Below are 72089 nucleotides of genomic sequence, written 5' to 3'. Positions count from 1 at the left end.
CAAATTGCCAACTTAAAATTCCACATAATCTTTAATTACTGATTTCTAATTATACTTTTTACTTAGTCAATCTCGATCGAAATTCAATTACCCATCAAACAATTTGTTGATCAATCACTATTGCTGAATAACCCAATTACCCAATTCAATTGCTTATCAATTTCAAATTAAAACTTAAAGTTGCCGATCGTAGCACCTATATCTGTTTGCCGATTAATCACTACTGTAGATCACCAATCATATATGAACTATGAACTATTTATATTTGCCGATCGAAAAATCAACCAATTCCAATTTCATGTCAACCTAATTTCACTTACCCAAAAAAAAAAAAAACTAAGCACTTGAACAACACACTTCAAATTCCCAATCAAACTCGATCAAGTTCGTTGTCCCCAAAACTTAGTTCCAATCCTGTTGGTATTCCAATATTCCTATATGATCGTCCATATCCATATTGAAGTTTCGAAACCAACCACCTTTCGAAATTATCCAATTCACTTACAATTCGAAATCCAAATGTGGTTCAATTTGCAAATTCGAAGTTAAGTTTTAGAGAATAATTTTGTGGACATACAACTATTTCTTGTCCACAAGACCTCATGTGCTGATTGGTGGAGAGGCTACCCCGAAAAACTGTTTACCTACACAAAAAAACTGTTTATTTGGCCCACAAAGTGTTTGGACCATTGAGAAGCTGCTGTTTGTGGACAAGTCTGTCCACAAATTCGCTATCTAAGTTTTATTCGATAGCTTTTTGAACAATTAATCAGTATACTCAGTAGCCCAATAGTATACAAATAACCGATCACCTCAATTTACCGATAAAAATTATATCCAACCAATGCCCAAGACTGATAATTTTTTCGAAACCGATAAGTTTGTTTGAACAGGTGTTGAGTTGAGTTACAATTATTCGATAGATTAACTTGCGGATCCAATTAATGACTCAATCCGATCAACTTCCTAATAGCTTGTCAGTGTTTATAATAGCCTGTCAGTGTGCATAATTCCCGATCATTTTCAACATATTGATTGGATAATGAGCATCCAACCTTTTCTAAATCTGTTGAAAGTTTTATTTCTTAATCCATATTGATTTGCATACCCACTAGACCTACCAATTTATTTCCTTTTAATTCCCTACCAAGCCAATTCAATTGCATATCGAATTCAACAACTTGTCAAGTTAGATATCTGTTTGAAGCTGTGATTGAAAATGTAATTGAACTTGCCGATCAACTACTAATATGTTTAAACACCCGATCTTTTCTAATCTGTTTCAAACTTTGGTATTTGCAGATCCTTTGAGGTGACCGACGACGTAATATATCGAGTTTCCAACTTGGTATTGAATACCCAACCGATCCTACTAGTTCCTTTATTTTTATTAGCAATCTATTCTATTCCCGATTGATTTGGGGATTGTCAATTCCTTTGAATTGAATTGCCGCTAGGTGTTGCCGATCCTTTTAATTGTCGCTGTATACTGTTGTCCTTCCTTTTTCCGATCCTTTGATAAGAGAAACTGATGCTTTTCCCATTATATTCCTTGTCGAACCTATTCTATTGCCGATCGAACTAATTAAGCTTAAAAGTTGACAATCAAATCATAACCAATCAAGCCAAATTGGTCAACTCAGTCAATCCAATTCATTTACTCAAACACAAACAAATTCATTACTTGCCGATCAATCACCATTGTTGAAAACCGATACAATCAAAACCCGACAAGTTTTTCGAAATCCACCAATTCGCTTAGAAACTGAAACCGATACCAAAAATGCAAACCATATCAATTTATAAACTTACCAATCACCGATTATCTTCTCCTTTTTATAACTTGTTTGAATTTCAAAATTCAAGCCGACTTATTATACACTATACAGGGTAGCTTACTAGTTTTGCCGATCAAAATAATCCAAACCAAACAGTTTTGAAACTCCACCAATACACTTTCAAACCACCCGAACTTATCGATTTCAGCTCTACAAAAATAGAAATAGATTCCATTGTTAATACTAACAAAAAACCCAATGCTCTACATCAAACAATTGCCGATCCTTAAATTGCCGACCCTTTGAACTGCCAATCCCTTTAAACTGCCGATCCAACGAATTGCTGACCCCTTGAACTGCTGATCCTATGAAATGCTGATCCCTTTGAATTGCAAGAAATATTCTTGATTTTGAGATTGAGATAAATATGCCGCCCATACGCTGTGATGTTCCCTTGTTTTGGCTGATCCTAATATCTAATTAGCCCACTAGCAAAAGCCCAATACCAATGCTGACCACTTTTCTTTCTTTAATCATTTTATTATCAAACTACCATCACTAGCCAATATTGAACAGGGAGCAACTTTAGAGGACAAATCGGCTGAAAAAGGAACTCTAGATGACACCTTTTTTTTTTAATCACTCACAAGGACCGGGTGGATGAAAGTTCAAGTTTACCCTTGATGCAAAATAACAACGACTTGGGTAGATGAAAGGTCAAGTATACCTCTGAAGAAAAAAAATAAACGGCCCGACCCAAACGAAACAACCCGGTTATGAACATTGATTGTTCATACCCACAATAGGTATGACCAATGATTGTTCATACCTATCCATGTATGAACATTATCTATGAACATTGATTGTTCATACCCCCAATTATGAACATTAGCTGTGAACAGTGAGTGTTCATACCTATTTGAGCTATAAACATGCATTGTTCATACCTATCCATGTATGAACATTGATCCAGTTATGAACATTGATTGTTCATACCCACAATAGGTATGAACATTGATTGTTCATACCTACCCATGTTGAACATCAGCTATGAACATTGATTGTGGCTATGAAAACATGAATCCAAAACAGATATGAACAATAACTGTCCATACCCAAAACAGATATGAACATTCAGTGTTTATACCCCCAATTATGAACATTAGCTATGAACAATGAGTGTTCATACCTATTGGACTATGAACAAAATAGATATGAACAATAAATGTGCATACCCAAAACAGATATAGACATTGATTGTTCATACCTTCCTTAGGTATGAATAATCCGTGTTCATACCCAAAAAAAACAAGAACCCAAAACAGATATGAACATTGATTGTTCATACCCAAAACATATATGAACAATAAATGTTCATACCCAAAATAGATATGAACATTGATTGTTCATACCCAAAATATATATGAACAATAAATGTTCATACCCAAAACAGATATGAACATTGATTGTTCATACCTACTTAAAAAAAAACATGAACCCAAAACAGATATGAACATTGATTGTTCATACCCAAACAGATATGAACATTGATGGTTCATACCCAAAACATATATGAACAATAAATGTTCATACCAAAAACAGATATGAACATTGATTATTCATACAAAACAGATATGAACAATACGTGTTCATACTTAAAGTAGGTATGAACAATACGTGTTCAATAGTAAAAAATGAACAATCATTGTTTGATTAACGTTAAAATTTTAGATGATCTTGGTGGAATCGAACCACCATCACCTTTGGATATTTCCAAAGTGCTCCACCATTTGAGCTAAAGATCCACCAGGGTTAGTTTAATTAAAAAAAAAAAAAAAAAAAAATAAAATGATAATGGTGTGGTACTTCGTCTTCGATGTCTTTGATTTTTTGGATAATAGTTGCCATCTTTGTTCAACTTCTTTAAAATAACTAAAGCTTCGCACAACTTTGTCTATTTATCGACTTTGGTTTTGGGTTTTCTCTCTCATAATTTCGTTTGATTAAAATAGGGAAATGATTTGATTTGTAGTTTGATGAGGTGCGTAATGAATCAAAATGTCTGGTCAGTTGGAGAAGAAATAGGTTTTGGGTTTTCTCACTCGTAATTTTGTTTATTAACAGGAAAGGGAAAAAGTGGTATTTAAGAAATATAAAATAAACCAAGCCAACTTATTTTGTTCTTGAGGGTTATTAAAATCAAGAAATTGGGTTCGTGAGCTATTTCATTGATGAAAATAGTTTTGTGAGTCATTATAAAAAAACTCTGCCCTCTAGAATTGTTTTGAATCCAAAATGGGCCTTGAGACCAATTTCTTGAATATTGAAACTGCCAAAAAAAAAAAAAAAAGAAAAAAAACTAACTGCCGATCCTTTGATCGATCTTTTCTTACCCACAATCTACCAAACTGCCAATTGCATTTTATCAACCAACTTTGATTTTTACATATCAATTTAATATCCAACTGTTTAGAAATTTGCTTACCACTTCTACTTTATTAATCAATTTAATAAAATAAAGTACTATATGCCAAAAATCCAATTACATTTTCTTTGCCACACGGGCCATGCCCATATAACTACACCAAAACAACATTTTTGTAACACTGGGTTTTTCTGGTTTGTGACGCCAAATGGGCGTTAGGACTCTTGTGATGGCATATAGGCGTCACTAAAATGCTAAAACCGTCACCAATATTTTGATAATTATTTCAATTAAATGTTGAGGAGGTTTACTAAATAAAGTGATGGCAAAAGCCAAAAGATTCCCGAAATACAAAAATTACAATTAAGGGACCGTGTTTTCTCTCTGAACTATCTCATCTCCTCTACCGCTCTTCCTCTCAACTTCACACCAATGCTCTGAAAAGATAATTTGTCGGCCTAAATAAAAGTTGCTTTCGAAGGCAAAGACGCCGATCGAAGAAACCGAGAAACCCGATTTAACGGAGAAACCGAGAAAGATATTAACTTTCCAATCGCTTTTTACGATTAATCGTTGAAATAAGGTTAGGGTTTTCAAATTTCTATTTTACTTAGTTTGAATTTACTAATGTTTTGTGTGGAAAAGATTGAACCAGTTTTGTAGTTGATTTATTTCTTCATATTTGCTTATAAAAATTGTTTCTTTTTTGGTGTGGTTGGGTATCCTGAGTGGTGTTTGTTTAGTTTTGATCGATTTGGTTTTGGTTTTTCTTGGATTCATGGTAGGAGCACCTTTGTTTCTCTGGGTAGGAGAACAAGTCTCGGAGTTCTTGAGTTTTTCAAATAATTTGTCCCCCATAACAATATTTTTTGATTTATTATGTTGAAATTTAGTTTTATTCTTTAACTCTTGTTTCTCTGTGTTGAAGACTTGAAGTGAAATAGCCTTTCAAATTGCTTTTGGCCAAATGGCCAGTGTCTTGACTGATTTAAAGATAATTGCATCATTTCGGAATGGGATTCGACAGTAAGTGTATGTTAAACATTTAACCCTTTGTTGGAGAATACTTTGTCATGGTTTATGGTTGCGCGCTCGTATAGCGTATTAAGCATTACAGTCACAGTGAACTGATATGTACTGCAAGCCTTGTTTAACTTACATTGTGAGCACGAATTGAGCTTGTCAATTTTTGAATTAGTATTTGTATAACCTTTTGCAGCATCTTATTTAATCAAACCAAACACTTGTTGAAACCATAGGCTAGGTAGTTGTTACCCAACTATTGGCCACTCCAAATCCAACCAAACCAAGCGATCGCTTCAAGTAGGTCCCTGCCGAATTCATTGGTCCACGCTTACTCATGGTTGGGTAGTAAGGGAAGGAAAAACTTTGTTGTTTTAGCATCTTGATGGTCATTTTAACTGGAAGAATTCTTGAGCGAGCTAGTTATATATTGGTTTGAGTTCAAATTAGTTTGAATTGTTATGGGTTGCTGAACTAATGACGTTCATTAGATTAGCTTTGGGATCTGGTTTTTAATTTACTTGAAACTTGGAATATATTTGTTTCTTCTATGAATGAGACTTCTTTGTGTATGCTAAAGGGACATATTGGGGTCTTATACGTGGAGTTTTTTTGTACTTAATTAGAATAACAGAAGTTGGTGGTGAGTTTTCAAATAATTAAGCTAAACTATGCCATATATTTGTACTCTTGTAGAGTCCAATTCTGTTGTTTGCTGCCTAAGTTATTTGCAACTTGAGTACTTGCTATTCCTTTATTATGTAGTGTTCCTTTTAGTATTAATTTATTGTAATGTATACATCATTAAAAGTGATCCCACTGTAATTAGTTAGTAACTAGATCGGACTTCATGAAATTCATATGTGAATTTTCTACTACTTGACTACTTGTACTATTTTTCATGTATCCTTGATTTATATTTTAATTATGATTTGAAAGTGTGTATAATCTACTGAATTATAGGAAATGAAGCCTTCAAGATTATCTTAGAAGACAAACCAAACTTAGAAGAACATGAAACAAAACGACCCCAATCCTTATCTTCAATTAATGTTCCATCTTCTTTCTCAATGAGTTGATAGCAGATGGTGTGCTTCTACCTCTACACCTCATTTCCCAAGACCCCAAACCCAACTCAGTTCCATTAGAGCTAGAACAAGAAACCGAGCCCAGAGGCCGAAGTCGACCCGGGGCAGAAGTCGAAGTTATCATCAACTTCTAAACGTTGGAGAGATATATTCAAAATCGGTGAGAAGAAAAATGAATATAAAGAAGGAAACAACAAAGAGAAAGAGAAGAAGAAAGAAAGAAAGAGTAATGGGAATAATAATAATAGTAATATGAGTTCTTAATAGTAATAATAGTAATAATAAAATGATATTTTTGCTTTTAATGGTTTGAGTTATTTGTAATATAGTTGGGTTTATGTTTTGATATAGATAAATTGGCAAAAGGATTACTGGAGAAGGTTATTGAAGTCTAGCTCTGGAAGTCTCTCTCTTAGACAGATAACTTTCGGCTTTTGGAGGGTATGTTCTTAATGTTTGCTCTTTTGTTTTGTTTTGTTTTTTTTTTTTTTACAAAATTTTTATGTTTGACAAAGATCTCTATATCAAGTTAGGCAATGTTTTTGCATAAAATCTTAGCTTGAAATATTTGAAATTGTAAAGTTCTGTTTTTTTAAAAATCCTAGCTTTAAGGATTTGAAGTTATAAAGTTATGTTTTTTTTTTGATTGTTTGAAGCTAGCCATTCATAATTCATAATTTGTGCCTGAATTGTTTAATATTTATATCTATTTAGGACATTGGGGTTTTGTTTGGCTTTTTGTTAATTGTTTTTTTCTCGGTGACGATAGTGGTGGACTGGTGGTGCTGGTCATATAATCTTGAGTACCCTATGTTTGAAACACTAAAATATGTGTTTGTTCTAAAAATGTTCAAGTATAATGAATCCCAAGCTTTAGTGTTCCAACATTTTTGTATCCATTTTCAGTCATGGTAGCTTGAATTCAAACATTCTGGCTTCCTAACTTAGGTTGGTCTAAGTTCTGATCTAAATGTTTTACGAAAGCAGGTCTTAAATTTTCTTAATGACAAGGATAGTGTTATTTTACTTTGTGAATGCTTTGACGTTTGACATAGTTTGATTATGAATGTGCTTTGAACTTTGAAGTCATTGTCTCCCTGATTTCTATTAGTAGAATAGTGATTTATGTTGGTAGAATAGTTGCTCGATCAAAAAATTGTCAAGTCTTTCTATTGAAAATCTTTCAAGACTGACAAGTAATTGAGCTTGGTAGTAATAGTGTTAAGTCATCTATGATTGCTTCAAATTAACTAACTAACTCGAGAGTTATCTTTCTTTTTTCTTTCTTATCTTTGTATCTACATAATGGTAGAATGTCACGCCGATTCGGAAAAGAGTGGATTCATGAACCAAACCGAGTGAGCACCGCCTATAGGGAAGGGGTAGCTAGTTTTATTGATTTGGCACAAAAAATATGAAGGGTTGACAACATGTCCTTGTCCTTGTGTAACATGTCGGAATGGGAAAAAGATTGGTGTTTGACGAAGTCCGGCAAGGCATATAATTCAAAATGGTTTTGATCTAACGTGATACTATATGGTCCTTACATGGTGAAAAACAATCGGGGCGTATCCCGTGGTAGACATAGTTGAAGATGAAAACATTGAAGATAGAGGGCTTGGGTTAGAGAATCTTGTTGATGCTTGTTATGGCGCATATGAAGGTGTAAGGGGGTGATGTGTATGGAGGGGCTACCGATCAAATTTCTGATTTTGAACAACCTTTTGTTCCCCAACCAGATTTGGGTAAAAAAGTATGTCAATACAAAAAGTAAAGCCAAGAAAAATTATACCCTTCATGTGAGGGTCCCCCGTGACAACTCTATCTGCAGTTGTAGAGCTTCATGACTTGAAGAAACAAAGATGGTTGGTCCGAAATAGTGTGAGCGCACTCTTGTCTATGCTAAGAACTTGGTTGCCAAAAGAAAATACTTTACCTGAAAAGTGGCCAGTAATGAAGAAAATGTTGACAGACCTAGGGATGAAAGCAAAGCGCATCGATGCATGTGAGAATAATTGCATCTTGTATTATGGGACAAAGAAAGATTTGACGATATGTCCTCATTGCGAATCATCTAGATATAAAGTGGAGGGTAAAAAAGGGAAGGAATCCAAAGTGCCTAAAAAAGTATTGAGACATTTTCCTTTAGGTCCACGACTCCAACGATTGTATACGATACCATCATTAGCACGGGAAATGACATGGCATGCTCGAGCAACACCTTCATGGGATTATATGCGACATCCTAGTTGATTCAGTCCAATGGACAAAATTTAAAGAGAAATGGCTAGAATTCGCATCGAGGGGCGAATGTTTGGCTTCTGTTCAATCGATGGCTTCAATCCTCGTGGCATTCAATCAACCGCTACAGTTGTTGGCCTGTCATATTAGTGCCATACAATCTCCCACCTTCATTGTGCATGAAATCCGACTTTCGATGATGTCTTTGTTAATACCGGACCGGCGCGCCACTACAAACATTGATGTTTTCCTTGAACCACTATTTGATGAGTTGGATCAGCTCTGGAGAGAAGGAGTCCCTGCGTTCGACATGCACAAGAGGGAACACTTTACTCTGAGAGCTATGTTGATGTGGGGGATACACGATTTTCCGGCTCTAGGAAACTTATCTGGTTGTGTGACACATGGTTATAAAGCATGTCCTATTTGTGGTGATAACACTCCCTCGGAGCGTTTACCTTGTAGTAAGAAGATTGTGTACACAAACTACCGCTTGTTTCTTGATCCGTGATCACCCATTTAGGTATAGTAAACACTTCAAATATTGTTTTTTAGATAATCAAGTTAGGTATAATAAGTAGTTCTAACACTTTCTATCTTTAGGTATAGTAAGCACTTCAATGGGGAGCAAGAGCTTAACCTTCCTCCATCACGTCTTAAAGGAATAGATGTTGATAAATTGTTGAACCGCGTTAAATATGTACCTGGTAAGATCCAAAAAGGTTCCAAACGATCAAGAGTTGATGGGAGTGTAAATGTTGTTGATAGAGATGATGATGATGATAGTGATGATGATGACGATGACGATCGATTTATGATAGTGTTGAAGTTACAAAGGCTTTTATAGGAGATCCATTTTGTTTAAGCTATTATATTGGCCAAATCATAAAGTTCGACATTGTGTTGATGTGATGCACGATGAGAAGAATGTTTCGAAAGCATATATTGTATCCGATCCTAGACCTGAAAAACAAAGGATACATGGGTGCTAGAGAGGATTTGAAGATGAAGGGCATCCGCAGATGGTTTGTGGATGCAAGAGGACTTAAATACCGGTAGGCGAGAAAAACAAAAGGCCTCCTATGTCTTAGATGCGATGAGAAAAACATTTTTCCAAATTTTGAAAGACTTGAAACTTCCTTCGGGCTTTTCATCTAACCCGAAAGCAACATTGTCGGTTCCAACCCACCTTCTTTGCTCATGATGAAGTCTCATGACCATCATGTTATAATGCAATATGTGCTGCCTGTTTGCTTCAACATGCTTTTCCAAAAACCGCTGACTTGCGAAGAGCCTTTCAACAGATCGCCTTTATTCTTTAGAATCTTGTGTTCGGTTGGTTTTATGTCGTAAGGATATGGAAGGTGCCAAAATCATGATTGTAGAAGCATTGTGTGTTCTGGAGAAGCATCTTCCACCATCTTTTTTTGATATTAGTATCCATCTTATGGTGCATCTAGCCGATGAAGCGTTGATTTGTGGACCTATGGGCCTAGGTGGATGTATCCTTTTTGGCGCAAGAAGTCAACAATGTCATATATTTTAGTTCAATTTCTTTTATAAAGATAGGCATTAACAACACACTTATACTTATTGCATTTCTCAATACTAACAGGGCGATGAAAGAGTGTAAAAATATACCTAGCAATAAACGATATGTTGAAGGGTCAATTGTAGAGTCCTATATAGTTTCGAATCCGTCCGATATGCCATGGAGTACATGCCACGTGGAGGAAATAAAAATTGACTCGTAAAGCCACCTTGACGAAAATGGTGAGATCATTGATGAAGGGCCTTTGCTCGACTTCAAAGTTGTGATGCTAGAAACGGCACAATGGATACAAATACGGAGATGGCTTATTTTTCGATTACAAGTTGAAAGACTTGATGAATTCTACAAGTGGGTTGTTCATTCTGGCTTTGAATTTGACTAGTTTTGGTAATTTATGAATAATCATGTATATATGGACTTCCATGAATGAATTGCAGTGAGTATCGTAACTTGCTGCACCACTGCGTGGTAGAGGAAGAGGAATAGCAAAGTCGGCGGAGATTCGCATTTAATTCATTGTTTGGTTATACAATAAGGTATTTTTTTACGCTACATTTGTAGTAGCTAGGGTGAGCCTTTTAGTTTTGTTTGTATTTTGTTAATTTTCTTTTTTTTTGTGTGTAGTTGTTAAAGGCTAAAGATAATGCTAGGCTTACTTTGTGGCGCTTTGTTAAAGGGCCAATGCACAAGGCTAAATCATATAAGAAGTATTGCATTAATGGATTTGTCTTTTCTACCAAGTCTCATGATGATACTGTTGTCACTCAAAACAGTGGTGTTTTGTATGAAGGCTATTACGCCATTTATGGCAAGTAGGAAAGACAAAAAAAACGGGTCGACTCGAAACCATGTGGTATGGGGTTATCAAGCAAATTTTGGAGTTGGACTACACAACTTTCCATGAAGTGGTCTTTTATTGATTTGGGTGAGGGTTGAGGACAAAACTAATGGTTGTAAACTTTGTCCCGATTCTAATTTGGTGATGGTCAACTTTAATAGGCTTAAGAGTGTCCATCATCAACATGATGAGCCACCATTCTTGCTTCCGAGGCTAGTCAAGTGTTCTATTCAAATGATTTGAAAAATCTTGATTGGTGGGTGGTCATACATCCTCCTCCTCGATTGAGTAGTAACGTAGATGATCTAGAAGCCAACCTAAGTCCAATCTATTTTTTGATGACCAACCTAATTTGCTACCCCCGATGGAGAAAGTTCGCGAAATGATAGTAGTTGTAATATGCACTTTATTTTTTTGTTGTTGGTAATGTACACTTCACAACCTCTATTTTTCTATTATTATTTTTTTTCGCTTTGGTTGATTAATTATATGTTGTGCCAATATCTCTTATTATGTAACAAGTTTGTGCTATATTAGTTTTTGATGAACTTACTTTATTTTCTTCAATTATTAGGTTGTTTTAATATAATGGCTTCAAGTTCACAACGCCGTGGCAGCCCGGTCGCCTCCTTCAGTTCACAACACCCACAACACCGCATAATGCCCCAGCGTCTCCTTCAGTTCACAACACCGCATAAATGCCTCGATGTCTCCTTCAGTTCACATCAACCTAATGTGTCCCAACCATCTGAATCAGCGGGAGACAATACTTTGCGATCTAGTAATGGTAAGCTGCCAATCATAGCGCACGCCGACGGTAGGATCACAGGAGTTTATAGTGCCAAATGGAGCAGTAGAGTCGGCTATTGGATACGAGCTATTGTCCCAATTTCTTATGCAAGTTGGGATAAAGTAGATGGTTCTTTCAAAGATGAAGTTTGGTTAAAGTTAATGGTAACTATTTATTTTATTTTATTTTATTTTATTATTATTTTTGTTTCCATCACCATATTAGTCATAGCATATATATAAATGTATATATGTGATTTGTAGGAGGAGTTCCAACTCAATGTGAACCCAACAATGGGGGCTCGGAAAAATATAGAGAAATGGTTTGCTCCTAAGTTTCGATATTGGAAATATGCTTTCATGAGGTAAAATATTGAAGAATTGTGAATCTGAGCAAGAAGCTATTTCATCATGTCCAACGGGTTTGATCCAATTCATTGGGAAGCATTTGCAATCCATGAGAAATGACAAAGAAGTAAAGGATATGTGAGCTAAGAATGCCGAGAATAGAAGTATGAACTTAATTGGCCATACTTGTGGCGTGAAACCTTATGGAAGAATATTGGAGGAACTTGTATGTATCATTATCACTACTGTATCTCTTCCTTTCATTTGCTATGTTACTACTTAATAACTTTCTATGTATACTTGTTTATGTAGGATGAAGCTTAATCCGAGAGAAGAAGCATAGACGCATCGGATAGTTGGAAATATGGTCATAAACATCGAGATGGGACTGTTTTTGGAGCGTGCCCAAGAATACTATGTGAGTTTGTAAAAAATTTATCTTAATTAAGTCTTGCAGTCCATACTCAAGTATATGCCCCAAAAATTTCAGGATCGAAGTTACAAGTGTTGAAGAAACGATGGCTGTGAAGAAGCAAGTGAACATGGGGGTGAAGTGGTTTACGACATCACATGTGATCCATTGGCTCAAGTTTTGGGAAGGATAAAGGGAGTCAGATTAGATAGCGGGATTGAGCTCTTGCATGTCCAACAAACAATTGCAAACGCTTGCTATCGCAGGAGCTAGTTGAACGAGAGCACAAGTAAATCGGCTCGAGGATGAATTAGCTGAGGTGAAGTCTACAGTGGGAAACCTCTTGGCTAGCCAAACGAGAATGGAGACTATGATGGCAGTAAGTTATGACTTGTGTGCTATTTCTTGTTTTCCCATAATTGTAACTTCTTTTTATTTATGTAATTGTTGTTGTTCACTGTGTATAAGGTATTCTTGAACATGTGAAACTTAATGGATCGGCAAATGGCCAACCATCTACACCTACAACTGAAGTTGATTCTACTTCTGTCCCTATCCCTCGTACTCAGCAAGTTCCAAATTTGATTAATCGAAATGGATCTTTGAACCCTCCTTCTAGGACTTCTTACCCGAATGTGAAGATATTGGGGAGGAAAGGTGAACACGTGGCTAATGGGTATGTTAAGACTGACGGCCAAAAATGTCATTTTAGAGATATTATGGGAGATGAAAAGGTTGTCTATATTACCAATGTCTTGGTTGGTGATGCTCCCGTGTATGATGGTCCCCGTGATGATATTTTGTATCTACGAGATATAGTCTTTGGAGGGTTCTTGATTTGGGGCGGAGGCAGCTGCAATATGAAGATTAATTTCGCTTTGTTTTGTTCTATTTTAATTTGGAACTCAAGTACGAGGGACGCATACTTATCTATTGTTAGTTTGCGCCTTTATATGGATCTTTTGTTCATGGATATGTTTAGTAGTGAATGGACTCTTTTGTTTATATATGTGTGTATGCTCCTTGCCATTGATTGTTCATATGTATTGTGGTTACTTTTGCAGTTTAGAGAAGTTTACTAACCCTTTTTTTACTCCGCCAAATGCAACTCATAAAAATTTGCATTGCCGGTCTCAAGCCCGGATAAAGGAGGAGAGAGAAAGGTGACTACCGTGTATTACTACCATGGATTGATTGATTGTTCACAACACCGAACTGATCTAGGTCGGAGTTACACTCATTTTATTACTTTTTCTTGAATTATAATTGTGTTTAATTAATTTCATCTCGGTGTGTCGTCGACCTTGCCCTAAAATTCATGATCCCATGCTCAAAGAGAGGTAAAATTCACAATATTCCTTCTTATTGCTTAAATGGGTTTTATGGATTGACTCATTTTGGTTTTCTTCTTAGTTTCGAGAAGTCCCTAGACACGATCGATATGTGCCCAAGTTCGAAGCCGAGCTCGCATTTTCTTGTAGAGATTGGTGGGTTTCATTCCATCTTGTTTAACGCTTCTCATTGTTACTTGGGTTATTAATGCTTATTACTCCTTTGCGGTGATGGACTTAGACAGAAAGTTAGGCGTGGTCGAATCGCCTAGCGCAGAGGTTGAAGTACCACCACCGCTCCACTTTAGGTGAGAAATCTGAGAAACTCAATCTCATTGATGCTCACCTAGAGTCCGTCTCCCGTGAAGGAAAATATTATATATATCGGTGGAAATTTCCACTTCTGATATTTTAAACATTTTAAACATTCAAAGATGGTTAGGATGGGATGGTTTCAGTTTCTCAAGTGATTTCTAAGCTTGCCTTAGTGTTTTGGTTATTTAGCACCGAGTTCTCTTTTAGATTTGACTAATTTTTTTTTTTCCCAATATTTTCGGCCGCTTCGTTCCCTTCTACTTCTAAGTTCTATCTAACACACTTTTCTTTTTATGTCATCTCGGGGATATTAAATGTGCTAATATATTGGTGGATGCCGGTGGATCGCTGAAACTTGCAGATTTTGGATTGGCAAAGGTTTCTTTCTTTCTTAGCTTCCTGTAACTTGTTAAGCAATTGTAGTTCTTTGTCACCTTATATTGCTTTTTGTTCACCTTCGAGGCAACCAAATTCAATGATGTGAAGTCTAGCAAAAGGACTCCATTCGATGGCACCCGAGGTGAGCATTTTTTATGCCATTTTACACTCTGCATTAGGGGGGGAATTGTCGATTTCAATCTGATTGGGAAGTCGGGTTTAATTGTTCAATACCAATCAATGCATGGATGATCTGCGCTTTTGAATTCATGAATAATGTATGTAATGTTTTGTTAAGTCATAATACATTTTGTGAAATGTAGGTTGTCAACAGAAGAGTCATGGCTATGGGCTTGCAAAATTGATATATGGAGTCTTGGTCGCGACTGCCTTGGAGATGTTAACTCGTCAAGTTCCTTACTCTCATTTGGAATCTGTAAGTATTCTCTCCGCCAAATTCGCCTTAAATACTTTTTTCCATTGAATTAATTGAGAAGTTATTTGCTTGTCATTGATTGTAGCATTAATGTAAACCGATATTTAAGTAGTGGTAGATGATATCTTTTAGCATTTAAGTGACATTCAAGATGAGTGTATTATTGGTTGGTGACTTCCTCGATAGTATCGGTGGTTATATAATTTATTCAAAGTGAAAGAAGCTACCAAGGTAACATTTTTTTTCCTCCCAATGTTCAAAATCTAGAGCTTCGATGGTTTCTCTTTGGTGTAGTTAGTCGGTGCTGGACATGAAAATCATTCGCAGAAAACTCTTAATTAGTCCAATTAATCCTCGAAGAAGTAGACCTGGTTGCTAGTCGATCCTGTATCGGTTAGCTATGAATTTCTAATTTAACCGCCAAGTATGTTTGTATCAAAGACGCGGGAAATAATTATTTTTGGTTAACCATGAATCTCATGTAACTCTGTGATTCCATTTATAGTTTTCAGTCAAATGGACCTCAATTTGATACATCATCTTTGTGACGTGGAACGGTTTATGCCTCCATAACTATGCTAGTAATGGTTTGCAAGATCAACTTATAAAGATCATAGATCCAATACTTCTATCTGAAGGAGATAACACTCTAGGAGATACTTATAATAACATGAAAATCGGCAATCACAGAAGAGCAAAACTGCTAGAGTGCTTGACTACAATAGTCAGAATTGGGGTTGCATGTTCTGTTGAATCACCATCGGAGAGAATGGATATCAGAAATGTCTGTAAAGAATTGCACGCTAGCAGAGACACATTTCTTGGTACTAGGTTCACGGAGAACGTAATTGACTCCAAAGACGGTTTAATTAAAAGGTAAAATCACATCTTTTTCTTTGGCTGCTATTTTGAAATCAAGTGCATTTGCCTCATATATCTTTTTGTCTTCCATAGCATCTGGTATCAACTATCAAGTCTAAATATCTCGGGAAATATATCCCACAAATAGTTGATCACGACAAAACAAAAAAAAAATGTATGTGCTCTCCATGAATTTTCTGTAGTTATAAATATGAATTTTCTGTAGTTATAAATATGATAGTTCTGCTTTCTGTGGTATAGTTCTCTGCTTCTCTTAGTATTGGTCTATCCTTTTCCCCCTCCAACTTGGCTTGTATTGCATTTAATATATAAGCATGCTGCACAAGCTAGGAAATTCTTAAATAGTTTGTCGTTTTCTTTTGTGCAGCTTGTAGGAACTGATCATTGTACATTCAATTCAACACAAAAAGCTCTTGGAATCGATGATTTTCGGAAGATTCCTAATGGTGCTAATGGTAATTTTCAATTCTTGCCACCTAAAGAGTAGTTTGAAAGTTAAATAGGCTGTACAGGGTAACTGAAATGAGACGTTTTTTTGTCCGATTCCTTCTTCTTCTTCTCTTTTTTTAAAAAAAATCCAATAATTGAACTTTACCTTTGGTTATTCAACTTGTTAACTCAATGGGCCATCCGAATTTTCAGAATTGAAGAGAGAATGCATCTTATCCGGGACACATTGGTTGTAGGCTTTCATGGATTCTTAGCTTCAAGAAAATGCCCGGCGATGTTTCTACTCCCGCTAACCTTCGCTTTCAATTGATCCGATGTAGGAGTCTAGTCAAATTTCTGTTTTACTAATTTTGTGCGAGTAACGGTACCGAATGGTATGCATATACTCGGGCTTCTTTGTTATCTTGGCATGGCATACCGCATGCCGTGATAGAGTACCTCTCAGATTGTAGTAATGATAATAAGTCACATTGGGATGCCGGGGATACCGTATTTTATTTAATTGTTAAAAATGGTAAGCCCAACAATGTAATGGCTTCTATTTTGGAGTACCAATGCAGTAAAGTAAAGAGTTACGCCGGTTGTATGGTTGCTTATCGAAGCATGGAATCTGGAGAGTCATGATCTCGGATGACTGTTTTGGTTATACTAACAAATGACAAATTTTGGCTTAGTGAATGTTTGCCTTTATATATTTGACACAAACCAGACGTTGTAAGATTGATAGTTTACATTTTTGCTACCGGTTTCTATTATATCTATGACTGAGTTGGATGGTGCTATCTCAGATATTAAAGGACTCGACATGATTGAAATTTGCGGTCTTTCGATATTCAATATCTACCCAAGAAAAGGAGCAATTCTTCCTGGATCCGATGCTGATATAATCATCTTCTGCCCAAATTCGAGCTTCGAAATATCATCAAGATAAACTTGATAAAGAGGTTGAAGATGTCAACAGGGATATCAAGGCATATGAAGCTTGTCTTCAGCGTCTCGAGGGGGAGACACATGATGTTCTAAGCGAGGCTGACTTTCTTCGTGAGAAGTTGAAGGTACTAATTGACAATCACCACCAACGTTATCCTAATTTTCTTCCATCTGGATGTTTAGAATGTTTGTAGTGGATCACTTCGCTATTGTTTGCATCTATGAGAATCAGTATTGCGGTATTAGAAAGTGGATGGTGGAGACTAATTCATTATTAGTGTTGCCACTTCTTCTAGGTTAAGGGGCGTTGGGGATGGGGCAAAAGCCTCATTGAAAAACCCAGTGATCTGTGTGTTTTTACCTTTGTTTTTTATCGGTGTGTTTTTACCTAAAATAAATGGATAAATTAGATGTATTACTTAGGACCAGTAATATGCACATATGCTTAAATTAGAGAAACAAGTAACATGTAAGACTTTGATGTATCTGTTTGAATTTTTAGTAAAATCAGTTTTGCTTCTACATGGTTGAAGAAGAGGAGCGAAGACTTGAAGAAGCAATCAAAGAAACTGAGAAACAAGCAGCAGAAGTGAACACAGAGTTGAAGGAATTAGACCTACAATCAAAGAGTTTTGACGAAACTTGAGAGGAACGGTAAGTTCTTGATAACTACTGCACTTTTCATATTGGAGGTTTACTATGTCCACAACGGATTCTTTCCCCGTAAAGAGGATAAGAGTTGATAGTGGGGGGCCTAAAGGCAAGTCTAACTCCCCACTTACTACAACCCCGATTCCTATTTTGAATCCCCTCGAAAACTTATTTTGTTTCAAAAAAGCAAGGTTTACTAGTGAAACGTGTTTTCACCGGCAATCAATCCCAAATCCTTTCCACAACCTATCTTTGTAGCAACCGATTTTATAATAATAGGTTGTTAGTTCATAGGTTGCTATTTCCTATTCTCAATCAATCTTTTTAGCCACCTATCCGAAAGTACATAAATGCTTTAGTAATAGAAGGGGTTTTCATCCTTCAATAAAGGGGTAAAGCCATCAAGCCACCTCTGCCTATCCCGATATTGAGTCAACCTCTCAGATCCCGATTGTCTTACTACTTGTGTTGCCCAAGCAGAATCAATTTGTTGCACTTGCACTAAGGATGTTTGATTTGTATGGGTCCAATACTAGCTCTCTCTCTGAAAGTGCAATAGAGAGACAGAGACATACCGATTCCGTGAATGTTTTCTAGCATGAGATGGATGGACAGCCTCTTTACCTATAAAGAGAAGGTAATAGCATATTTAATTAACGGACACCATTCAGATAAGCGATTAAGGGCTCAAGAGAAGGGCGGCCAGGAGACAGAGACGCCAGCTTTGCACTCAAATGATGGAAGGCTGGTTCGGGTAATCCTTTATTGAAAATGTCCTAAACTTGATTGTTGCTTCTGAAGAAGTCGAATGAGCAATTTTCCCGCTCCGATGAGGTGACGAACAAAGTGTTAGTCAACTTCTATGTGGTTATAGTAGGCATGGAAGACAGGGATTAGCCGCAAGTGTGTAGCGCTAGCATTCTCACAAAGATGTAGGAGAAATGGGTATGGAAATGGGACCGTAGATCGGTAGGAAGTAAGAAAGGCATAAGAGTGAATAGGTAGAAGGGGGAGTACCTTTGTACTTTCGGCTTGGGCCCTATACCGTCAAGAGGGGTTGCTTTTTGTAAACGCAAGTCGGTAGTTTTTTCCGATAAATAGGAAGAAGCCAATAGTGTACCGTCCGCTATCCGGACAGCCATCCGAAGTCGTCATCGTAGAATGCAAAGAAGGTGTTTAACGGTCCCCTGAAAGTGATGGTTAGTCCAAGTCCAAGAGACCCCTTCATATACGGTAAGATGCGTTGCTGTAGATGTCCGTTGGTGAGAGGGTGCATGAACCGAGAAACTTGATTGAGTGCATAGGAGATGTCGGGTTTGTTGATAGTGAGTTCTTCGAAGGTGTGCCTGTCAAACGGAACTCATAGCTGCTCAAAGCATCACCAGCCCTTTCGATAAGGTGAAGGAAAGCGCCCCAACCAAAGGGGCCTAGCGTGACATAAACTCCTTGTTGAAAAACAAAAAGGAGGTAGTTTTGAAGCTCTTCACATTGTGAAACCGAATCCTTGAATGATGACATAATCTTTCGTCTGGCCGTGGATCCTCGTTATCATGTCTCGTTGTGTTTCTGTTCCTCTAGCTAGGCTAGAGCATTTCCGATTGCAAGAATTTCATAAATAGAGTGCAATCGGGTATTAGGTAGTATCATTTGTCTTTATCTATGTATAGTCTCGACTTTTTCTTTTCTCGTGGTAGGTAGGAGAGACAGAGAAGGGGAGATTCACTGCGCTGGCTGCCTTGGCTGCAAAAGAAAGGCGATTGCTTGGGTAATGGTAGGTAACTCAACCAAAGTAAGAAGAAGCTCAAAGCCGGGCGTAAGGGTAAGTTGACTCTCTTTCATCACCACGGCTGCCTCTCTCCGGCCGACGGATCGAAGACAACAAGTAGTGTTCACTCCTCTATCTCGGATCACCAAAATTTCTCTTTCTTTTTTTTTATATCATTTTGTTTGCTCAAACTTACTTCATTTTCTCTTTGTGCTGTCTTGAAATGTCCGGATGAAAAAGGAAATGTAGCAAACCGTAGGGAGCACTTAATATTGCTACTTGCAAATGTTGGAATAAGGAATAAAGCACGGAAAGCCTATGAGCAGGTACATTATCTCCTGTCCAATCGGTAGATCTTAATCTTTCAGTTCATTCGCTTAAGAGTTCCTATTTGCATCTAATATAAGATATAATGATATAACATTGCAGCTCGGTGGCAATGTTAAGAACTCATTGGCCCGATTCGACTTTCGCCAAAATGGGCGAGCCTAGCAAGACCATTCGGTACAAGAGAGAGTTGTTATGATATCCACTACAACTATTCTTTAATTTCTATATTGTTTCTTTGATGAAATAACTAAGTTTTCGACTTTATGCAGTTCAAAGCCCGCTTTGAAATGATATTATCGGTATCAATTTGGGTACCACCAATTCGTGTGTTTCGTCATGGAAGGGAAGGTATGAGACTTGTCAATTCTCCAAAGAGTTTACTTAGTTAAGGTTGTTTCTTATTTGTTCTTGTCATGTATGCAGTCTGCAAAGGTGATTGAAAATTCAGAAGGTGCTCGAACCACTCCATCGCTGGTAGCCTTCAACCAAAAGGGGAACTTCTCGTTGGCACTCCCCGCCAAGCGTCGATCTGTAAATAAACCCGACAAACACGGTCTCTCGGACTAAAGCGTTTGATTGGCGTAAGGTTTGATGACCCACGCACACAAAAAAGAAATGAAAATGGTCCATACAAGATAGTAAAGGCTCCAAATGGAGATGCTTGGGTTGAGGCCAATGGACAACAAGATTCCTTAATCTACTTGCTATAAAACCCGAAGCCCAAGGATCATCTACTGCGAATTCTTTTAATCGCTTTGTAATTTCCTTCTCATGCTCCTTTAAAAACATAAATGAAGTGTCAATTTTCAATAAATTTCACTTCTTAGTTATGTCCTATGTGGAGCATCCGGGTTTGAGAAGTAATGTTTTAATATATATACTTCCCGCTATTTCCTTTTCCTAACTTCAAGATCGCTTTGTTTGGTCAGTTCTTTACAACAAAGCCATACCCCCTGATCCATCAACTTTGCCTAACTATCCACCGAAAGCAAGGAGTTTGATACTAAACTCCGACGATGAGGAAGCTAGAAGGTATGTAATAATTAATTTATTTCAGCTTATGTCATTCTTTTGTTCTGAAATGAAAATGAAAAGGAATATGAAAAGGTAGAGTCCTCTATAGATGGTTTTAGATGGTAGCTAGAAGCTCTTCTCCCTCGCTTTGAATATGAAAATGAAAAGGAAGATCCGAACACTAATCGAGGACTCGCAACCTCTTTCCACAAAAGGCACAAAGTGTTACTATTTTCTTTCTATCATGCAATTATTTTCTACCACCAGCATTGAACCGGACGATATTTATGCAGGCAAAGAGCAAAATACGGTAAAGGCCGCGAATCGAATATGGGAGGAGGGATTCGAGAAACTCCAACGCCGCAGCAGATCCAAATGTGAATGCTGAGTTACAAATCTCATTACAAGTATGTCCATGTCTTCATACCGTTATTAGAGTTGGCCCTTTTTTTATATTTGTTTATCAATTTGATTGAAGTCTTCGCCTTTATTTTACCTTTCCTTTTACCTCTCTCTTGACTTCTATGGCATTTTCGTAAGCGCGCCTACAAATAAAACCAAAAAAGCAACAAAGAGAAATACAATCCACAAGAGGATCTTTGGATCTGGCTTTCCCATTGATCCTCCCGAGGGCCGAAAAGCGATGGATCTTCATGGAACAAAAAGGGGATGGAGAGTGGACATGTGGGTTTAAGGACTCGAGAGATCATACATGCCCATGCCCAATGTGGCTTAATGTAAAGCTGTTATGGGAAATTTGTAATGGTCGCCCAAATAATTGTGGCTTAATGTAAATGAAGAAATGCTTGCTGCATACATATTGGTCCGTGGTTTTAGATGATGAGATTCCTCTCTTGTACAGCTTAAATTGGAGGGAAGGTGGGATAAGGTAAATATTAGGGATGGAAACCAAAACAAATTTTTTTTTTTTTCAAATATATAATAATTTGTGACGCTCGACAGCGGCCAAGAAGCCTTTTAAAAAAATGCAAATTTATAATTACCGACGGTATCGTTAATTTGTTTTGGCCAAGTTATAGCTTAGTTTTTGGAGAGATTCGAAAGTTCAATAGTGACGGTGTATAGGCGTTAGTAATGCACGCTTAGTGACGGCGCGGCCGATAATTCATATTTAGTGACGGGCGATAGGCGTTAGTAATGCACGCTTAGTGACGGCGCATGTGCGCCGATTCATATTTAGTGACGGCGATAGGCGTTAGTAATGCATATTTAGTGACGGCGCATCGCCGCCAATTATTAGCAATTGTGACGGCACCTTGGCGTCACAAATAATTCTGACACCAATTGAGACGCCTAAATTCCAACGCCTTGGAGGCGTCACAAAAAATAATTCTGACGCCTCCCAGCCGTCACAAAAGTGCTGTTCTGTTGTAGCATAACAAAGAGAGGACGATGTTCCGGCCCCTACAAATGTGGCCCAATAAAAACCCAATTCAATACAAACCCACACTCAGAGCCCACGCTCAGAATCGACCTATTTACCTACCTACAATAAAGCCTATGCTTAAATCCCAAAAAGCCCATGCCCAGACTTAATTTATAGCCAATCTACCTACACAACACAAAGTCTATTCAATTAAACACGTGTCTTGAACATTTGCGAGGAAGTTGAGTCAAACAACTTCCTCAACTTCCACAACTCCGTCCACATTCAAGATTCACTTTCATCCACTTCATATCGTGTGATTGTTCTCCAGCAATTCTCCAACTTTATCTTACGATTGGAATATTGGAGAACGAGGAAATAACTGATCACCGATCCTACCTATAAAATCCAACCTTCGTTATTCTCCAGAACTACACATCGAGACTTGATCCCAAACAATATCTTTGGGTACATAGGCAACTTCAAAACCGAAGTCCAGTCTCAACTCTCCCCAACAAACAACTCATTCGCAATCTCATCAGAACAAGATCACTTTTGACCCAACTGGTGTGTTTTGGCAAATCCTGTTGAAACAAATAATATAAGATTGTATTAATTAATCACCTTTGTAAAAAGAATATTAAATATCATTTATTGTATCTGGTACTAAAACTATAACCAATTCTACTACCAAGGCAATATAATGGACTTAAAATCTATGCTTGAAGGTCTAATAGTAGCTATATATAAATGGTGTCATAACTTACCTGAGACTTGAATACTATCCTCACTAACACGCACCTAATTCATTCCAATTTGAACCATGCATCAACACAGAATTTAAGAACTAACAGCAGACCCTTAGCCATAAAGCCAAAGCCCATGATAAATGAAATTTCGTTCATATATGAGTTTAGTGCATTTTTCTCTCTCAAAATTAATACTAACAGTTAGAGCCAAAGGGTAAAATGAGTGCATAAATAAACATATCTAACTATTTTAAAGAGAATGGTTTTGTGAACAGTGCCCATTTCCTATTATATCCCATCCGGTTTCAAATATTACCATCATTGTTCAAAAGGTAATTGTATAATAATATATATGAGAGGGGTAAAACCGTCCATTTGTACAATTACAAATTATAAAATTGCCACTAACCGAAAGTTAGATTTTTGTGCTGTCCGGCCCAAACCAACTAACCGCACTCATGGCGTAAACACGTGCCATCTAACTAGTATTAATTAAAAGAATAGTAAAATGACAAAGAAAATAATAAGTGAAGTAAGTGACGGCCCTATCTTTCCCTTTCTTTGTTCATTTCACCGGAAGAAATCAAGAATCCCCATATACCAACAGAAACGTGGGAGTTTCATTACTAATAATTATAGATTTATAGTTAAGTTTCCCCTTTCATTTAATAAATATTCCCTTCTCCAAAATAGACGACGTCCAATCCTTCCATCCCTCTCTCCTTAATTAAAGCTTGAGGTAGTGAAGCTAATATTTCGATAAATATTGAGAACGCACCAGCTAGCTTATTCGATTAACTCCTTAACTAACATGCATTTTTAATATATAATATTACTCAGTAAGCTTGGTGGCACACAAAATAATATTAAGACGAATTTTTATATAAAATGTGAAGAACCTCCAAAGTGGCGTCCCCAGCTTCTTTTTATTTTGTGTATCCTCTCTCCTTCGATAAGCACATGCCGCCTCCTCTTTCTTTCCCAAAAAGCACAGCTAGCATATATTCTAACAAAGCCCTAAGAAAAACATGGAACTTTTTTTTGCCAGGCAAATTGTGTAATATTATATATAATAGTAAGCAAAAACATGGAACAAAGTCACTAAGACTTTTCAACTAGTTAGAGCAAGTCCAATAGGGTGCTATATGGGCTGCTAAAGGGTCATATAACACCCTGACCACAAAAATGTCATTTCAATGGGGCTACTAAAAGGATGTTAAATTTGAAAGGAGCTAAAAACCCAGCCAAAGTTAAGACCTTCCAGCTTGCGGTGCCATACTAAGTTTCAGGAGACGGACAACATAGTTTTCTGGCCCATTGGTTATTTATGTACAGACGGCAGAAACTCTCCCGTTTTAATAAAATGGATGGACGGCAGAAACTCTGCCGTCTGTACCTGGCAGACGCAAAAACTGAGAAATCTTGTTCTTCTTTTCATATCTATTCCACTTCATTCATTCCATTCCACTCACTCCATAATCCATTACCATTGATTCCACAACTCAACAATCCACACATTCATTCAAGTAACCAAGATCCATTCATTAAACAAACATAATTCAATTCATTCATTAAACATAATTGATAACCCGTAAAAACTCAACTAGATTACTCTAACCTTATTCTTACAGTATCAATTATTTATTTCCTATTCTCACATGTATATTCATACAATATATAGAGTACGGAATCGTTCCACTCCTAAACTACCAAGACATAATAGAATCTAATTAATATAACACAAGGAACAATGGTGAGAGTAATATTTACAGAGGTGAATTTATCCTATGAAACTAAATATATGAATTTAACTTATACTGATTTAACTAAGCAATTGAATATGACTTGAATAAAATATGGAGAAGAAATTAGGGGGATTTGATTCCACTTTGATTTATTCCTAATATGCTAGTGTAGATTATTGCAATCCTAACAAATTAAGATTAAGTAATTGAGCCCTAATTATTCATGGCAATCTCTGCCAACTAATAATTAGCATGTGAAGAAGTTCAACCCATTCTCATGGCGAATTAACTAACCTACTAGAGTGAAACTTTTAAAAAACAATAATCCTAACTAATACATCAAGTCTTCATCAAGCTTCATCAAACCCCTCTAATGGAGGTTTAGCTAGAAGTCATTAGACTATCATAAACATAATAATAAATAGAATAAGACATAATGAAGAACTACTTTATTAAAAATACTTGAATTGAATAAACTAAAGCTTTTATTAAAAGGTTCTAATGGAGGCTATAAACTAAACTAATTAACTAAAACTAAACTAAACTAAAAAGGGAGAGAGAGAAAACCCTAATTTAAAACTAAACTAAAGATGGGAGTAGCCAAGTTTTGTTTAGTCTTAATTCTCTTTATATAGGAGAGGGTTAGGTTTACAATTTCGTGCATGGGCTTTGGAGCCATGTTTTGGGCCATGAAATCAAGCCCAAAACCTAATTACTTAAGTCCAAAAAGGGTTTCTCTGCTAGAAATTACTGCAACAGTATTTTTGTCCTCTTATACTCCTCTGATTTGGTCGAGGGCCGGACCATTAGAAAGATCTTTTTGAGCCAGTCGTTTTGACATATAATAGGCCCAATTCCAAGGTCTAAGTCCAAAGATACGGCCTGTGGAAGTTCAGTTGACTTTTCTGCTCTATTTCTGCCCGCGTTGACTTTGACTTTTCAGCTTTGACCGGGTTTTAAAAAGGCTTTTTCTCCTTGAATCTTGGCCTTTAGTCATAGAACTTTTTAGCAACCAACCTTTGCTCATTTTTAGTGAAAAAGTGACATGTTTCTTCACATATTTGACTCCAAGACCTGAAATACACAAAATTACATAAACAGTACTAACTCTTATTTATTATACACATAATTGGTCTAAATGTAATATTATTAAGGGGTTAAAACTACAGTTTTGGGCTCTTATCAATAATCCATATAAACATTAAAAAAAATAAAAAAAACCTCGACTTGAACCCTCGCTAGGTTGCATATTCTTTGATTTACTCTCTCGCCATGATTCTCGCAATGTCATTTCTATAATCTGCGCTTCTAACTCTGCGACTCTATCATGTGACTTTTGCTTCTCTTCTCGCTCAGCCACCAAATAATGATAGTATTCGTCGGTTGTAGTCATAAACAAATCGCGCATCCCATGCATCATTAGCTGCGACTCGGCATATCGCGTTCTAAGTGTAGCCTACAAAAAAATCAATAACTTTAAGAAAAATCATCACTATAAACCAAATATAATTTAAGTTTTAAAATATAAATCAAATAGTAACCTCATCTAGAGTGTCAAAATCTGGGACAAGGTTCGGAAGATAACTTTGATCAACATGAGGTATATATATGGCGACATGCATTCCTTGAGATGTAACAATGCCATAGCTCCATGGGTTATCCGGATCTGAAGGAGCTGGAGCAAAAGCCTCATAAGGACCTTGAGATGAAAAGTAGGGCTCAGCAGGGTGTGGGATATGCAAATCACTTCTAATAGCCTTATGTCCCACAAAGTCCATTTTAGCAGCTCTGTACATGTTAGTAGGCAATATAGGACCCCTTGAGACGCGATCCTAGTAATTATCATAGTCACCATTCACATCTAAATATAGAGAAGCTTGTGGCCACAAGTATTCATTCATTCTAAGATATAACCTCTACTGACTAGCTCTTCCCAATGGGCATATTCTCCGGAGGAGGGTATGTGATGAAAGGTGTCCCAACGATTTGGTGCCAACACCTATCGCCTAGGTACCACACGATGATACCTCCAAAATCAAAGACGATTCAGCGCATTGTAAGATTATACGAACGATGTACACGACAAATCACCTCACATAACCAAACATCATCCATAGTATCTCCCTCCACATCATCAACATATAATTGCATATATCGAGTATGAAACCATGGCGTCCACTGTATCACCAATGTCGACCTAGTCTCGAGTTGGTTACGGTCTAAGTGAATGTTGTGGCGTCCTTGACCACTTCGGCGATCTTTAAAGTCATTCATCCATGCTCTAATCCGTGGGATGATATCACGGTCCATGTTCGGTCTCAGAAGAGGAGCAATGGTAGGTACGTACTCATGCCACCAATACTATCATAAAAACAAATATCAAAATCAAACTTTTACGTAATTTAATAAAAAATTGTAATACTAAAAATTTAAAACTTACAAGTAAAAGAGGGGTGAAGCCACCACATTGACCATCCACAATATTAGTTGTGACTCGGCACGCTTGATCCAACGCATAAATCAAAGCTCCAAACATAGCACCACCCCAATCATATTGATGCATATATTCTAACCAAACCAAACACTCTATCCAACCTAATCTCAGTGAACTATCACCCGTTGGGAAGAAACACTGCGTGACTAAGTAAAAATAGAATGCTCGCAAATATCTCTCCCGATCTGTACCCGTCGGGCTCCATGAACTCATTCACAAAACAAGAGGGTTTGATACCCCCCCTTTAGCCCAATGCTCCGGCCAACTTTGTTATGCATAATCAAGAGTTGCGAACCGATCTTCTCCAAATGTAACGACATTTCCCCTTCCTACGCTCATTCCTGTAAGCATAGTAATATCCATTGGAGTGATGCCTATCTCGCCTTGTGGAAAGTGGAAAGTGTGAGTTGTGTCCCACCACCGCTCGATCAAAGCATATATCAAGCCACAGTCTGTGTTTTGATAACCACATCGAAACAATGACCCAAACAGAGATTGTAAAATTTCATTTCTTATGCCTTCAAAACAATCTCTTTTGGCAACCATTATCTTCCACCAATTGTTCACGGATGCCCAACAACACCCAATTTCATCTCCCCCCCATCCCTAAACATTTATTCAAAACTCATTTAAGAAATACAAATTATGATGTTAAAGAAACCAAATTTAACGATCAAATGCTTACCATATTTACACGATGAGAGATGTGAGTTTCCGGGTTTCTAGCCAATGTAGTATGTGTTAGTGGATCGATTGGGTCCGAAAATTGAATTACTGGAAGGTTTTGCAAATTATAGACTTCGTTTTCATCTTCATCGGCGTTTAGTGTTGACGTCGACACATTTGTCAATCTAGTAACTGATTTTCGATCGAAAAATTGTTTACCCTTGTTACTCATTTTGCGTGGCACTTGCAATTCAATTATCAATATCCTCTTAACTTCAATTCAAACAACACTTCTAACATTCTAACATCAATTCTAATCACGCATAATTTAAAACTATTTAAACTAACATTCTAACATCAATTCCAATTCAATTAATAAGCATTCAATTAACAAATTAAGAGTGCGCCATTGAGTTCAATTAACAATTAACAATTCAAGCATTCAATAAACAATTAACAATTCAAGAATGAAAATTGTCATTTTAATGTTACCTTTGAGTGAGGAGACCGAGTGAATGATAGAGAGAGGGATTTGTTTGAGTGGAGGAGTGGAGGAGTTAGAGGATTGGAGGAGTTATAGAAGTGGAGTGTGCAATTTAGTAACTGTGATATACGGACGGCATAGAGTCTGCCGTCTGTTGCAATTTAACATACAGACGGCAGAAATCCCAAACTTAACAGCTACTAAAAGTATCCGTTGGAATGATTTTTTGTGTTTGGCCAGCCAAATTTGGCTGGGCCTGCTAAAAGGCCTATATGGCACCTTTTAGCAGCATATTATGGCACCCCTCCATTAGACTTGCTCTTAGGCATCAAGTTTTTAGAATTTAGCAACTTTTACTACCTGCTCCTCCTATAGGCATGCACATAAGTTGGTTAGTTAAAATTGATTACTATAATATGGTCTAGGGTGCAATTTGTTAAGTTACCTATTCATTTGTGAACTCTAATTTTGCTAAGTAAAAATTGTAATATGTGTCGAAAAATTTCGAAAACAAAATCTCGATATGGGTACTGATCTACAGTGGATTTTACATTATGGGTATTCTATTATTTTTTTTGCAAAATGAGATACCGTATATTTCAAATATTGCTAATATGGGTACTCATTATGTACGTTGTTAAGTATTTATATGTATTTGATGATTTGGCAAATGGAGTCGACTAATTTCAAATGTTGACTGTTGTACAATTATGAAGCAAACAAAATTTGACCGTTGCAAAATTAGTTGACTCTATTTGCCAAATCATCAAATACGTATAAATACTTAGCAACGTACATAACTAGTTCCCATATTAGCAATATTTGAAATATACGGTACCCTATTTTGCAAAAAAAATAATACAGTACCCATAATGTAAAATCTACTATATTTCCATACCCATGTCAATAATCTTTTCTTTTAGCAATGTCGTAAGCATTGAGATGAACAATGCAAACTGTAGCTTCTGATAATGGTAGCAGCTAAACGAGGCTTACATTGGCGTAGATAAACAACTCGGTCATGTGATCGATATGAGGGAGGTTTTCATTGCAAACTCATTCCTTAATGAGAGAACCTCAATCAAGCAAGTTTCTTAGACACTGTTTGAATATGATTTTTTTTTAATATAATGTAGAAAACTTCTCAGATATAATTCGTAACAAAGTACATATTTATGAGACTTTATTAAACACACAATATTTACAAGTAGAAAATAAAAATACAACTGTGTGATTAAAACATACTATTTAGACAACGTTATCATCTAATTAGATCATGCTTCCTAATTTTTTGTTATTTATTTATTTTGAAACTAACAAAAATATGCTCCTTTGACAAGGGATTAAAGGAGTGAGAGAAAGCGAAACCTAGGCAAGCCAATCGTAACCTAAATGACCCTGTTGTCACACACAGAGGAATAGTGCTCTGAGATGAATAGTAATTTTATGCACACATTGAAAATGAGCAATGAATTAGATAGTCTAAACAATGCCCAAAAATCACCAAAAAATTTACAGGAGTTTCCTAAATTATCAAATATGTTTATGTAAAAATGTTAGAGCAATTGGAAATTTGAAGATCCTCCTTATCAGTTGTTGTTTCAGAAACTTAAGAGTTGAGAAACTGTTGTAGCATGTTGGAAACAATCAACTCGTTTGATGGGAAAAATAGGTCCAAAAATCACCAAAGTTTTATTGGAGTCTCTTGACAAATAACGGATATTGCTGTAAAACTTTTAGAGCAATTGGAATTTTGGAGATCCTCCTTATCAGTTGTTGTTCTAGAAACTTAAGAGTTAAGAAACTGGTGGAACAGGTTGGAAACAATCAACTAGGTTGGTGGTCAAACTAGGTCTAAAAAAACCAAATTTGAACTGGAAGCTCTTGACAAATCAAGGATTCTCCGGTACAAATTTAAGAATTTTTAAAGCTTTGGATGTAGCTCCTCTTGACTGGATATTCCGGAACTTGCTTCCTGAAAGATGGAACGGAGCATGTCAAACCAACACAAAACAAAAATGAAATAAATAAAAAAGGGTGGGAGGGTTGAGAAAAAGGGGATCGCCTCAATAACTTGAATCCTTCTTGATATCTTGAGTTTTCCACGACTTGTTCAAAGCAGCAACGGTGCCATTTGATGTTTACCAAATTGTATGTATGCAATGCAAAGACACAACAAACACGCAACTCAGTTACAATCAATACCTCACTCTATTAAATCTTCATTGTGTTATAGCTAGAGTAAGGATATTGTACCCACCAATACCCCCACCTCAAAACATGTGGAATGGAAATCAAGTTAGAGTCAAATCAATAGGGAAGAGAGAAGGATTTTTACTTGGATTAATAAACTACTTATTACTATGAAAATAACAAAATAAAATGAGAAGAAAGAAGAAAGAAGAGGAGAGTTTAAATCCACCAATTGATTTCAAATCCTCCATTAATGTTAGTAGATTAATTACGAGTTATTACTAGTATATGGAATATCTCTTTATCTCTAAAGAATATTACTAGTTTATGGAATGAAGAGTGAACTCTATCTCTAGAGAACCTTCTTGATCCCTAACTCATTCTCTACAACAACTATTTTGTAGTTTGATGTAAAGGACAAGTTTGTTATATGTAGGCAATGAGCACCTCCATCAATGGAGTTTTACTTTTCACTTAGGCTTCATTACACCCTCCTCTTGGGATCATTAAACTAAGATGTTTCCTAATCACAAAGCTGAAAAGGACAAAATTCCAAAATAACGAACCAAAAAACCCGCCCTCATTTCAAAAACACTCTCAAGGACAATAGTTGACTTTGTCCGAAAAAGACAATAGTACCCTGGTATGCACAGGTGTCGGTGCATACCAAGCATCACAAAGAAAATAGTATGAACAAGTGCTAGTGCATACCATGCATCACAAGGAAAATGGTATGCACAAGTGTCAGTGCGTACCACCTCTTGGTATACGAAGTATGCACAGACGTCAGTGCATACCAAACATCACAAAGAAAATGGTATGCACAAGTGTCAGTACATACCACCTCTTGGTATGCAAAGTATGCACAGACGTCAGTGCATACCAAACATCACAAAGAAAATTGTATGTACAAGTGTCAGCACATACCACCCTTTGGTATGCGAGGTATGCACAAATGTTTGTGCATACCAAACTTCACAAAGAAAATGGTGTTAGTGCATACCACCTCTTGGTATGCGAAGTATGCACAGCCGTCGGTGCATACCAAACATAGAAGGGTAAAATTGGAAAGAGTAAAAAATAAAAAAGTCAAGTTTGTCCTTATTAATAATTAAAATGTGAAATCTGGTTTTTCTAGTAGTTATAAGTAAAAAATGTCCTTATCAATGGTTTAAAACCCCAGTTGTCCTAGACTATGATTAAAATTGGAAATTGGGCCTTTTTGGCTTATTTCTTGTAAATTATATTACTTTAACTATTTCTAAAACTAACTAACTAACTAATTTAGAGAGAGAGAGAGAGAGAGAGAGAGAGAGAGAGAGAGAGAGAGAGAGAGAGAGAGAGAATTGGCCTATAAGGCCATAACTGAATTGGCCACAAAGGAATTGGCAAATTTATTGATAACACTACCCTTTCTATTTATAGTTGTATGAGCCCAATTCTTACCCCTTAACCTCCAATGTCTCCCTCCTCTCCTTTCTCTGCCGCCCTCTTTTTTTCTCCATTTTCCTTTTCTCCTTCTTTGCCCCATTCCTTCCTTTTAGGTCAAAGTCCTTGGACCCTATGATCTTGGGCCCATCCATTGGGCCCAATACCATAAAAGGCCCACTATTCCCTCTTTTCCTTCTTTCTCTAAGTCAAAGTCATTGGGCCCATCCCTTTGGCCCAATACCATACGAGACCCACTTGTCTCTCTCTCGCTCCTCTTACCTGTGATGTTCGTGGTCATGAATATGGCTCACACAGATGCCCCCTCACGGGTCCGTCAATGAAGACGGTGGACCCGAGAAGACCTTGACCGGTAGCGCTCCAAAACTCAAACAAATATACCTAAGACGTGACCTTTTTCGGCAGCGTCTCCTTTGAATTTTCAGCATTTCATAAACCTAATAACCTGTCATAACCTGAAAATTTAATAAGGGTATAGCCAAACCACATATAAAGCCTCATATCTCAGCTATAAACTCAACTACGAAAGATATACTAATTCATAGAACTAGCTACTTAACCATCTCGACCAAAACCAAAAATGACTAGAAATAATGACGCCCATAGCAATAAATATCTACCTTATAGTGCCACTCATTCTCACCTTGCGATTCCCGCATCTACCTATTTGTAACCAACTGACATACGTAAGGGTCCAACATTAAACATATCCCCCAGATCACACCAAGAACACTCTAGCATATGCATGTGGTTGGGAAATAAAACAACAATCCACATCTTAAACATAAAACTCTACGAGGTGGGTACCTACGTTGGGAAGCCACTCGGCGCCGCTGCTTCCCTTTCAGGGATCAAGCCATAGGTAGTTCTTCCCTCTCATACTAATACACCAGGCTACCAAACTCAAAATATACTAGGTCTCATTCGTATTCAACGCCATGAATAAAATTTATCAATAGCCATGTACAACCTAACACCCTAGCTATAAAAGCCATAAACAACAAGTCAGAAACTCCCCATACATACCGCATAAATTAGAATATGAAACGGGATGATTAATAAACCACAATAAACAACCCATCATCTATGCTGGCTCCGTCCTTTGGGTGGCGGCGGCAGGTATAGAGGGTTGTGGTTTGCGAATCCGGAACCCCACCTGACACAAAGAGCCACTGCCCTGGAGATGATGGAGGTAGCTCAGTTTGCCCCCAAGTTGAACTCGGACCTCATCGTCCGCAGTGGACTCACCCCTCCCACTGCTATGGAGATGTCGAGGGCAGCTTAGTTTGCCCGAGCAACTCAGCTTACCCCCGAGTTGACTATGGAGATGTTGGAGGCGGCTGAGTTTGCCTGGGCTACTCAGCTTGCCTCCAAGTTGACTGTGGAGATGTTGGAGGCCGCTGAGTTAGCCCGGCCACTCGGCTTGCCCCCAAGTTGACCGCGGGGAGATGTTGGAGGTCACTGAGTTTGCTCGGGCCACTCAGCTTGCCCCCCCAAGTTGACCGTGGAGATGTTAGAGGCTGCTTGAAGTTTGCCGGGCCACTCGGCTTGCCCCCAAGTCAATCGCCGGGAGATGTTGGAGGCCACCGAGTTTTCCCGGGCCACTTAGCTTGCCCCCAAGTTGACCGTGGAGATGTTGGAGGCCGCTGAGTTTGCTTCGCCCACTCGACCGCCTTGCCCCCAAGTTGACCGTGGAGATGTTGGAGGCCACTGAGTTTGCCCGGGCCACTCAGCTTGCCCCCAAGTTGACCGTGGAGATGTTGGAGGCCCCTGAGTTTGCCCCGGCCAGTCAACTTGCCCCCAAGTTGACAATGGAGATGTTGGAGGCCGCTGAGTTTGTCCGGGCCACTCAGCTTGCCCCCAAGTTGACAATGGAGATGTAATTCCACTCGTACTTGTCTGATCTTGAAAGTTATGTAACTGCACACTACACAAAAGGCATAAAAGTACCATAGTATATGAAGCTACGTAATTCTCAAACCATTCTCCCACTTGTTGTCATGAAAGACAAAGACAAAAATAAGCAAAGTCAGGAACACATCATAAAGATAAAACGAGAAACATTGAAAGGACGCGCTGTTTTGTGTTGCTTAAGCTAGGAGGAGAACAAGGCCTGAGTGGCTGCAAGCTGATAGGAGACATATGAAAGTAACATAGTCTAGCTTCGGACCCTCATTCTGCAAATCGTGGAATAACAAGAGTGCCTCCCTACCAAGACCATGAATTCCATACCCAGCTATCATAGCATTCCACGAGATGATATCACGCTTTGGCATCCTGTTAAAAACCTCCTTTGCAAAATCTATCCTACCACACTTTGAGTACATATCAACAAGTGCTTTACAAATTGAGGTATCTATTGCAAACCCATAAACATTCAAATAGCCGTGACTGCATCTTCCATGCCGCGGAGCAGTAAAAAGGACACCTGCTACAAAGTAGTGAAAATGGTAGTGAACATGACAGCAATAATAGCCATCGGCTCCCACTCTGCTACCTCGAACTGATCCACCCCTCTAATCATTTCGAACTAGAAGCGCCATTGTTGCATTTCCAGCTAATGTTTCTCTCATCCAAGTAATTCATCAACCACTCACTCTGACACTTTAAAGATCGAGTAGTTGTAACCCCAACTAAAAAAGCGAGTAAGAAGTAGAATCCAAGAGGGCAAGCTTTGGAGCAGTATCCGATGCGGTGATGGCGTATAAGAAACTAGTATATTGAAAGAGAGAAGCAACAACAAAGAGTCATGAAGCTATACTCTGAGAATCAAATCACCGGTGGGTGCCCATGAATCCATTGGGAAAAGACTTGATACTACTACACCACTTCTCGTGCTAAAGACTCTTCTACTTTTCCAAAAGCTCTTGCTATAAAGTGTGTTTTTCTTTATATCTAGTATGGAGGTGGTACTTCAAGAACTTCTTTGACGAACTGACAGTGGGTACTTCAAGAACTTCTTGCACACACCAGCGGATACCAGTTCTGATTTTACTAGTCAAGTTACTTGCGATGTAGGTTGTCCGCGCAAACGTTCAAACATCTCTCCACCTCTGATATATAAGTCGAATTCAACTCCCCCTAGTCGCTGCATTGAGCTAGAGAACATTTAGCTCTGCACGGTGAGCGACAATAACTCAAACAAATTAAATGCGAACAACTGCTATTGGATTTTCTCTTGAAGGGTTCGGATTAGGACAACAGCTGAATAAGTAACTTCAATCACCGTCCCACGAATTAAGGAGCCCCAAATCTGGTTTTCATTACAGAATAGAATTCAACATTTGCATCAACGCCGAAACATGCAACCATTCAAAAATGGAAATAGAAATTTCCAGTTATTTCTAGAACCCACACATCACTTCCATCTACATCTACCCTTTTCAAGTCCCTTCTTCTTCTCTGAATTTCAATAAAATAATTTGGTGTACAGTCAATGCCTTTCAGTCCATTTTTGTCCCCTGCTTTCCAGTCTATCATCCGCCCTTGCTTACATAAGTTCAAATGGGCTTTCTAAAATGTCCCTCTCTGATTCCTGTTTTAATACAATCCAGCGCAATGAATGCATCACTTCTTGGTCGTGAAGCTGCTTTTGCTCAGCCATCCTTTGGTACTGGTTAGCCTGCATTTGTATTGAACTTACTTCACTTTGAAGTCGCACAATCATCACCATTGTCTCATTGGCTGATGATGCCGCTGCCAACCTTTCTTTCTCTAGTTCTAAACATGCCTTACACACACGTTCCCTTTGAATCCTAACGGCTTTCCTTAATGCCTGTAAATCCATATCTTCATCTTCCTTGTACTCATCACCAAATTCTTCTTCCACTCCTTTTTCTTCTTTGTTGTCTACGGATTCATTAGAATAGATGTTTCCTCAACTACAATAGAAATCTCTTTATTCCTCACTAGATTCTTCAAATCAGGAACTGAGTTATCTAACAAATTCAATATACCAACCTTGCAAGATGAAATCTTTGAATAACGTATGCCACAAACCTCAATACTTGAACAAAACCCATGTCTGAAATCATCTGCTTTCCCTTTAAAATTATCCAAAAACTGAACTAGCCCATTCCATCGCTCCTAAACTTCTCCCCTAATTCCAGCGCTCCTAACCTTGCACAAGCTGAAAGAACTCTGACGAAGGTGAAACAATCAGGTTTAACTTTATCCCTTTGAATATGGGAAAACAGTTCAAGAGCCTCTTTAGGGAGTCCATTAGAAGCGTAGCCATTTATCATTGCACCCCAACAGACTAAATCCTTGTCGACCATCTCATCAAATACACCACGGGGTCTCTCCATGCTTCCACACTTGCAATACATATCCAACAAAGAAGTAGCAACAAAGACATTCATTCCCATTCCCATCTCCCTTATATAACTATGTATCCATTCCCCAGTTTTCAAATCCCCTAACTGAGAACAAGCAGAGAGAAGACGTATGATAAGAGCCAAAAACTGTAGTTTTAACCCCTTAACAATATTACTTTTAGACCAATTATGTGATTAATAAGTAAGAGTTAGTACTGTTATCGTGTTCTTATGTATTTCAGGCATTGGAGTCGAATACGTGCAGAAATGCATTCCTTTTGCGAGATAAAGAAGCAAAGGTTGGTTGCTAAGAAGTTCTATGATTAAAGGCCAAGATTCAAGGAGAAAAAGCCTTTTTAAAGCCCGGTCAAAGCTGAAAAGTCAAACTCAACTCGGGCAGAAATAGCGCTCAAAAGTCAGCTGAACTTTCGAAGGCCGTATCTTTGGACTCAGACCTTGGAATTGGGCCTACCTTACGTCAAAACGATCGGCTCGGAAAGAGATTTCTAATGGTCTAAGTCTTGACCCAATTAGACGAGTAAAAATGGACGAAAAGGCTGTGGAAGTCAATTCCAGCTGAAAACCCCCCTTTGTGGACTGAAGTAATGAGGTTTTAGGCTCGATTTTCCAGCCCAAAATATGGCTCCTCAGCCCATGCACGAATTTGTGGATCTGGTCTCTTCTATATCAAGAGACCAAAACTTAGCTATTAAGTTACTTAGTTTTTAGTTAGAGAATTAGTAGTTAGTTAGTTTTTAATTAGTGAATGATCAAAATACTTAGTTTTAATTCATTAAATTAGTTTTTATAGATTAATCTAGTTAGTTGTCAATTTTATTAGTTGTTAGAACAAGTTAAATTAGACTATTGTTAAATTAGAACAAGTTAGTTAGTTTTTATTAGTTGTTGAATCTTAGACTATTGTAAATTAGATTAATAAAGTTAATTAGTTATTCAATAATGACTTGTTTTGATTGTTCTTGTTTTAGAAATGATAGTATAATAATTCAAGGCTAAACCTCCATTAGAGGAGGTTTATGAAGCCATGTGAGGATGATTAGTTAGTAGGCTAGTTATTGTTTTGCAAAAAACTTCAAGTTTGATTCTCATGGTTGTTTAGAGATAAAAACTATAAGAGTTGAACTAAAGTTTAGAGCCACCATCAAAGAGATTTGTGGTGGAGCTAAACTCTCATGCTAGTGAAGCATTGATCCGAGAGGACTTGGTGTTTACTAGGGATCAATAGGCAATTTAATAATCAACCGAATGATCAATCGAATTGCGTGGTGGATTAACTTTTTCTATATCTTCTTCTCATCATTATAAACATTGTTTTAGCATCATCTATTTACTGTTTTCACATCACATATTACTCTCATCATTGTTCCTTTTGTTTGATTAGTTAAATTCTATTTATGTTTTGATAGTTTATGAGCGGAACAAATTCGTACTCTTTATATATTACTTCATTATTTGAGAGTAGGAATATTGATCTAAGCACTTAATTAGTTAATTGATTATTTGTGCTTACGCATAGATATTTAGTTAACGTAAATTTTCTATTATCAAATGGCGCCGCTGCTATCTTAAACTCTTTTAGGATAAGAATTCAATTGCTTGAATCCAAGGGGCAATCCCCCATTCTCAACTCACCCACACTTTTAATTTTTCATTCTTATTTCTTGTATTTTCGGTACTGTTCACTGTTTTAGGCATAGGGGCTGCGGATTCACAGAGGAAAACACTGCAGTAAAGGTATTTGTAAATTTCGAAAAATTGTGAAAGTTTACAGACGTAATCCTTAAGGTGTTATTGATTTACTGTAATATGTTCAGATTTTTCCTAGTTGTTTTACCTAGAGAACTAATACGATCTTTATAGTGTTGCATTTCAGTTTTCAAACCGTAAGTTCTTGAAAAACAGATGAGTAGGGTTACTTACGCTATTCCACAAATTTTAAATTTTTTACAAGAGTATCTATCATAAGTCAAGAGTTTGCAGTAAAAATTGGACGAGTTTTTGATTTGTTTTGACTACCTAACTAGTGGATTGTTTTCAGTGTGTTTCTGCAGTTTTGCAAACACTTAATTTCTAGAACACCAGCCTATAAGGAGGGTTTGTAGAACTCCAATTGCTCTAATATTTGTACAGGAATATGTAGGATCTGTCAGGAGTCTCCAGTAAAATGTTGGCGATTTTTGGCTCTATTTTGATTGGTTAACCATTCGGTTGTTTTATTGTGTCCGAAGACTGTTTCACAAACTTTGAAGGGTAGTAGAAAGACTTACATAGCTCCAATTGATCTGAAATTATACAGGCTACTTGATAGACGTCTTAGAAAACAATTGTAAAAATTTCAAATATTTTGGAGCACATTAAACTTACTGGACATTGCCAAAGGCAAGAGCGCGACCTGCGCCCATGTCAGGCAAAGTGCCCCCCGCGCTCAACTCATTGGAAATCGCCTCAGGCACGAGCGTGACCTGCGCATTTCACAGGAAAATTCTGAGCACCCCCCGCACTCGACTCACTGGAAATCGCCTCAGGCACGAGCGCGACCTGCGCCTTTCACAAGCAAATTCTGAGTGCACCCCTCTCCCTCTTCTGAACAGCCCGATCTTTACAGGTTAGTTCAAACTTTCGTTTATTCAATTTATTAAGTGTTTCTATCTTCTTGAATACACTAAGATCGCGTATACAAGACACTATTCAAACGCGTAGCAAGGAGGCATTCAGGTACTCCTTCTTCCACTCCTCGTTCTTCTGTCAGAGGAGTTTAATTCTAGTATAATCAGGCTTCTTTTTCGTAAACGTCAACGCACATGCCTATCTAGGAATCTATAGTTAGAGTTTCATTTGCATATTAATTGTCCTAGAATATTTTTTTAAAAAACGAATATGGCATATCAATATGTAGACCAACAATCATGTGGTTATTATGCAAACCCTTTACCATGTTCATGCTGTGGTAGTCCTTACCATTGGGCTTCTCAGTGCCCATCATACCAAGAGTTTGGACCTACTATAGGATATAATAATAATTATGAGCCTCAAATTTCAAATTTTCATAGTAACTAATACAATCAAGAGTTTTCTAGTCAACCTAACCCATCACAGTACGAGATCAACCAGAGTCACTTAAATGCCAATAACTATGACTATCAAACACCATACCAACCAGAACCACACCACCAAGCTTCCCCTCCGCTAACGTCATTTGACAAAATAATGGCCCAAAACAAAATAATATTTCAGAACTTAGAACGGACAAGATTGATGCTAACCTCACCTACGCCAGAACCTTCCACCATGCCAGAAATCACCCACCCATCTAGCTCGCCTCCCTTCCTAGACCAAATTTCCCAACAAATGACTGACTCACAACAAACATTTAGGGAACAAATGGCCAACAATGAAAAATCATTTAGAGAACAAAATGCCAAAACCCAAACTATGCTTCAGAATCTAGCCCAAATGATTTTCATGGTCCCCTCACCTAACAAAGAACTTTCAACCTTGTCAGAGATCGACATACAAGTAGAACAACCTATTCCCATAACCAAACCATTCAACTTAGTTAAGACCTACCCTGAATTTCATGAACCATTACCTTCCCATGACTCTCCCATTAACCATTGTATTAACTCCACACACTACTTGGATGAGGGAATTCTTGAAGACGACTCTTTAGGACTTATGTCGGATGACCATGAAGTCATTGAGGAAACTTATATTGTTTTAGAGGATGAGAGTGAGGAAATAGAAATCAACAATTCTAATCTAAGGCATGAACAAGGTCATGTGTAGGAATTAAAGGAAGTAACTTCTTTATCGCAATATGAATCTCAATTTGGTTTGGCAGTTGAGGTAATACCAATGGAAGAAATAGATGAATTTCTTAAAGATAAAGCCACGAACCACAACTTTATGGATTCAGCTAAGCTAGATAAAGATTTCTATGATTTCTTAAGAGCGTGTGAGGATCAACCAACTGATGAACCACCAACTGACCACCAACCACCTGAGTTACCACCTCCTAAAATCCAACCATCTACCACAACTAAGCCATACATTCACCCACCATTTCAGAGGAACCTCGAATTTGTACTTGAGCCAATTGCCTCAGAGACCCTTTATAATTTTTTCAACCTTAACGGTGAAGAGTGTTTGCCTAGCACACAATCCCATGAGTACACCATTCCTGTAGTTGAGAGCCAAGCTTTGACCGAGTGTAGTGAGAAACCTAATTTGTCTTATTTTTCCTCATCTGAGCCTCATGAAAGACATCAGAATCCATACTTCATTCCCTTCTCACCTAAAATATCACTAATTCATCTTTTAGGTTATTCTAACTCTTTAAAACAGCTACAACATGATGGTTTGCATATGTTCTTTGATGGGTTGGATAAGTTTTCATTAATTCTTCTACATGTTTGCTTCCAATTATACAACTTCATTCTGTTTGGGGGTGCTTTTAGTATCATGTTTTTATGGCTAGACCCCCAACTCTTTCGAGTATTAGTTTATAGTTGACCACGCATCATCCATTTTGTGCCACCCCAGTTTCTTACTTGTTTGGGGGTGTGCATAATCTAGGAGAATCTAACTTAAAACGACCCCACATTAAGTCTAGGGAATCTGACTTTAAAAGACTCAAGTTTTTTTTGTAAAATACCACATTAATGGAGTATAAGCCATAAAATTTTTCAAACTTAAAAAGAGTTTTCAAATTTTGTTTGGGGGTGGCATATTTTGGTCTAACATTTCAAAACATTTTGCCACCCTTTGTCTATCATGTTTACTTTAGTAGAGTTGATGTTAGTTAGTACGTAACAGTTTAATTGTGCTTCATATTATCATATCATCTTTACAATATTTCTGTTACAGGTACTGCCAATTTTTGCCACGTTCCTATGGTAAATTATTTCCTTATCTCTTTACACTTTGAGGACAAAGCGTTCAATTGTTTGGGGGTGGGATAGAAATATTTGCAAAAATTAGGCACTTTTAGGATGTAAATTACGCACTTTTCTTTATAAAAAATTAAAAATCATAAATATTGTTTATACTAGGCACTTAATGATAATAATATTGTTCCCTTCTCCATGATGATATTAGTCTAGAAATCCCACGTAGTACTTGAATTAGGATTTAATTTTTGAAACATAGATTAATACGTAGGTAATAGTCATTGCATCTTTTTAAGAACATCTTGCATGAGCATCTTTGATTGTATTTGGTAGTATTTTTCTGAGACCTAGGTTAGAGTACTTAATACATATCCTGTGAGCATCTAGCCTAAAAGCCTCATAAGAGTGAAATATCTGAGTGATAACACAAGGGAGAAGTCAAATCAGAGTAGAGAAATCACACATCCACTTGCTGGATTACTACACCATATCCTAAGCGAGAATTTAGGCCCTCTTTGGATCGATATAGCCAGAAATTCACACCGATATGAAATTTATTATCCACTAGTCGCCCCACTGAGCCTTTCACAAACCACAAATCCTTTACCCAATAAAACAAAATAAAAAAAATAAATCAACCTACCTATCTGGATAAGTATGAGAAATAGGATGAGTGAAGAAAAGAGAAGAGAAAAACCTGTGTAAACAAAAATTAGTTAGTTGCTTTAGAAAAGAAAAAGAAAAGAAGTTTCCATCCAAAGAAAAGAAAATAAAAATAAAAATAAAATAAAAACTCCAAAAATAGAATCAAAGGAGTCAAAAGCCAAGGAAAAAGAAAAAAAAAAAAGGCTAAGGATGGAAACAAAGTGTAGAAGCAAAAGAACAAGGTTTTCTCTAGTTACATAATATGAAGACCATATTTTCTCAGACTTGCCTTTTTGAATATCCATTTCCTTCCTTCTTTAACCAATACCTACACCCCGTATCACCTAATAAAGACCTTTAGCTCAATTCGGAATATGTTGGTGTGATAGTAAGTGGTAGATGTGTTTGATTGACCTCGGCTTCCTTGGATTGTCATTGAGATTGTGAGAAAACGTGTGCCCACTGCACACTGGAGTTAGCAAACTTGAATGGAAAAATCATAGTGTTATGTGTTTTGACACATTCCTTGTGAGAACCTACTTAGGCACGCTACCCAAAAGTTTCAGAAACGGACCTGCCATTGCATTTCATATCATAGTTCATTGTATAATTGTTTATCTTAAGATGATTTGATTATTATTCATATATTAGCTTAGGTTTCAAATTGATTATTCTGTATTCATTGCTAGTGAGATGTATAGATATTTGAGAATAAATAAGGAAACAACAATTTTATTTCTTAGTCGTTGTAGTATAGATGAAGTTTGTGAGTACCTTCACTGAAAACTCTCACGAGGGTTAAAACTCGTCCACTAGGGGAATTCCTAGTGGTTTAAGGCCTTGTTGCATATGGTCAATGCAATCGCACTCTCGGCTAAAACGAGATTAGCTAGAACTCCATTTTTGGTCACTTATTCTAATTTCTCATATTTGCTTGAGGACAAGCAAAATGCTGTTTGGGGGTGGTTTGATAAGAGCCAAAAATTGTAGTTTTAACCCCTTAACAATATTACTTTTAGACCAATTATGTGATTAATAAGTAAGAGTTAGTATTGTTATCGTGTTCTTATGTATTTCAGGCATTGGAGTCGAATACGTGCAGAAATGCATCCCTTTTGCGAGATAAAGTAGCAAAGGTTGGTTGCTAAGAAGTTCTATGATTAAAAGCCAAGATTCAAGGAGAAAAAGCCTTTTTAAAGCCCGGTCAAAGCTGAAAAGTCAAACTCAACGCAGGCAGAAATAGCGCACAAAAGTCAGCTAAACTTCCAAAGGCCGTATCTTTGGACTTAGACCTCAGAATTGGGCCTATCTTATGTCAAAACGATCGGCTCGGAAAGAGATTTCTAATGGTCTAAGTCTTAACCCAATTAGAGGAGTAAAAATGGACAAAAAGGCTGTTGAAGTCAATTCCAACTGAAAACACCTTTGTGGCTGAAGTAATGAGGTTTTAGGCTCGATTTTCCGGCCCAAAATATGGCTCCTCAGCCCATGCACGAATTTGTGGATCTGGTCTCTTCTATATCAAGAGACCAAAGCTTAGTTATTAAGTTACTTAGTTTTTAGTTAGAGAATTAGTAGTTAGTTAGTTTTTAATTAGTGAATGATCAAAATACTTAGTTTTAATTCATTAAATTAGTTTTTATAGATTAATCTAGTTAGTTGTCAATTTTATTAGTTGTTAGAACAAGTTAAATTAGACTATTGTTAAATTAGAACAAGTTAGTTAGTTTTTATTAGTTGTTGAATCTTAGACTATTGTAAATTAGATTAATAAAGTTAATTAGTTATTCAATAATGACTTGTTTTGATTGTTCTTGTTTTAGAAATGATAGTATAATGATTCAAGGCTAAACCTTCATTAGAGGAGGTTTATGAAGCCATGTGAGGATGATTAGTTAGTAGGCTAGTTATTGTTTTGCAAAGAACTTCAAGTTTGATTCTCATGGTTGTTTAGAGATAAAAACTATAAGAGTTGAACTAGAGTTTAGAGCCACCATCAAAGAGATTTGTGGTGGAGATAAACTCTCATGCTAGTGAAGCCTTGATCCGAGAGGACTTGGTGTTCACTAGGGATCAATAGGCAATTCGATAATCAATCGAATGATCAATCGAATTGCGTGGTGGATTAACCTTTTCTATATCTTCTTCTCATCATTATAAACACTGTTTTAGCATCATCTATTTACTGTTTTCACATCACATATTACCCTCATCATTGTTCGTTTTGTTTGATTAGTTGAATTCTATTTATGTCTTGATAGTTTATGTGTGGAACGAATCCGTACTCTTTATATATTACTTCATTATTTGAGAGTAGAAATATTGATCTAAGCACTTATTTAGTTAATTGATTATTTGTGTTTACGCATAGATACTTAGTTAATGTAAATTTTCTATTATCAACGTACAAGGGTAAAACTATCTGGCATCAACTCCATCTCCAACATCTTTTTAAACAAGTCAATTGCCTCACTTAATCTTACAGCCTTAATATATCCACTAATGATAGCAGTCCAATAAACAACATTTCTAGTTGGCATCTCATTAAACAGTCTATGAGCTTCATTTAAACATCCACATCTAGCATAGATACAAAGTAAACTAGTTTTAACAAGAACATGAAAGTCCAAACCCACTTTCAAAACATGAGTATGAATCTTCACCCCAAGTTGAAAATCAGAAAGCCTAGCACACACCTTTAACACAAAAGGAAAAATCATATTGTTCGGGGCCAACCCCTCTTTTCTCATTAGAGTGTAAAATTGAATTGTCTCACTGTAGTAGCAATCAAGATATAAAACCTTAAACCCCAGAACCCATATCGAAAACAACAATAACATGCTACCAAATGCTGCCAAATTACGAAACATGAAAATCCCACCTCCCAAATCTGTATTCTAACTTGAAAACTTCAAAGAAGAACCGTATTCCATCATCAGAACTAAAAATAATGCTAAAAACTTCAGTGGAACAAGAAAAAAGAAGAGAACCCCCAGAATCTGCATACAAGTGTAATTGGTACTTGATTTGGATGCTTCAAACTAAGCTTGGTTTGCTAGAAACCATTGACCATTTGTTGGAAAAGAACATGCAGAAACTTCCAAATTATTGTACTGTTCCAGAAAAGGAGAAGAAGTGGTAAGACTTAAATAGAGCAAGTTTATTATACTATTGGGGTTGGAATTTTGCTCCATTTCGCTACCCCCACTATCAAGATCTGTTGAGACAACCTTTTTATGGTTTCGGTTGACCCCCAAACAACATTCACAACCTCCCTCTTCCTCATCCTATCTGCTTCACTTATCCACTTATCTACTCGTTCCCCATAGACGGTGCCATTGTATGAGCCCAATTCCTACCCCTTAACCTCCAATGTCTTCCTCCTCTCCCTTCTCTGCCGCCCTATCTTTTCCTCCTTTTTCCTTTTCTTTTTTTGCCCCATTCCTTCCTTTTAGGTCAAAGTCCTTGGACCCTATGATCTTGGGCCCATCCATTGGGCCTAATACCATAAAAGGCCCAATATTCCCTCCTTTCCTTCTTTCTCTAAGTCAAAGTCATTGGGCCCATCCCTTTGGCCCAATACCATACGAGACCCACTTGTCTCTCTCTCGCTCCTCTTACCTATGATGTTCGTGGTCATGAATATGGCTCACACAATAGTTACAAAATAATGAAATGGGTGGCCAAGATTACATCTCATCTTTTCAATCCAAAGGTTACAAATTAATCTACTTTTATAATGAAAATTACTATTTCTTAATTTAATCTAAGTGGAGAAAGTGGGTGAATAGTAATTCCCATTACAAGATAAATAATTAAGAGTGGTTTGTATATGCACTTATTAAGTGGAGAAAGTGGAAAAACACATAAGCTTCCACTTGACCATGGTGAATAGTTATTGGATTTTTACTTTGTTTTGGTTCGAACCTATTTTAATTCTCAACCGAGTTAATTTATAGAAGCTATACACTATTGCGTAAAGCTCGCTGCGCTAATTGTTTTGAAAATATACGATTTTCTAAAGTTTCGTTGTCTTTTCTGCAAGGTTTGACCAGGGTTGACTCAGAATTGACCATTTTGACCATGCTTCTTGGGCTTGAATATGATCATTTTAAGCTTTCAATGGGCCTCTTTTGGACTTGATATAAAGACTTTGTTTCCAATTAGCTTTCCAAATGCTGATTTTGTTGAAATTTCATCGTTTACGTGTCGAAACCAGCAAAAGCATGAAAACCATTATTATACCTATTTATTAAATACATTATTGACCCAAACCAAATGCTATTAAGGGGTTATTTGCATAGTTTTGGGGGTTTATCACTAAGCAATCATTCAATCACTCATCTCCAATTTATGTTGAAGATTTTCGAATTAGGGATGAAGGGTATTAATTGTGAATTAAAATTTATGAATTTAGGGATTGTAGAAATAATAGAAATTGCAGGAAGAAGAGATTAGAGCTTTTCAATGATCAATTATACAAGCAACTTTTGACATGCGAGTTTTTGAGTAAGGGTTTTGCAAAAATAAAAAAGAAAATAATTGACGAAAGTAGAAGTTTTGATTAGATGCTCTCAAGTTAGTAAAAACCCAGCCCAATTAGTAAATCTCGAATAAAACAAATGATTGAAAAACACATTACACTTGTGGTGGCATAGCACCGTAGCAAAGTTTTGCAGCTTAGGAAAACAAAATACCCAATGACTAAACTACTATTTTTTTTTTGTGGTGGTGGGGGAGGGGGGATGATTAGGGTGTGCAGGTGCCCACAGTTTACATTTTATTATGTTTTTTTGGCTCACTTTGTAAAATGGAGAAATCATAAATACCTGGACGTACAAAGATCCTTAATGGGATTGCAAGTGCTCTCACTACTACAACACATATTTTCAGTTCTCAACCATTTAGTCAATACCAGATACGATTTTTGTAAATTACCTTTCAGATGAGTCAGTGGCCTTATTTTCTCACTATATCACCTGCCATAAAGACAATGTATAATGAATTCAAATTATAACTTAGTCGGAATCTATTCCAAAGAGCAGAACAAAATAAGTGAACAATATAATTACTGAGAAATTCATGCAGTACCCAACAATAATTTGCTACGATAATGAAAATTTTACTACCGACATACCTGGTTGTTGAGTAGAACATCTTGTGGAAGTAAAAAGATGAAAAAGCAAGGGAAGAAAGCATGATGCATCTCTGTTATTTTCTCTCAGTTACTTGTTCTGGGTTTCTCTCTACGTCCTCTTTATATTGCTTAGTAGTATTGAATTGTCTTTAGAGTAATAGAATGAGAAGTATTTATTGAAGACTTGTCACGCTACTATGCATTATTTATTTACTAGCTAGTGCCCGTGCCTTCGGCATGGAATTTTTAAAATTTCTTACAGTGCTGTCAAAAGTAAAAAAATAATTGAAGGAATAAACATTCCAATTCATTTGTTCTATACGATAAGAGCTGTCGTATAATATCATGGGTAAAGTACTTCAATAACAAACTTCTACATTGCTTTTTAAATAACTACAACATAAATGATTTTAGAAAAATATCGTATTGTCTTTCTCTGGTCATATTCAAGAAAGTATTTAACAAACCCTCCCAATTCGCAAATGACAATTCAATCTTGGAACCTCTTCTCTGTTCACATTCGTTCAGCTAATCCAATGCAAAGCTAATCTTGAAACACAAAAGACATACTTAGTACGGAAAAACAACATTCCATTGCAACGGTTGAAAAAATAAATATTACAACATAAAAGCAGCCCAAAACATGTAATTGACTATGAACCTTAAACGTTAGCCTTGACCCTAAAGATTGAAAGATTAAGCACAACATATTAGTTAAAAAACTGAGTCAAAACTCAGGAGTTTTGGGCATAATTGGAAATGTAAGGGCGATCACTTAATAATATTCAAACTCCTAACAATATCATAGGGAGGATCAAACAAAATATGAAATGTAGTAAATTAGGAAAATATTAGATATATAGTATGTATTTTAATCCACTCTCACTGTTTCACAAGGACCATCCAAGGGGAACAACAACAAAGTATAAAAAAAAAGGTTTTAAGCAATTGTTGTTCATTGCTTGTAGTACATAAAGATATTTCAAACCATCCCTTTCTAGCAAAAGCCATCACTCCATCACTCCAGCACTCATGCTATTTTAGCTATCAATTATGCAACTTTTAATTTCTTTCATTATTGCCAAAGCTTTGAGCTCCCTTGATTAGTTCAATGCATATTTCACAGATCTGTCCTACAAACTAACAACTCATATGTCATGACAGTTAGGGACACCCCCCATTTCCCCATTTCTTTTTGGAATCAATAACACCCTAGTTACCCACTAAACCATAGCAAAATAATAAAAGATAAGAAGTATCATATAAAGGAGAGCTTATATACCCTGATAATGAGAAGTTAGCATCCTCCAAAACTTGAACATGGCATATGACCGCAATAGGCATGAAACAAATCAACTTAAATGTTTGCAAGAAATAAGCATAACTTGTACAAATTGTAAGAAATAAATCTTTGAGTAACTTAATAGTTTACGGATTAATGAGGAGCTCTAATAAAAGAGCAAGAAGAAGACTCGAAGCTACCCAAATTTTAATCCATCTTTCAAATGGTCTAGAATGGAATAACGTTTTGGGGTACCCATATCCAAAATCAAAGGACATTAGGCTATACTTATATGTGAACTTGAGTCCCAAACCAACTCAAACTCTATACAACATATCAATCCATTTAAAAGAATAATGTAGTCTAGCACCCATCACATGGAATCTAAGAAGGAATATAAAAGAATTTGACATGCTTTAAAGAGGTTCTCACAATTTCAACAACATGCATAATAATATTAATGTCAAACAACCTAACTCACCCAACGAGAAGAGGGTTCAATGATACCCATCAATATAAACACTTTAGAAGTATTCTACCCCCAAACTTGAATAAAAAGTATTGAGGGGATGTGTGAATGTATCAAGAGTATAATTATCTTAAGCATTATAACTTGAATAAAAAAATTAGTGACAAAGACTATAAACACTATAGAAGTATTCTACTCCCTAACTTGTCCTTATGCTCTCTCGTGTATATTTTTCCTTATTCATTTTTTCTCCCCGTTATTATTGATGAGCAAGGACTCCCGGAGTCCCAGGGCATAAAGGATCAATAGGTTAAAATATATCATTGACAAACATTATTTTTTGTACACTTTTTTTTTTGCGATAATTAGAGAAGAAAGTAGGTATTGGTAAGTAGATAAGTTACTAACCTTCTTCTCCTTCTGAATCTATAATATAACTCCAGTGATTCCTACCAATGACTAAGAACTTGTCAAGTGAACAATGATAAAATCGTGTGTGGGTATAATTGTAGAACCATTTTGTTAAATCCTTTTTTGACGCCACTTAAACAACCACACTTAAGTCGAAGTCTCACGCCACTTAAAAGAACAGTTATACGTGGAGCTCAAAAAATGAAACAATTAAGAAGAAACAATTTCTTTGTTACCCATTTCTTAATTCAATCCGTACTATGCTTTGGAATTTTTAACCCTGATAGCTCAATGTCATATAAACAGATTGTTTACACGATACCTATGCTAGATAATAAACTTGTATGTGTACCATTTGCATATCAAAATAACAAAATTGTACACAAACTGACATACCATTTACAGCTTCAATATCCTCCCTAAGCATCACATGCCCACTACTCATAATCTCGCCTTCCTGGAATCAAATTTCACAATAAACAACACTCCATAAACATACGACAACGACATATACAGATAAATTATTAAATTATGAGTACACCAAGAAGTAGAGTGCACCAATTGTCCCTTTCTAATCAGGTGTGCACTACGCTAAAAAGAGCTATCCAGAGTAGCTTTAGCAGTGATACTCGAAGCCCCCTTCTTGAAGTTGAAGAATGAAATAGTCATTAGAATTAAAAAGAGAAATTTGAAAGCATTACAACCTATTTTCATAATTTTTTTTGTGAAATATTAGCAAGTTATTGACTGTGTGGGTATAACCGTAGAATCATCTTTTGACGCCTCTTAAACAACAACACTTAAACAACCATTATAAAAGTTGAAGTCTAACTAACGCCAAAAGAATATATGATGTCCATTTCTTAAACAACCCCCAAAAGAACAGTTTTTATGAAGCTCAAAACAGCCCCAAAGCAACGCCATTAAACGCTCCAGCGACGACGCCAGCACGAAGCTAAAAAAATGGTACACATTTCTTGGATACCCATTTCTTAATTCAAAAAGAAAAAACAAATAAGAGGCCGGGTTCAATAAAATTCACCTCAAACGGGTTTAGATTTCTCGGAAGCTGTTCTTTCCCTCGCAAACTAACAACACAAAATCATCAAACCAAGCAATAGCAAGAGATTAGAAGGAGTTGTGGAAGTGGAGCAAGACCTGTAAAGGTGGAAATAAGAAGCTTTTAAGAACCAAGTTTGGAGACACGAATGGTTTTTTAACAATTAAGAATATAATTAATTTCTAATCCAACTCACGGCTGTCATCGTGGGCACTCGTCACGATCCTCTTAAGACAGATATATTTTTTCAGGGAAAAAGAGGCGAGAACACAAATTTTAGTGAGGTCTTTGACAGACCTGGAATTTTTTACTTTCTTCAAGAATTCTTTCAACAAAACATTTATTACATTCGATTAGATGAAGACTATCTCAATCAATTTAGACTATTGGTATTCAAATATATGACAGAATAGACTTTCAGGTGAAAAATAGTCAAAACACATTTAAGGAGATTATTAACTTATGTATAACACACACCTTGAAGAGGTAAATGTCAGCCAAAACCCTTCCTGCGACTAATTGAGGCAGTGTGCATCTGGACAGCATGGAAAATCCAAAGGAACTGAAAAAACAGAAAAATGAATTAAGAAGAACTGAAAAAATAGAAAAATGTATAGTCAAAATGAAGTTTGTGTTATAAACAACAATGATTTGTAAATGCAAAAAACGTTTTGAAGATAACTTATCTGTATGAATTTGGGTCGCGCAAGCTTTCTCTATTTTTTTTGGAAAAAAAACTAAAGATACCGGCGTTCAATTTGGTGAAGAAGATGACACCTTGTCCCTTTTAAGATTAAAATTGGGTTATCTTGGAGGCGTGAGAGAGAGAAGAAAAGAGAACAGTTTTTGTTCAATGGTTTTTCATTTCTAATCGTAGTCACGCTGTAATCAAGGAAGAAGAAGAAGTAGGAGGCGAAAGAAGAACATATTGGTTTCTTCTTCGCTTCGTTTCGATGAGCACCGATGGGTTGGGAGTGCGAACGAAAGGGTTTCTTCTAATAAAGGTTTCCACGATTAATATTCCATGATTAATATCCCATTTAATTTCTAATCCAACTCACACGCTTTGGTGGAACTATTGTAACCCTTGATTTATACCCCCTCAAATTGAATCCCAGCCGTGAGTCAGGAAACAGCCCTGTTTTGTTAAGTTAACAAAACACAACATCTCCATTCGGTTCCACCCTCTTTATATTCAACAAAAAAAAAAACGGTGTAAGCACGCATCTACTACTTTGCACCAAACATATATAGTAAGGAATGAAGCATCAGTAATTCGATATATACTTTTTCTTGTAATTGGGAAGAACAGACCGCAACCATTTGTTGATATCAACCCCGCATTTCCTATTTGTAGGTAGATTAAAATCTAAGGTATTCTTTTCCAATGACCGGATTAGTGGCCAAGGCGCTTAAATTACCCTTCTCTACAATCTCTCCAAAAATTAACTATGCAAGTTTTGAAATTCACTTCAAAACAACCATCATGATAAGGCATCAAATTGAGTCTAACAAATTAAGAAAACCTCATATTTCTAGGAAATTCTCACAGAGTTTATCATCAATTTGATTTTTTCATGGATAATGTCATATTAGGTAATTCACAACCCATGTATATGCCACAATTGGAACCCTATAATACAATTTTCAGCTAACAAATATCATGGTTAATTAACCTAGAGCGCATTTTCTTCACACAACCATCACTACGAATTTATTTTTTTGAGCATTTCACTCGAATAAAGTGACACCCCAATAAACACCCGACCATCAGCAGGAAATTCTCTACCAATACTCGAAGCCCCAGTAGATAAAATGAGGGTGCAATATTAGTAGACTTTCTCTTGATGACAAATCATAATAGAAATATGTGTGAGTGGTTGCCATATGTTTTGTGAAATTTAATTAATTGGGTATGTTCATGGGTCTGTTTTGCGAACAATATTAAGCGTGCATGGGTTGCATATTTTTTTATAAAAAAGCGTTGACTCCCACCTACTCGACTTCAGCTAGTAAGTACATACCCTCTTTACACACAACTTCAAATATTACACTCATTTCTAGAGCTAATGCTTAGTCCACCATACAGATCATCAACACATAAAAAGGAAATCAAGAAATAGAAGTACATCACCTTGAAGAAATAAGGTTTGCCAAGGAAGCACTTATATTTATATGACGTGTGTCACACTACCACATCACTGAATTAAGAGTAAAATAAAAGGATCATATCAAAAGCAAATCAATTCAACCAATTGTAAGGAAAAAGTAATCCCAACCAATTTGTTTTACATACATACACGCACACCTTAGAAAGAAGTTTTATACACGGCTCATTTTGTTCTAATCATCCCATATTTATTGTAGAGTTAATCACCTTGGTCTGATTGAAATAAGAACCACAAAAGACATATCTAGATTCAGACTTACGTCATACATATATAAATTTAACTTTAGATTATAGAATTAGATATATACTTTTGGGATGACCACGATGGATCAAATTCACATCCAATTCATATATATAGGCCTTTCTGCATCCACCTCCAAAAATCCTAAAAAATGATAATAATAAAAAATAAAAAATCATTGATCTGATGGGAATTCATAACTTTGCCAATAGTTTGGAAGTACTTGACAATTTCCTGAAACATGTACTCTGTTAACACCAATACTCATTGTTATCTAACCAATATTTATGGCTTGTCATTGAGATATTATATGAAATGACATTTAAAAGAGTTTTTTATCTTTGTAATTGATTACTATAAATACTATGCTACTTTCCTGGAGCTTGGTTTCATTCAAATTCCTTTCAATCAAAACAAAATTTAAAAGCACCAAGTCAAACAGAGAAAGAAGTAATAGTAAGTAATAGTATCAGGTTCAACTATTAGTAGCAGTAGTAGTAAGTAATATATATATAGTTTATAATCACTTCACTTCTTAACATGCAGCCTACAAATTCCCTGCCAATTTGTCTAACTGCATCCCATGCATTAAAATTGACGAACAAAAGACAATTAGTCATGACTAACACAATGTGGTAATTAACAATGATATTAACCTAAAAGAATTCATACTCCCATTTAATCACCTTTCAACTAAAAAAACAATCTATATACTAATAGAAATCCCCCGAAAACAATCAATCATGTAAAACAATGAATTTGTTGTTAAACACCACCATATATTTTTGTAAAGAAGAAATTAATTTCGGAGTTAAAATTTTCTTGTAATTCTAATTGAAAATTTCAATTATTGGCATCTACAGTAAATGCTAGTTCAAATCAATCAGCCCACATCTAAAAGATTAAAAGAAACATGAAAAATTAAATACAACTCCAAGATGATAAAAGAAAGAAGACAGACCATTACATCTTTGCAAGTAATGTGAAATCCAGAGTGAATGACACTACACAGTACACACCCTCATCCTTATCACTTTTACTTTCCATGACTTACTTCTTCTCACCTCTTCCACTCAAAATGTTCTATTGTTTTTGTGCATTACAAAATTCATATTACTTAAAAATTAGAGGTCACATGGTGAGCTTTCACAAATGAAACTCAATAAGGTTGGGTCTTGATTCTTGAACAATGCTTTTATAAGTGTTATAACTTCTAAGTGCATCACAGCTTGTTCACTGTCTTAACAAAACTAAAATAGATGTAAATGAAGCAAATGAATGATTTTTTTTTTAGAATTAACTTAAGGGTTTATCGGAATTTCGGAATAGAGAAGAACGCACCTTGATGGATCACCTCCCCCTGTGCCGCCACACGAATCTCCATAAAGACACTACTGTTTTGTCCATCAACCCATCAGAAAAATCATTCAAATTTCGGAATTATACCATGGACAATAAAATGGAAAAGAGAAAACCATGCATACCTGAAGTGAAGAGAACTAGGAATTGCTGAAGCATGCATAGCAAGAAAGTGTTATTTTTTTTATTAGAATCTCGTTAGTTTAGGGGGTCTTTGGATCCTATTTATTTATTGCTAAAAAGTGTTTATTAGTGAAAAAAATATTTTTTGAAAAAATAAATGCGTTTGGTCTCTATTTAAAAAAAAAATTGTTTATCCCAAAAACTAGTTTTATGATAATTAGGTAAAACTTGTTTTTCAAGTTAAAAAACTATTTTTCTTTGAGGGAAACACTTTGGGCTCTCAAAGCAAATGAATTGCCCGGATGTTTTAGACTTTAGTACTTTATGCCGCGATATGATGAAATATATCTAGAAATATAGTGCGAAATCTGATTTGATAAAATAGCTTTTAAGAAAAATCACAACCAAACATGTTTATTCAAAAACTATTTTTAGAATAAATATTTTTTCATAAAAATGCTTTTTAAGAAAAAATGAGAACCAAACACTCACTTAGCCTTTTTTGGCCGAATCATTGTTTTCTTGTGAGTATTATTAACTGCCTCAATTCTTTAAGACTTTAACTGACCCAGAGTCTAGGCGGCCGTAGCAAGAAATTATTGGAGAAAACAAATGTTTCAATTGCCTTTACGTGCTTCCGTCTTTGTAGTGTAAAATTTGAAACAATTTTCTCTCTCAAAGACTCTGAATCAGTGAATCATATATACATACACTGAAAAGGTTATCGAAAAGAAAAAACAGTATATAAGAATATGTGTAAGAGAGCTGTAGTGATATAGTGCTGGAAGTTGGACCAAGTCAGCGGTACAGAGGATAAGATGCAACATAACGAAGGAAAGGGAGGAGTATGGAATCGTAACTGCGGAACCCTAGACCGCGACGTGGCATATGTACGGCAGGAAGTAGAGCCATGAGATGAGAAGATAGATGGACGGCCCAGAGAGGGGGTGGGAGAGGTATAAAAAGAAGAGTATGAGAATAGAAAAGGAGGCCGCTGGAGAGAGAAAAAGAAGGAGGAATAGTGAGGAAGAGAGAAAAAAGGAGGAGATTTAGAATTAGAGTGTTTTAGGGTTCATACATTTGGCGCCATCTGTGGGGAGAGATAAAAGCAAGTTGTAAATGGCACCAAAGAGAGCAGCGGGTAGACCAAAGAGGGTTGTGGTTCAGGAGCCGACGCCGGAGGCAATGATTGATGAGGAGGAAGAACGAGAAGAGGAGCAAGTAGCGGAGGAAACACGACTGATGCGAGAAAAGATCGAGAGGCTGAGGGAGGAGAACGACGAGCTGAGAAGAGAGAAAGAGAAGGCGGAGGAAGAGGCCGAGGAAGGAGGGGTTTGGAGAGGAGGAGCCCGGGCTGAATCTTGTCGAAAACCCGGTAGCTGGCTTGACCATAGAACAAGTTCAAGAAATGATAGACAACGACAGGGAGGCGAACCGCCAGCAAGCGAAGAGCCACGGAGGAGCGGCCAGTCAGGTGGTGCCAGGGTTGAATCACAACCCACTAGCAGATGACATATGGGTCTCGGAGGTCACAAAGCAGTTCGCCCAGCCGAGGTTCGAGAGGTACGATGGCAAAGGAGACCCAGCGGACCACATCCATCATTTTCGACAACAGATGCCTCTTTGGCAGGAGGCTCAGTATGATGGTCTGCGGTGTATGATGTTCCCGGCTAGCCTGAAAGGAGGGGCGTCGGATTGGTACTATAGATTACCAGTAGGGAGCATCAAAAATTTCCACGAGTTGGAGCAGGCGTTCATAGATCACTTCATACATCAGAAGAAGCGGGTGGTAGATATCGCGGCTTTATTTAACGTGCGACAAAGGTAGAATCAGTTAGGGAATTTATGTGCTGGTTTAAGGTAGAGACTCTAAAAGTTGAAAATCTGGACAAGAGGACAGCGGTGATAGCATTTGAGAGAGGCTTGCGTCCGGGAATAGGAGTGCACCAGTCCGTGGCAAAGAATGTGATCGCGACCTTACACGAGCTGTATCCGCGAGTAGAGAAGTATATAAGATATGAAGATACCATACAGAAGGATTCCAGGAGATCAGGGAAGGCAGTGCTGTCTTTGGAGGAGGAACGAGAACACCAGAGGGCAGAGACATCAGAAAAAGAAAGCGGGGGATACCGCGGATACAGAGCACGAGCAGAGGGAAGTCGGGAAGACCCTCGAAAGGAGTACAGGGAAAGAAAACCATACCGCGAGATGGAACAGACACCACTGAATAAACCGTTGAGTGAGATTTTGCCCCTAATCAAAAAATTTCCGGGGTATGATGGACCGCAAAGCACGCCAATAGAGATACCAGAAAAACCTTTCTGCGCATATCATCAGGTGCATAATCATGAGATGAATGACTGTTATGCACTAAAATGGCTGGTTCAGAGGATGGTAGAGAAAGGGAGGATGGGAGAGTTTGTGAGAGGCGCCCAGAATGAGGAGCGCATGCCACCTTAGGGAAGAATACTGGGAACCATCAATGTGATTTACAGCGGTGAGGTTCTGAGTCACAATGCTCATAGAGACAGGATAAGGCGGATTGGGAGTATACAGCAGATCAATGAGAGAACGGATAGATCGTGGCAAAAAGTTACGGCAACAGTAGAAAGGGACCGAATTGTATTTAGTAGCGCGGACCTCCGGGTAGTAGACTCACCACATAAAGATGCATTGGTCATTATAGTCGCTATGGGAAATTATATGGTGAAAAGGGTGTTGATTGATTATGGAAGTGCAGTGGATCTGCTATTCAGAGGCGCTTTGGAAGAAATGGGAGTCGATCCTAAGCAGCTACGGCCTTCACAAACCAATTTATATGGATTCAATGGGAGTATGACAGAGCCTATGGGGGAACTCTTGTTGCCCGTGACAACGGGACCAGTGACGGTTTTTGCCCGATTCATGGTGGTAGACTCTGCTTCACAATATAATACAATTTTAGGAAGGCGGTGGATTCACGAAATGAAAGCAGTCCCATCAACATATTATCAAGTGATACGGTTTCCCACACCAACTGGCATGTATGAGGTCTACGGTGATCAGGTAACTGCCAAGAACAGCCATCGAGGAACGGTGAAGAGGTTGATCCGCAGACCAGAAGGAGAGACTTCCAGCCTTAGGAAGAGGCAGGCATAGCAATTTCAGTGCACCTCGGAGGAAGGGGAGGCGGAATTATCAGAGGAACCAAGGACGTTCGATGAGATTGAGGTGGTGAATATTGGAAAAGGGGAAGAAGAGAAGTTCACGTCGATAGGATCCAGTTTGCCAGAGGAGTGGAAGGGTAAGTTGATACAGTTCTTGGCCGAAAATCAAGATGTTTTTGCTTGGGCGATAGAGGATGTTATTGGGTTAGACCCTGAATTTGCTTGTCACCGATTACACATGAAGGTAGACGCTAAACCAGTGAGGCAAAGGATGCTCGACATTCGACCTAAATACGCCTAGGGAATCCGAGAGGAAGTCGCGACATTGAAGGGGGTGGGGATAATCCGAGAAGTTGAGTTCATAGACTGGTTGTCCAACATAGTTGCAGTACCTAAAAAGAATGGCAAGGTTCGTATGTGCGTGGACTTCACGGATGTAAATCTCGAGTGCCCAAAAGATAGCTATCCTATGCTACGAGTAGATGAGTTGGTGGATAGGACGGCGGGGTTCAACATATTCTCCTTCATGGATGCATCAATGGGGTACAATCAGGTCGCGATGTACAAGCCAGATCAGGAAAAAATAGCGTTTGTGGTGGAAGGCGGTATGTACTGCTATACGAGGATCCCGTTCGGTTTAAAAAATACGGGGGCTACATTTCAGCGGCTGGGTGAGAAAATGTTCGAAAGCAAGATTCGAAAGGGGATTGAGATCTACATAGATGACATGGTGGAAAAGAGCATGTCGGAAGAAGAACATATAGAGGGTTTGAGAGAGACCTTTGTGATACTACGGAAATACAACTTGACACTACAACAGAAAGGCTCAATTGCAATGCCATCTGGTGTCGCTACAAGTATGAAACATCACTGCCAATGATTAGTAGCAACGGCAATGTGGGCGTCACAAAGGCACTGCAAAAAATGGGTCACAAAAACTAAATTAAGACGCAACAATTGGCGTCGCAAAAGCCTGAAGGTTATTGCAACGCCTTGTTCTGTTGCTATTACTTTATTAGTGTTGCTAAAGTATTTTCCCAAACTAAAATGATTTTTAAAATATTTAAACTATTTGCAGCAGTTGGCATTGCAAAAAGTTCATTTTAGCTGCACTTGCTAGCGTTGCAAAAGGGTTACTTTTAGTTGCACCCTTTGGCGTTACAAAAGAAGCAAAACATTAACTGTAGCGGTCTTTGTCGCAGAAGGTTTAAACCATTAGCTACACCAAAGGCGTTGCCAAAAGTGTGCTTTTAGCTGCCCCACTGCTGATGGTTTTAGCCGCACCAAATGTGTTGGTAATGTGTGCTTTTAGCTACCCCACTGCTGGTGGTTTTAGCTGCACCAAATGTGTTGGTAATTGTTTAAACACATTTGCAGCACTGATTCTTTTACAACGAGCTTGGCATTGCAAATGGGTTTACTAATATATATAATAGGTACTATGCATTATTTGAATAATTTCAATTTTTATAAATCTGCCCAATACAATTCATGATTAAACTAAAAACCCCAATCAGAGATGTATTCATTCACAATAAATCATAGCAAAATATATTTCATTAATTAAGATCATCCAAAAAAACTATTTGAGCATCCACACAATTAGTCTCTACCAATATACCGAATTACATAATCTTCAAAGCCATCAACTAAATAAGATTAGTTCTTCAAAAAATAAGATTTTGGCTAAATTCCCATAATCTGCCGATTCGAACAACATCCGATCCACCCAAGTTTTCCTTATCAATATACTGCCAACCAATCGACCAATCTGGTACAAACAACAAATTGGAAAAGAAAAGAGACATTAGTATACTTATCCAAATTAAAAGAAGATTAAAGTGAAAATGCAAGTAAGCAATGCATGTGAAATATTTTGACGTGGTCAAACTATGGTCCCATCAACAACATAGAGATGCGTCACGCAACAAATCAACTCCATAGGGAAGGGAAGGCTAAAAAAAAAAGGTAAATATCCTCCAGATTGATATTTAGTTCCAGATCCCAAGTTGACTACCCCTCTCCTTGCTCCCTTAAGCCCGAGTATGTCTAGCAATAATATCTTTAACAAATCAGGGCAAGGGCAAGACAAATACTACAAGAGATCAGTAGCTAAAATTCCTCTGGTTACTAGCTAATGAGCTGTTTCTTTCCCTTCTACAAAAATCTGCGACAAAAGAGAATGCATCTGACAATTTGTGAAGACAGTTGTATAGTAGCCTATAGTCTGAATCTAGTTCTGAATGACTGATCATTCGTTAAGGAAATATCATTCCTTAAGGATGCATGACATAGCCCTGAAACTAGCATATAATTGTTAAACTGGTGCACTTCATAAGCTTCATCTCATAACCATCATCACTGTTTGTGCTAATGCCTTTAGTGTTGGAGCAGAGATTATGACAGTCTTGATCTTCACCCATTGGCATTCTACCATCTCAAACTCCTCAAGGTTAGGACAACTAAAAGAGACTTCCTGAATTCCTTCGTCACAAGAAATCTTAAGACCATTGAGATACAAGACCTTGAGGCATGAAAACAAACTTGAACTAGGAATCTTCATAATAGAGTATTCAAATTTCAATGATCCCAGTGATTCACAAGTAAAGAGACTACGAGGAAATTTGAACCAGCTCTCGAACTTTACACCTTATAATTGAGGAAATCAATGCATTAACACGAGACCCATCACGGTTATCACGAGAAGCATGAAAGTAGTAGTGCCCAATTACGAGATGAAACTTTTGTATATACGCTGCATCATTATGAAGAAGCACTCTTTCCACAAAATTCATGAAAATTGTATAATGTTTAACTGTCGGTGGGAAAGGTAACATATATACTCATTGAAGTAAAGAGAGTGTACTGAAGTCCAAAGATACGTCCACCTTGTCGATACTTGAGGTTTTCAAAGTGGTAAGCTTAGAGCAAGCAATAAAGCTAGAAAAGTATACCGCGAGCGAGGCTGACTGGAGGGAAGGAAGTAAGAAACAGCCAATTCGCTTGGATATCTATTTTTGAAAATGGATTCTGTCTCTGTTATTCTTACACTTGTACTCGACTACCACTCATCGAGCTAGAACTACCACTACTTGAACCGAGTCTATTATCGGTGGGTTTTTCTCTTATCTATAATTGTAGAATAGAGATAGATCGGCGGCTAAGGTCTTAAGGACTAAAAACCAATGGAGAGTTAAGCCTAAGAAGCGTTGGTATCGGTTGTACCGGCTTGGGCTTGCCGCTTACCCTTGATAAGTAAGCAAAGGCTGACGAATTGTTTAAAGACAGTGGTTTCCAATTTATACAAACTTGAGATAGAGATTGTGGTTCTGCAATTGGTTCATTAGCCCTATGGACGTGAGGGGTAGGAAGCTATATGATTCTAGGATCGAGATCTATACGGGGTTGAGGCCCTCTTAGAATCGGGGATCTAGAAGGAGAGCTACTTTGATTGGTTCACGGATGGGAACCATAAGACTAGTTTTATCTGACTAGACACTCAACTTTGACAATTGAGACTACATCACAATTTCTAGAGTGGGATTTCTTGAACGATTATATAGAACATGTCGTATGGGCGCTCCCATATTTGATGAATGACAATGCAAATACTTCCAACAATTTCATGCGGGAGCGGGATCCGCTGTATGGTATCTCCGGCGATGGCATTAGATTAAAGTTTCGATGGTCAACCCTTGGGACAACGAGTGGTATCAAAGGCGAACCACGAATCTTTGGCGTCCGAAAGGGAAAGGAACAAGACCAACCAACAACGAATCAATCATGTACTTAACCGAAATGATAAATGATATATATAAGATAAGCTTTTCGATCTGAGTCAGATTTACTACCGACACGATTGGCGAGAGAAAACCGTAATTGATGGGGAATGCACTATCGATCTGAGATTTTAGCTTGATACCCGAGGGTTCCCTATTTCAAATTGAGATTGTGGAGTATTTAGATATTAAGCGTAAAGAGAGAATGAAAGGCTTTAGTTCTCCGCTTCCCTTGGTTTACGAACCCGGGACCTGCTATTCTATTCTTATTTTGTAGAGAGATAGAGAGAGCCCATAGCATAGGGCAAGCTATAGACCGAGACTATGAAAGGAATCGAGAACGCTAGCTATGTGCTTACCACATCAAATTCCATTTTTTCTTTTTTTGTCACCTTACTTAATCTGTAATATTCTATTATATAGCATAATACCAATGAAGCAAGCAACCATAGCGATCGCTAAAGCTTTGACTCCCACCCTAACATTGATCTTACTCCCATCCCCGAACCTACGTCTGTATAACTTATATGCTACCTTATCGTACGTCTGTACCTCTCCGTAGTTAGTATCTATAAGAATCTTCCTTATCATACATATGTACCTAAACCAAAACAAGAAGAGGTATCTCACTCTCACTATTCCTCCTAACGTACATCTGTACATTCCTCCTCTGTCCACCCTTCAACTACGAGAGTCGAATAGTATGATTCATATAATCAAGTCTTTGCCAAAAAAGATACGGGAGTAGCGGCAGTGGGATCGAATCCTAATCTAATCCTAAAGTAAAGCCTGCTGGAAGCGAGTTCTGTACCTCAAGTCGGCTAAAAGTTTCATCAAAATTAGGCATTGTGAACTGCCTTTTGGGCCTTTCTGTTGGGTCGGCCTATGAATTCTGAAAACTAGCTAATATTTGTTATTAGTTGGAGAACTCTACTCGAGCCATGCCTCTCTGACCTTTAGCGGACTGCATATTTTGTAGGGAGTAAAGAGTCTCATAACCATCATCACTGTCTAAAATTAGGCTTTACTCTTTTTAGAGCAGCTAGACCTATAAGCACTTCATAAAGAGTCACCATCTCTCGATACTGCCTATGCCAGAGGACTGCTCACATGTATCATGTATGAAGAAGTATTCTTTTATGCAGGGAACCAATCCCAGCACACTCTTAATAGCATTACAGTTACTACTTAAGTTTGATTGGCACGAGTGAGATAAATTTAACTAGTAAAAGCAGATCCAACTAAAACAAATGAGCATGTAATTTGGCCCCTTATCCTACTGATAAGTACATTATTAAAACAACTTACCAAGTACTAAGAGCTAGATTGATGGACTGACATTGTCTAGAATGAACTTACAATACCAAGACATCCCCCCTTATCTCATTTTCTTGTTTATTTTTCTTTTTCTCGTCAGTATCCTCCTCACCCTGTCTTCACTACCTGGTAGTCCCTATCTCTCCCACTAACCAAGGCTTGTTAGTAAGTAGGTGGTGTCAAGTTATTTCTGGTGAGTGGAAGACAGATTACGAGGTAATACAGAAAAAGTTCGAGGAAAAAGGATACACATACAATTCTCGTAGACAAGTATAAATCACACTCAAGATATGTCCAACTTCCCCTCTTCCCCATAAATCTTTAAAGAACATTATTTGGGTCTGGAAATACTCATTGAAACAAAGCAATTATGTAACCAGCAAATCTAACAATATAACCCAGGCACTTGAAACTGTAATAACTTACCAAAGTTGTGACGACTAACACAAAACATCTCAAAAGGAGTTACTCTATCAGGCATGCAACCAATAAATTTAATACAAATAGTTCATACGTACCATGAAGAACCAGCATTGACTTGCAACATCCAAGCCTCAAACCTAGCTTGACGGACCGCCATCTCCTCTATTTTACTTCTTTGAGATATCATTTCAGTAGTGAGCTCCTCGTTACGCTTTTCAGCTTCCTCAGCCCTCCTCCTTTGCACTTCCTCCTCGTCCCTCCTCCTTTCCACTTCCTCCTCTAAATGAAGGGATGCTAGCCTTCTAGATGACTCTGGCAAGACCCCATCCCAAGGCCATTGGAGTATCCAGACCTTACACCCAATACTATAATAAAAATTTCATCCTCACTCTTTGGCTCAGCGCCTTCTACTTCAGACTCAACTTTAAGTTGTCGCATTCGGTCCTATAAGTTTAAATTTGGCATAAATATATCGAACTATAAGTACCATGGTAAAAGCTATGTACAAGTAAACTTACTTACATAGTTTTGCTCAGCAACGAGACTAGTCCATCCCTTACTACTACTAAAGTGGGTTTGACGATAGAATTCGATCTTTCCAATAGGTTCCTGAGTCTCAGAGTCATGCTGTAAAGATTTGAAAACATATCCCTTTATAATTTACTTCAAATAAGTCTCATAGTGCTCATTAAGCCTACAAAACAAATAAAAGAAACCAAGTTCTACCAATCCAAATAAGTTTCAAGAGACAAAACATCATGCAACTAATTATAAGTTTTCTCTTAAGTTTAGAAACTTAGTTTTGTAATATTGCTAAAGAAAGGCTACCGGCCACAAGCCTCCACCAGCCTCGAATGTTCGAAAAGCTTTACTGGAACTTATCTGGTGAGTTATTCCAAAGGCAGGGAATGCCTAGATTGGGTCTTGTTCAGTTAAGATCTCCCGTAGAGAAACTACTAGAGAAATATATCAGACCTTGCCTTTAGATAATCTACAACTACTAAAAAAAACTCGAGACCTTTCTTAAATATAGCTATCAATTGTTCAAAACTACTAAAATTGCATTACAGCAAACAAAAGTTCAATTTTAATCTTAAAAATATACAAGCTAGAGAACATGAAAAGGCTACCTGAAATAAGTTTATAGCTTCAACCTATTTTCCTTGTTGCAAGTGTTTAAGTTGAGAACCTAAACCAAGTTTTCAAACACACTCTATTACATTAAGTTGCAAAGATCGAGGAACCAACAAAATTAGCCAAAATAAAAAAAGACAAAAACTACCATGTTTTAGGACTATAAACACTTGTATGCACACCTGCAAACTCAGATATAATATTGTCTAACAATAATAATAGAGAACTCCCTCAAACGCATAAACCATTGTTGCATTCACTAAAGTAACAATAAAAACTACAATAATCTTGAAAACATTCAAAATCCTTGTTGACCTATATGCACTAAAACTGTCATAACTTTATTTGTATAACTCGGATTAATACAAGGTAAATTGGGTATGAAACTACACTAAATTGTATACAACTAACTTTCAGGCCATGAAAGGAGTTTCCCAACAGAAAATGCACAGAACGCCACCAAACACAGAACTTTGTCAGAAAAATCCAGGCTGACCATTATGTACTAAAATAGTCGTAGCTTACTGTGCAGATATCGAAACAAGATGAATCCAATTGTATTGGAAAGAAGACTTGTAGATCTAAAAATCTTATTCAAGCCCCGAGACCAAATTCTCAAGCACAATTTTTCAAGAATCTTCTGAACCAACACCAGAAACTAAACCAAATATAGATCAATAAATGTGGTGGAACTTCCACTGATGGATGGTGAATCTTAGAGTTGGACCATGGAAGAACTTGACGAAGCTAGATAAAAATATGAAGGTTCAGTTTGCGTGAAAGAAGTTTGTGAAGTATCTACATACAATACATGACTTGAGATGACTCCAGGACTCCATGATAAGGTCTGACAATGGTGAATCGCTTACAAGGTCATACTTGACTTGAAGCAGGACTCGAGACCGATGTTCTTGAGTTATTAAATTGGTCGTCCAGGAATTCTAACTTGATATCAACGATGATATGCAGTCCATGTATGCCATTTATCTAACATGAGATTATCCCACCAGACTAAACCGACTCTCGAAATCGAAAAAGTAGAAGGTTTTCCCAAAAGAGGTTATCCTAATAGAAATACGCAACAAGGGTAGGATATTTCCCAGATCAAAAGGAAGAGTTTCCCTTTTTGATCTCCAATCAGTTACTTATTGATAGTGTCTATTATAACAACTAAGCACTAAAATTCCCTCTGTGAACGATCCAAAAGTTTTCTCCCTCATTTCTTCAACACTGCCAATAGTACAGACTATATACTATTGAGTAGCACGGAGCTTTATTTCAAGTGAGTAAGTATCCTTACACAACAGTCCCACCCCGTGAAGATGGATCCAAGTACCATCTCTCGCACTCACACATGTTCTTGATGACTTCCCTCATAAGGGAAATGTTGGAAAAATTTCCTTGTTTAAGTTGATTCCTAGTCACCAGGACATTAAAACAAAAAGAAGCTACGCAGTAGCAGGATATATGCAACCTTTTTCTCAAAAGGAATTCTATAAAAGTAATGTACTTGAATTCTTTGCTCTATTTTCCTATCTAGTAATATACAACATTCTTAACTGTCTACATCATAAATATCATTGAAACAACAGTAGTAATAATTAGCTAGCAGTTCAATTTCATGACTAAGTAGTTTTAAATTAAGTTAAATGAATAATGAAAGTTCTAAGTTAGTCATATTCAAGAACTTGCAATCTAGAGATGTTTAAAATCATCCTATTTAGCATTAATTTGGGTTGTAACCAGTTACAAAAATTTTCTCAACCCCAAAACAATATTATAGTAGCTATCAAACCCAACACTTACATCTTAACAAAATATACAATAAATCCAATATGATCTAACTATACTAACACCCACAACACATTACACCTAAACCCAACATCCAAATCAAACCCAAGATGCTTGCCAAAAATCTGACTGAGAAACAACAAAACCAATGAAACTACCCTGGCAAAGATTAATACCTTGCAAAACCAACAAAAACAATACTATAGAATACACGCCAATACTATAGAATACACGCCAAAATTTCTTTTTTCTTTTTCATTAGTAGGGTCGAATATATCGAAATAATTAAACAAGCTTAATTGAATTAAGATATTTTAATGAGAAACTATAATACTTATGCACCTTTATAAAGTGAAAATCTTTATATATTCAGATATTCCTAGCTTACTACTAGTTTGTGTCATCTTAAAATCTTGGAGGTGTGACCGAACCATCTTTGCAAATTAACTAGTGAAATCCATGCATAAATTAGTACTGTGTCATATTGTCATTCGATTTGGTATTTATTTTTCTCAGCTCGTGAAAAGTATTAACTATAGATAACATTTAAAACTACCTATCTTTTTAGTTGCTAATGTAATCTAAAATCAGTGATAACTGATAAGCATACTCTCCACACGCATGCATAAAAATAATTTTAGCACAACTTTATCATACGAAATAGAGATAACATTTAAAGATAAAATTTATTATTCTCAATTGACAAGCAGGGTATTACATTATTTACAATTGACACTCAAAGGGTCGATGCTAGTTAGGCAAAAAACAAAAAAAAAATTCATTGGCATTATGTTGAAATATAAAGATTTGTTCTTTATATCACAAATAAAAAAAACACAAAATACCCAAAATCAAAAGCAAAGCAATATATCTTACCCACTGTAGAGAACCCCAATTCGAGCAGTTCTACCTGGCTCCACAAATCACTACAAAGAATACCAAAAATCCCACTTTAAAGCTAAAACAATCAATCAAGACGAGAAAAAGAAAAAAAAATGATTTCAACTAGGGCAGGGAGCAAAAAAATGAAGCTTTTGATTTTGTTGTAGCTTCAATGGCTTTTCAATTCTTCTCACCTCAGTAAAGTCAGAAACAGTGGAGGTTGAGGGTGGAGGAGAGATAAGCTTTGAAGATGTGGAGAGAAAGAGGATGAGTTTTGGAGGTAGAGGAAAGAAGTTTCGGTTTAGATGGAGAGAGACGAAAATCTAGGGTTTTAATATGTGTTTTTTTTTATGGTATTTCTAATTTTGGTATGACTTGCAGCGGGAACATGAAAACTGGAGTGCAAAAAATATTTGTAGCCAAAAAGAATATAATCGCCCAAACCAAAGCCCATTGGCAACACTGAAAACGTCGCAACAAGGCATACACAGTCTATTCCGGAATTACCAGTGACAGCAAGGGGGTTGCAATAGATATTTAATCTATAGCAACACCACACTCGTTGCCAACAATAAACATTTTCAATTTAATTATTTTTCTAATTTTTCAAAAATTTAAGCGAATACTTTTGCAACGCTCGAGGCGTCACTCTAGGTATTCTCCAAAATGAAAATTCTATCAAGACGGATGACCTTTAGCAACGCCACACGGTGTTGTAAAAGATGACTTGTTGCAACAAATTTTAGGCGTGGCAAAAGGGTGCGTTACAACAGACCCCTTTTTTGTTGTAGTGTGAAGCTAAACCCTGAAAAGTGTACATTTGGGGTAACTACGGGGAAGTTTTTGGGTTATATCGTCACTCATAGGGGAATCGAGGCTAACCCCGAACAAATAAGGGCTTTGGTGGAGATGCCGTCTCCGCAGAATGTCAAGGAGGTATAACGGTTAGCAGGAAGGGTCGCGGCTTTAAATAGATTCATCTCCAAATCATCCGATAAATGCAGACCACTGTATAGGTTGCTGAGAAGTACATCAGATTTCGTGTGGACCACGGAGTGTGAGGAGGCATTTCAGGAATTAAAAAGATATTTGGGCAAAGCACCATTATTGTCACGACCAGAGATGGGGGAGAAGTTGTATTTATATTTGGGGGCCACGGAGTATGCAGTTAGTTCAGTCCTCGTTCGAGTTGTAGACAAGGTGGAGAAACCGGTGTATTTTTAGAGCAAGACATCACTGGACGCATAAACATGGTATAGTAGGATTGAGAGGTATGCCTTGGCGTTAGTTTTCTCGACCTTGAAGCTGAAACCCTATTTTGAGGCACATGTGGTAGTGGTGGTGACAAATTTTCCTCTGAAGCAAGCATTGAAGACGGAAAAATCTGGTAGAATGTTGAAATGGGCTGTGATGCTAAGTTTCTATGAGACACGATATCAGATAAGAACCGCGAAAAAAGCGCAAGCGATGGCTGAATTTCTGGCAGAGTTTCCCACAGAGGACCCCACCTGGGGAGAAGAGATGGTCATGGAACCAGAGAGAGAGGGGGAACTAGACCTACTAGACCCCTAGGATAAGAGGAATGGATGGAGGGTATTTGCGGATGGGTCGGCTACAGATGCATGTAGCGGCATAGGAGTTGTATTGGTTACCCCCGATAATGATAGAATAGAGCAAACAATGAAACTAGGGTTCGCGGCATCTAGTAATGAAGCAGAATATGAAGCGGTGATAGCGGGATTGAGAATGGTCGAGGATTTGGGAGTAAAGAAACTGACGGTATATTCCGATTCAAATTTGGTGGTGTGTCAAGCAAATGGAAGGTTCGCCGCCCGATGCCCCAGAATGGCAAGATATTTGGACGTGCTGCACAAAAGGTTTGCAAAATTCACAAAGCTCAGGTTCATCCACTTGGGTCGCGAAGAGAACCGACATGCTGACGCCCTGGCTTATGTAGCCGCTGCTATTCTCGGGTCAGAAGAGAGGACGATACGGGTGGGAAGGTTGGAGAAGCCTAGCACTGAGGACGCAATAGAGATTTGTCAGGTCGCGGAAGAGAGTGAGAGTTGGATGGATCCGATCAAGTACTTCTTGGAGGGAAAGGAAGTGACAGATAAGAAGGAAAGAAGAAGATGGGAACATGCATCTTAGAGGTACGTTCTGCTAGATGGAGAGTTATACCAAAAAAAATCAGTGGACCGCTGTTAAAATGCTTAAGTCTGCGGTTGTCATATGAGGTGCTGGCTGAGTTACAAGAGGGAGATTGCGGGAGCCATTCCACGGGAAGAACTACGGCACATCAATTGTTGACACAGGGGTACTTATGACCACATATGAAAAGAGATGCAGTGGAGTTTGCTAAGAGATGTGACAAATGTCAGCGGTTTGCCCAGCTAATTTTTGCCCCCACATAACCGTTACATAACATCTCCAGCCCCTGGCCGTTCGCGATGTGGGCCATAGATATAGTGGGACCGCTGCCCATGGCTAGTGGCAAACGGAGGTTCATGCTCGCATCAACTGATTATTTCACGAAATAGATTGAGGTCGTGCCTTTGCAGCAGGTGAAGGAGACGCAAGTAGTCAAGTTCTTATGGGAGAATATTATCTGCAGATTTGGACAGCCATATGCCATCATAGCAGACAATGGGACTCAATTCACAGGAGCGAAGGTGGCTAGTTTCTTGAAAGCTTATAAGGTGAGACAGGGCTTCTCGGCCCCTTACAATCCTGAGGGCAACGGACAGGTGGAGTCACCCAATAAAACTATTATGAACAACCTTAAGAGGAAGTTAGAGGACAAGAAGGGGGCATGGGCAGACGAGATGAATCATGTACTATGGGCCTATCGGACCACACCTCAGCCATCCACTCAAGAGACCCCATTCTCGTTGGCCTACGACGTGGAGGCCGTGATCCCCTTTGAGATGGTGGTAGCTACTACATGAACAAGGGCCGTGGAGGAAGGCTCAAACTGGAGAATATTAACAGCGGATCTGAATCTGGCAGAGGAGAGAAGAGACACAGCCTGTATAAAGTTGGAGGAGTACCACCGGAGATTGCAAAGACAGTACAACAAGAGGGTCAAGCCACGACAATTCCAAATAGGTGATCTTGTGCTCTGACGTGTAACACCTAGCACCAGGAAGGAGACAGATGGAAAACTGGGTCCAAATTGGGAGGGACCTTACACCGTGGTGGATATAGGAGGAGCAGGCACCTACAACTTGCAAACACAGGAAGGCAAGTTGGTAGAGAAGCCGTGGAATGTGAGGATGTTAAAAAAATTTCACACTTGAATGTAATGAAGATCTAGAGCAAGAATTTGTAGTGTATGTAAATATATAATACGACGGCACTTTTGAGAAGAGAATATCATGTGTAAGGGCAGCAGTCCAAAATAAGCATAGGGCATGAAATCCAAGCGTGGAGAGAGACAGCGGAGGGGGTGAGCCCTTCGCTGACACAAGGCCACCATTGAGCCTGGGGTAAGGTGAGTTGCCCCAACGAGCTTCACGAGACCATAGAGCCACGGAGTGGAACATGAGTCATAGAATCCAAGCATGGTGAGAGACAGCGGAGGGGATGAGCCCTTCGCTGATACAGGGCCAGAGTAGAGCCTGGAGCCCGTGGAGTGGGATAAGCCCTTCGCGGATGATAGATACAATTTACACGTGGGGCATAGAAACCAACCTACACAAGGCCAGAGTCGAGCCCGGGGCAAGAGGAGTTGCCCTAACTCGCTTCATGAAACTATATAGCCCGCAAAGTGGGATGAGCCCTTCGCGGATGAGAGATATGCACTATACCTGGGACATGGGACCCAGGTGTGGAGAGAGGCAGCGGAGGGGATGAGCCCTTTGCTGGCACAGGGCCAAAATTGAGCCTGGGGCAAGATGAGTTGCCCTAACTCGTCTCATGGGACTATAGAGCCGCGGAGTGGGATGAGCCCTTCGCGGAGGAGAGATACAACTTGCACATGGGGCATGGAATCCAATCATCGTGAGTGACAGCGGAAGGAATGAGCCTTTCGCTGATACAATGCACAAATTGAGCAGAGGGCAAGATGAGTCCCCAATGGGCCTCCAGAGACAAGAGATGCAATTTACACGTGGGGCATGGAGAGTAGCCTTCATATGGCTAAATAGTCGAACGATGGGAAAGCGGAAGGGCAAGGGCAATATCTAATTAAGTCAAGGAGACAGGATCTCAGTAGTGAAGGAGAGATATATCACAAGTTGAATGAGTAGCAGAATCAAGAGACAAGGAAACAACAAACACATCGGGAAAAATCAAACATCACATTAACAGGAATAATAGCAAAACAAAGAGTGTAGCAAACAACAAATCAAAAGATGATAACAGTATCTTATTACATAAATTCTCTAGGGCAGTGCAGCGTTGGAATCATTAACGAGCGCCTCATCAACAGTAGCAGCGGTGACCCCTTCAATAGCTTCCTCGACGACCCCTAGTCTCCTTGACGATGGCCTTTGTGGTCTCGGGGTTGACCGTTGTATAGATGGACGGTTCTATGGTCGCAGGATGTTCAGGAATGGCCTCTTGGGCTGGCACTTCTTTTCTTAAGGCATCAGGGGAGTCAATCACCGGGGTGGACGACCCCTCGGGGAGAAGATGGCCTTCCCTCTTGAGTCTCTCGTGCTCTTCTTGAATTTTCTTGGTCACCCTCTTGTAGGCCAGGAGCTTGAAACGGTCGCGGAGTACAGTCAGGTTGGCCTAGTGCTGCTATAGTAAGTCGGCTGAGGCCTCTTCGTGTATTTGGGTGAGTGTATCCATGGCTTCCTAATGTTGTTGATTGAGTGCATCCAGTTTAAGCTGATGTTGCTGGAGTAGCACCTCCTTTTGATGGCTCAGACATTCGTTGACCTTGTTCATGTACTGTTGATGAGCTCGCTCTGTGGACTGAAGCTCATCCTAAGCCTGGACTTTGGCCAAGTTAGTAGCTGCAAGATCAGATTGAAGGCCAGCACAGGTAGACTTCAGGCCACCGGGGCCATTGAGCTCTTTCTCCAGAGAGGCCACCTTGGTTTTGGCACTGTACAGACCGCGGATCATGAACGAGACATCCAGGCTCACCTAGGAGTGAAGAGAAAAAGGGATTAAAAAAAAAATAGATAAAGAGATAGAGAGAAAATAGTACCCTTTCCCAGTTGGTATACAAGGAAGTGCAGTGTTGATTGAACGAACCCCTATCTGCGTACTCTATATCCTTTGGTAGGTGAGCATGGAAAAAGAGAGTGGAGGCGACGGCGGCATTATCCAAGGCGGAGTCCGCAGTATTCACTCGGCGATTGCGCATAGTGAGAATAAGACAGAAGTCCTCTACAGGT

The 72089-nt window shown here is 37.8% G+C and overlaps 2 protein-coding genes and 1 long non-coding RNA gene across 3 annotated transcripts; 2 read left to right on the top strand and 1 right to left on the bottom strand.

Moving 5' to 3' along the window:
- The first annotated feature begins 15516 nt into the window (after positions 1-15516).
- Positions 15517-17761, top strand: LOC147508091 (uncharacterized). The gene is made up of 3 exons (XR_015216297.1): positions 15517-15830; positions 16204-16291; positions 17248-17761. It is a non-coding gene; the product is annotated as an uncharacterized LOC147508091 (long non-coding RNA).
- Positions 17762-34233: 16472 nt separating this feature from the next.
- Positions 34234-53831, bottom strand: LOC147508090 (putative pentatricopeptide repeat-containing protein At3g08820). Its single transcript, XM_086596831.1, has 7 exons — positions 53752-53831; positions 50851-50935; positions 49706-49770; positions 44423-44594; positions 36216-36564; positions 35792-35992; positions 34234-34571 (listed from the first exon to the last, which is right to left on the bottom strand). The coding sequence occupies exons 1-7, from the start codon at positions 53829-53831 to the stop codon at positions 34234-34236; spliced, it is 1290 nt and encodes a 429-aa protein (XP_086452957.1).
- Positions 53832-55781: 1950 nt separating this feature from the next.
- Positions 55782-57404, top strand: LOC147508089 (uncharacterized). The gene is made up of 3 exons (XM_086596829.1): positions 55782-55904; positions 56127-56683; positions 56762-57404. The coding sequence occupies exons 1-3, from the start codon at positions 55782-55784 to the stop codon at positions 57402-57404; spliced, it is 1323 nt and encodes a 440-aa protein (XP_086452955.1).
- Positions 57405-72089: the final 14685 nt, after the last annotated feature.

The sequence above is a fragment of the Coptis chinensis genome, chromosome 3 (assembly GCF_015680905.1).
Source record: "Coptis chinensis isolate HL-2020 chromosome 3, ASM1568090v1, whole genome shotgun sequence".
In the NCBI taxonomy this organism is placed as follows: Eukaryota; Viridiplantae; Streptophyta; class Magnoliopsida; order Ranunculales; family Ranunculaceae; genus Coptis; species Coptis chinensis.
Note: the sequence above shows the minus strand (reverse complement) of the source record. Positions and strands in the feature narration are given on the sequence as shown.

What these genes read in the sequence shown, in the direction of transcription:
- LOC147508090 (XM_086596831.1), bottom strand. Translation starts at nt 53,831, where the DNA reads ATGGAAAGTAAAAGTGATAAGGATGAGGGTGTGTACTGTGTAGTGTCA. An exon ending in TTCACATTACTTGCAAAGAT is followed by an intron (nt 50,936 to 53,751) that starts GTAATGGTCTGT and finishes CTGTTTTTTCAG; the next exon opens with TTCCTTTGGATTTTCCATGC. An exon ending in GATGATTGTGCGACTTCAAA is followed by an intron (nt 34,572 to 35,791) that starts GTGAAGTAAGTT and finishes ACTTTGTAGCAG; the next exon opens with GTGTCCTTTTTACTGCTCCG.
- LOC147508089 (XM_086596829.1), top strand. Translation starts at nt 55,782, where the DNA reads ATGGGTCTCGGAGGTCACAAAGCAGTTCGCCCAGCCGAGGTTCGAGAG. An exon ending in CCTCTTTGGCAGGAGGCTCA is followed by an intron (nt 55,905 to 56,126) that starts GTATGATGGTCT and finishes TGCTGGTTTAAG; the next exon opens with GTAGAGACTCTAAAAGTTGA. An exon ending in GAGAAAGGGAGGATGGGAGA is followed by an intron (nt 56,684 to 56,761) that starts GTTTGTGAGAGG and finishes TGTGATTTACAG; the next exon opens with CGGTGAGGTTCTGAGTCACA.